The 53,041-nt window shown below is 43.6% G+C and overlaps 3 protein-coding genes across 7 annotated transcripts; 1 reads left to right on the top strand and 2 right to left on the bottom strand.

The window, feature by feature from the left end:
• The first annotated feature begins 762 nt into the window (after positions 1–762).
• On the top strand, positions 763–5,699 carry LOC100285201 (LL-diaminopimelate aminotransferase). Of its 2 annotated transcripts, NM_001291753.2 has the most exons (10): positions 763–1,019; positions 1,157–1,292; positions 1,395–1,442; positions 1,848–1,976; positions 2,908–2,967; positions 3,146–3,302; positions 3,585–3,691; positions 3,765–3,823; positions 4,566–4,674; positions 4,824–5,699. In NM_001291753.2, the coding sequence occupies exons 2-10, from the start codon at positions 1,230–1,232 to the stop codon at positions 5,274–5,276; spliced, it is 1,185 nt and encodes a 394-aa protein (NP_001278682.1). In that variant the 5' UTR covers positions 763–1,019; positions 1,157–1,229; the 3' UTR covers positions 5,277–5,699. The 2 variants fall into 2 exon arrangements, with proteins under 2 accessions (NP_001278682.1, NP_001400334.1); NM_001413405.1 differs by lacking the exon at positions 763–1,019 and having other exon boundaries at positions 1,028–1,292.
• A 4,176-nt stretch (positions 5,700–9,875) lies between these two features.
• LOC100383086 (uncharacterized) lies at positions 9,876–19,936 on the bottom strand. Its single transcript, NM_001175757.1, has 19 exons — positions 19,792–19,936; positions 19,513–19,690; positions 18,723–18,835; positions 18,301–18,637; positions 17,332–17,426; positions 15,860–15,993; positions 15,712–15,768; positions 15,547–15,624; positions 14,637–14,691; positions 13,851–13,931; positions 13,530–13,728; positions 13,397–13,454; positions 13,196–13,318; positions 12,446–12,534; positions 11,830–11,919; positions 11,159–11,332; positions 10,911–11,035; positions 10,610–10,736; positions 9,876–10,184 (listed from the first exon to the last, which is right to left on the bottom strand). The coding sequence occupies exons 1-19, from the start codon at positions 19,885–19,887 to the stop codon at positions 10,006–10,008; spliced, it is 2,388 nt and encodes a 795-aa protein (NP_001169228.1). The 5' UTR covers positions 19,888–19,936; the 3' UTR covers positions 9,876–10,005.
• A 947-nt stretch (positions 19,937–20,883) lies between these two features.
• On the bottom strand, positions 20,884–38,410 carry LOC103634873 (transcriptional corepressor LEUNIG). 4 transcript variants are annotated; one of them, XM_008657455.4, is made up of 18 exons: positions 37,848–38,410; positions 37,090–37,190; positions 36,632–36,741; positions 34,797–35,093; positions 34,625–34,713; positions 34,447–34,534; positions 34,294–34,369; positions 33,972–34,021; positions 33,202–33,516; positions 32,233–32,394; positions 31,846–32,091; positions 31,603–31,720; positions 30,127–30,236; positions 29,848–29,997; positions 22,372–22,527; positions 21,835–21,951; positions 21,460–21,657; positions 20,884–21,334 (listed from the first exon to the last, which is right to left on the bottom strand). In XM_008657455.4, the coding sequence occupies exons 1-18, from the start codon at positions 37,877–37,879 to the stop codon at positions 21,194–21,196; spliced, it is 2,556 nt and encodes an 851-aa protein (XP_008655677.1). In that variant the 5' UTR covers positions 37,880–38,410; the 3' UTR covers positions 20,884–21,193. The 4 variants fall into 4 exon arrangements, with proteins under 4 accessions (XP_008655677.1, XP_008655678.1, XP_035817502.1 ...); XM_008657456.3 differs by having other exon boundaries at positions 37,090–37,187; positions 37,848–38,385; XM_035961609.1 differs by having other exon boundaries at positions 32,233–32,391; positions 37,090–37,187; positions 37,848–38,385.
• Positions 38,411–53,041: the final 14,631 nt, after the last annotated feature.

Raw genomic sequence — 53,041 nt, 5'->3', positions numbered from 1 at the left:
TTATGGCTGACTAGCTAGTTAGCTAAAATACTCAGCTAGAAAGTAACCCATATATTAGTTATCCTGTTTCGATATAATAGAGCTATTTTTTAGCTATCTAATAAAATAGTATCTAGATCCAAACATTTGTCCCAGATAATCTGGTGCCTGGTGGAGGAATTATTTCCCTCCCTAGACACTAAGTGCTGATTTGGTGACCAAAGATCATGAGAGGATCGGAGGGGATTAATGGAAAAATTAGTTTATTTCTCCATCAATCCTCTCCAATCCACCGTGATCCCCTTTTCACCAAATCAACCCTAAACGACTTTGTTTTTAGCAGGAGACTCAGATTCTGATCACATGCTTCTGCGTCGTAGTTAGTGCTAACCAAGTTTTGTCCTAATAGGCAGACGAGTACCGCCCTAATTTGTCTTCACTCACCCATTGGATCATGTGGCTGGCTGGCAGCTCATGCACCGGATTTTGAAACAAAAAACAATTCGATATTTACTGCAGTACTGTGTATAAACGCTAAGATCTCCTTTGGATCAGATGATTATTTCCTGAATCATGTGTTTTTCTGTGTTTTAAACTAATATCTATAAAATTTTTACCATTCCTGTAAACCGCGACACTTGATGGCACATTACTTTTGCATTTAGAAATGCAATCTTTTTTTTATCTATTTTTACCTGGAAAAGTTCCCTCATTTGTCCTTTATTGACCCTTCTCCCTTCCCCTGAAATGAAACGCACGCAGACGCAGCAGCAGAGCCTGATTTTTTTTCTTATCCATCCACGGCGCCACCCCGCATTCACGGAACGTAATAATAAGCCAAAAGATGAGAGAAAGAGACAGAAGAGTGACAAGGAAAAGCGAAGAAAAAGGGAAGAGTAGAAACCCCCTTTGAGCCTTTCGGTTTTTCTCTGTCTTCATGTGTGTTTGTTATAGAGACCCTGCCTTGTCGGGGCAGCACACTTGGGACGCGAGGAGGAGGAGTTGGTGAGCGAACTCGGGATCAGTGGGTGACCGCAGAGGTTGTTGTCTCGGGGGGAATTCTTTAGCCCCTCTTCCTCTTCTTCTTCTTTCCTTCCGCATGTCTTTGGACTCGCTGCTGTTCTTTTGCTTGGTACCCTTGGATCTCTGACTCCAGCCCGTTCCCCGAAATTTCCAGTTCTTGCTTCTTCCTCTTGGAGGAGGAGGGCTGCAGCCTGCAGGGGCCGGAGAGAGCAGGAGGAGGCGGAGACATGGGTAGCTTCGCTAAGCTGGCGAGGAGGGCGGTGGAGACGGACGCTCCGGTCATGGTGAAGGTGACGAATTCCTCCTACCTCGTCGGAATCGCATCTTTGACTCTGAGTTTCTTGGCCTTCCTTGGTGAGTTCTTGCTGATGACGTCCCCTTTTTTTTTCCAGATACAAGAACTGCTCCGAGGGGCCAAGGATGTGATGTCGCTTGCGCAGGTATACTCTCTCACCATAATTTGCTCGATTTGGTTGTGCAATGAGATCGTATTCTGTGACGGTGGTTTAAGGTTAATGGAACGAGCACGAAACGGAAAGTCAAACGGAAGCAGGCGATCATCTTGTAGCAATTCGCTCCCAAACGGTTTCTGTAAACAGTTCAGGTTGAAATGTACTAGCGCAGTACAGTTCGTTTCCTACGTCTCATGGAACAAGTCATACTGTTTTTAGTTGCTACTCCTGAAAATGGTTCTTGTGTTAGCGAAGTGAAGTGGGGCATTCGTGTGTAACCTAACTAGTGCCATGCGTGCCTGTTCGTGTGCTATGAGCATGACCCCGAGCATATGGTATTTATTTCTGAGAAATTAGTTTCTGTTATTGATTTGTTGTAAGTCCTGAATGCAGGGAGTTGTTTACTGGCAACCTCCCGAGTCAGCTATGGATAAGATCGAAAAGATCATCAGGGAACCAATAGTCAGTAAATATGGTTCTGATGATGGGCTTCCTGAGCTTCGAGAAGCACTTCTCGAAAAGGTAACTTCTTTTTTATCATAGAATATATATACTTTGCCCATACACTGACTAAGCAGGGCATGCTCCTGAGTCCAAAGGTTCCGAAAATCTTTTTGTTCTCAGAATTACATTAGCATTTAATTTTCTGGATATAAACCCGGTGACAAAGACTCCCACATGAGTGGGGTCTGTTCCAAAAAATCTTTTTGTTCTCAGATTTATATTAGCATCTAATTTTCTGAATATAGGTCCAGTGCCAAAGCCCCCCCCACTCTCAGAATTACATTAGCATCTAATTCTCTGAATATAGGCCCAGCGCCAAAGATCCCCTCTCAGAATTACGTTAGCATCTAATTTTCTGAATATAGGCCCAGTGCGAAAGACTCCCACATGAATGGGGGCTGAGAAAGAGATAATTCAAGACAAACCTTTCCCTATAAATATGGAGTGGCGGCTTCGAACCCGTGACCTAGTGACTCAGTGAGACTACTCTCACCATTGCAACCACTGCACGAAACCTGCCTTTCTTATTCATCCACTGAGAAATGGGAACAAATATTCATTATTGTTATTAAGTTGCATACACCGACCAATTCAACCTAAAAGCTTAAGCTGATAGGAGGGGTAGGCAATTCACTTATATTATATTCCAACAATTGTGACTTCTCTAGAAGAGTGGAAATTCAGAAGAGAAAACCATGGTGCTAAGAGTTGCAAAGTCTCTCTGCCGTAGTGTTTGTATAACAGTTAAATTGAAATCTTGAGATGATGTAGGTGCTCTAACCATTAGACTAAATGCTCCATCGCACAGTTCTCTTTAGAATTTATTACACTGATTTGTCACCTATTGGGCTAAGTTTTTTATTGCTGTTTGGAGCACCAATGTATTAAAATTTGTAGTGCATTGCAAGCATCTTGTATATCCTCCCTGATGTTTACTGGATTTTTCCAGCTAAGCAGAGAGAATAAGCTTACCAAATCATCAGTCATGGTCACTGCTGGTGCAAATCAGGTAAGTTCTGCCTGCATTTACTACCTATTTTGCCTTGTAGTGTTTTCCAAATGGGCCTTATGTTTCCCAATTTACTTCTGTTAATTACTTCTTTGGGGGCACACTCTTCTTTCCTGTTTCACTGCTAGACCTTGATCTTGTCTTATAATCTGGTCTTTTCTAACATTGATTTTTTCAGGCTTTTGTGAACTTGGTCCTCACTCTCTGTGATGCTGGTGATTCCGTTGTCATGTTTGCACCGTATTATTTCAATGCCTACATGTCATTCCAGATGACAGGTGTTACTGACATATTAGTTGGTGGCTGCGATCCCAAGACACTTCATCCTGATGTTGGTAAGATGACTCTCTTCTTCCTGTTGCATCTGAAAAAATGGTGAGATGTCTTATATCATATCAACAGTCTTGTAAAAAATTGTTGCACTTAGTGCTTGTTCATGAGCATCTGCTTCATTGGCACATGTTAATTTTCCCTCATAAGTCTACATATCTTTTAGCTGATGAGAATAATATGCTTTTGTAAAGCGCAATGCATCTAGTAGAAGAAACGATGCATTGGCTGTAATTGATAACATTTTATTTTGGAAGCATACATTACAACTGTGTCTAAAAATGCAGATTGGTTGGAGAAGGTTCTGAAAGAAAATGAGCCTATCCCTAAACTTGTCACTGTTGTGAATCCGGGGAACCCCTCTGGAGCTTTTATTCCAAGGCCTATGCTTGAGGTCATCTCTCTCCACTAACACTTGTGTTTGGAATCTCTATCCAACATTTTCTAATATTGCATTGTCATTCCAGAGGATTTCAGATCTGTGCAAAAATGCTGGTGCATGGCTTGTGGTTGACAATACCTATGAGTAAGTCAACACTGTAAATTGCTAACTTTTCACAAGCAACAACATAATATTTTGTTGTATCTGTTAGAGAGAGAAGAGCCATGAATTATGGTTGTAGTCAAAGGGACAGATCATATAAGCCATTAGAACTCTACCTTGCCCTCTTGAATCTGTGTCCAGATGAAAGACACTCTGATGTCGTACCCAGATTGTATTTCTAGAATACACCTTAGGCCTTGTTCGTTTCATCCCAAAACCATGTGGATTGAGGGGTATTGGGGTGGATTGAGGTGGATTTTGACTACTAGTGGATTTATTCCCCCTCAATTCACATGGAATTGAAACAAAACGAACAGACCCTTAGCAATTTCCACAAGGGAAAGTCAAGAATATTGTGGCCATAGGAGACTCAGAAAGTAGTCGTCCTGCACAAATATGTTGTGTCAGAATATGTCGAATACAGTTATCATGTGCTTTTTTGGTTTGTGATAACTTCTCTTATTTAAACTCATTCCAGCTTCTAAGCCTTTAGAAATATCACACTTACTGTTTTATTCAGGCTTTATGTTTGCCTGAAAGAGTCGGGCGTTCAGGCCCATGTTGAGGAATTAATAATTAATAGAGGACCTTTTCCCTGTAAGCTTAAAGAAACATATCATAAGTGGCTTATCTCTGCTCCTCGTTCTAGTTTAGCTATGATCTTTAGTACTTGAGCCTTGTAAGACTTGATGCTTAGGTCAGTTTTCCTGTGTCTTTTTTGCAGGTACTTTATGTATGATGGAATGGAGCACTACTGCTTAGAAGATGCTCATATTGTCAACCTCTTCTCGTTCTCAAAGGCTTATGGAATGATGGGGTGGCGTGTAGGATACGTGAGTGCATCATACTCTTCATTTACCGTTTTCTTATGCTTTACGCCTACCCCAACCTGCTTGCAGCTAGACTTTTTTTTGCTCCTCCTCCTCCTCCTGCTGTTAATTACCACTGTACCAGTTAGTCACACATGAACTGTCTGCTGCAGATTGCATTTCCAAATGAAGCTGATGGCTTCCACGATCAGCTCCTCAAGGTGCAAGACAACATACCGATCTGCGCCTCCATCATCGGGCAGCGCCTGGCGCTCTACTCGCTGGAGGCCGGCCCCGAGTGGATCAAAGAACGGGTGAAAGACCTGGTGAAAAACCGGGCGCTGCTGGTGGAGGCGCTGTCCCCGCTCGGCGAGGACAACGTCAAGGGCGGGGAGGGCGCCATCTACCTCTGGGCAAAGCTACCGGACAGCTGCTCGGACGACTTCGAGGCTGTCAGGTGGCTCGCGAACAAGCACGGCGTCGCCGTGATCCCCGGGAGCGCCAGCGGAGGACCCGGGTACATCCGCGTCTCCTTCGGAGGGCTCAAGGAAGAAGACACCAGGCTGGCTGCTGAGAGGCTCAGGCGCGGCCTGCAGGAGCTGGTGACCGATGGAATGGTACAGTGACGGCTCCATGGGTGTAAGTAAAAGCTCCAATTTTCCAACGGTGTAATTCCGCCGTGATTAATTCGGGAGAAGAAAAGGAACTTGTTTTCAAGAATGCACTGCGTTGCTCGGACGAGAGACGGGACGGAATAAAATGCGTCTGGTCTGCAGAGTCACCTATGTTATGAATCATATGTAGTGCATATGTCATGAGTGACAGAGTGAGTAATTGTTTCTGTTCGACTTCCAGTTCTACATATTACTGATCGATGGCAGCAACTGTACACAGTCAAAGGTATAACCGTATAAGCAAGAACCGTGAGCTGTTCTTGACGTGCAGAGCTTGCCTGTTAGCAAATATTTCTGTCCAGATAACGACAGCATCTGCCTTCAGAACCAGCGTCACATTCTGTAATGGCATGGATGAGTGTCTCCAAGAAAGATAAATCTACTATATCTACATGAGCGTTAAAAAGTAGTCCTCAAGTTTGCACTATCAAATTACGAGATTAATAATGAAATGCACAGCACAGTTATAAATCTACTCTATCTACATGATGAATGGAATGGCGCAGGCAAGGCAACGATCGATGCATGCGCCGTGCATGGCCTCGTCTCGACTGACTGACGCTGTCAGGGCTCAGAACCCCACGGCCATGGCCGATTGGCCATGCATGTGCATCTCATCATTCGTGAACGAGGTGCATTCAAGCGCAACAGCACCACTCGTAACTGTACGTACTCGTGGCGGCTCACAGGTGCTTGCAAGCGCACAGGCCCAAAGGGCACAGGCCACAGCCAGATCCAAACTGGGGATCAGAGAGATTGATAGTAACGTCTAAGGCTTTTTCGTTTGTGCCGGATTTGTGGGTCAGAACGATTCCTAACCGGATTGCTTCTCTAATTTATATAAACTTTGATGAACTAGAATGATTTTGGGTACAATCCGACACAAACGAAAAAGGTCTAAGACTATATGCAACAAGACTATCTGCAACGTTATTCTCTAAATTTTCCTTCTTATCGCACTTTTGCAGTCACTTTAACCAGATTTCACACCCTACTTTTCTTCCTCCCGCAACAATTCTCCCCTTATATACCACTACTACTATAAATTATCATTTCCATACCTATTTATCACCTATTATCAAAATTTTCCCAACTAATAAATAATGGCGCACATAGAAATCGATGCAAGGGGGTCAGGCCAGCACAGTGTCCGCTAGATCTGGTGTGCTCTCATGCTGAACCGCTGTGTAGGGAAGAGTGTAGCGGTTGTCGCTGCACCGTGGGTGTGCCCCTAAACACGTACAAGGGTAGGGGAGGGGGCGTCGGGCGGTAGGTAGTCTAATGTGGCTTCCTAGATGTTGTTTGGTTCACGTAGTGTAACGTAAATGACAATAATAATGATTTACATTCAAAACCAGCGCTATGAAATCTAAATAAGTCGGTATTAGTTCTTAGTATGATATCTGATTAAGATTGGACTTAAACATTACTGTTCACATTACAAATATGTGAACCAAACAGTCCACTGGTTCCTACGCACTACAGCGCACGGCAAAACGAGCTTCGAGTCAGCTTTCAGGAACTGCATGGTGCACAATAACAGTAACACGGGCAGTTCTCTTCTCTTCTATTCTCTTGTGCCTATCACCGCCAACAAACAGGTAATACGCCGCATCCAGTCCTGGACCGAAACTGACAGGCGGGCAATTGGAACCTTGTTGGGACTGGGCTATTTACTGTGAGGATCCTTGAGACAACTGCGTTCCAAATGGAGGTATGGATAGGGGTGCTAATGGATCGCTATCTAAATATTTCTTAATAAATTGTTAGGATTCTAAATTATTTTTAGTTCAAAAATGAATAAAAATAGGATCTGATTCGATCATTACATTTTATAGTGTAAAATTTAGAGCCAATTGACGCCCCCACTTCACCCATTTCCAAAGCAACTGGATCAACCGCCACTTGTGTATTTCAAAAAGTATTATGTTTTGAACTTGTCTTTTTATCAAAACCCTCTTAACAGCAAGATGAGCCCTCTGATTGCAAAACTACTCTCTTGTAGGGGAGAAATCTTTATCGTGGGAAAAGAGGGAGTTTTTGGCTTCTTGATCAAAATTGTCTTGATAAATGATTTAATTTGCAAAACTAAAGTGATTTGGTTTAAAAGTAAGAAAATGAATTTGTTTTACGAAAATAAACCAAGTGGTGGCCAAATGATCTAAATATGTCAAATCCTATACTTATTATATCGGTGTTTGACTTGACTTCAATTTGCAAAAGTTGGCTCATATTTGGTTATGTTAGTATTTTTAAAGTTGCTTTTGGTGTGTTGGCATGAATCACAAAAAAGAGGGAGATTGTGGTGTGTTGGCATGAATCACAAAAAAGAGGGTGATTGAAAGGGAAATGTGCCCTTAGGCCATTTCCAGTTGTTTTGGTGAGTGCTAGGGAACTTTTCAAGTCGAGCCAAAATGGAGTGAATAAGTTTGGCTAAGTTTGGCCAAACTTGGACCAGTCTAGGGGTGTGTTTGGTTTGGCTTTTGGCTTTGGCTTTTGCCTCCTAAAAGCCAAAAGTCAAACCAAAGGGCTGAATCTGGAAAGTAGCTTTTTCTAAAAGTCGACTTTCTTGTAGTGCAAAACTGAAAGCACCTCTGAACCTGCTTTTAGCAGCTTTTAGGTGGAACAGTGAAAATATATATGGAAGAATTTTTAGCGACTTTTAGTGGTTTCCACCAAACGATTTTTAGCTTTTTAGCAGTTCACAGCCCACAACAGCTTTTTTCACAGCTCACAGCCCACAGCAGCTTTTTTCACAGCCACAGCCAAACCAAACAGACCCTAGGCCTCACCTGACAATCACTCAAGACGTCATCGGGGAGTCAGAGATGCTCGAGCGAGTCGTGAGTCGTGACTGCATCGGGCGAGTGGCCCTAGGCGAGTCGTGACTACCTCGGGTGGGTCATGACTATGTAGGTTGTGGCCTTGAGCGAGTCGTGGCTTAGGTCCTTTGTACCTTGTTCGACGTGTCGGGCGATCGAAGGCGCACAACTAGGGATGGCAACGGGGAATTCCCCGTCGGGTTTTAGCTCCTCAAACCCGTCCCCGCGACAAAAAAAATTCCCCGCGGGGATCCCCACGAACGCTTGCGGGGGACATTTCTTCCCCATCCCCGTTCCCCGCGGGGATAAATCCCCGTCGGGGATCCCCATCCCCACTTAAATTATAATTAAATCGTACTTCATTTGTTATTAATGTAAATATTGTCACTTATACACATTGTTTAATGTAAAATTCATTATGTGCACATTAAAATCAATGTATTTGTACAACGGGTGATCTCTTGACAAGATAATTCTTTACTTTTATCATTAACTATTACATGAAAACATTGTCACATGTAAGTTTAACGGGTCCCCGCGGGGAACGGGGATGGGGAATGCTTCCCCATCCCCATCCCCGTTTACCCGTCGGGGGAGAACTTTTCCCCATTTACATCCCCGTGGGGAAAGAAACTTCCCCATCCCCATCCCCTAATAGAGGAATTCCCCGCGGGGAATCGGGGATCGGGTCCCCATTGCCATCTCTACGCACAACGGTCGGCTCGGCCATAGAAGGTAACAGATCGTTGACTGTTCAGTCCAATGCACGCAGACAGAGAACATTGATTGCTTCCCAAGTGAACAACCAATGACTCCTAGGCTCCTTAGGCTATAAAAGGACCTCCTGAGCGCATGTAGCAGATAACCCGAGCAACACACCGAAACAATCACAAGAGCATACAACAAACTCCGAGACTTTGATCACGCTTTGGTTCATTCGGGAGAGATTTGAACGCGTTTTGAGTTGAGACTGTCGGTTTTCATCCGTGCGCTCTTTTCTTCACTTGTGTGCGTGGTCTTGCTGTATTTGTGCTCTTGTGTCTTGCTACTCCCTCCCTTAATCTTGTTCTTGATTGTGTTCATATTGTGTAAGGTGTGAGAAACTCCAACTTGTGGAGATTACTCATAAATAAGAATATACTATAAAAAAAGACATCTGTGGTACTCAAGTTTGATCTCTACATCACAGAAGAGGTTGAGTGCAACTCTCGTCCATTAGAAGGACACAACGTGAAGGATAAATCGCCGTGTCTTATTGTCTACTTTCTTTCATTGCGATTTTGTTCTTCTAAGCTCTCAACTTCAAGTTTGATCTCTACATCACAAAGAGAGGTTGAGTGCAACTCTCGTCCATTAGGAGGCCACAACATGAAGGATAAATCATCATGTCTCATCGTCTACTTTCTTTCATTGCGATTTTCTTCTAAGCTCTCAACTTCACTTTCATTATTGCTTTAGTTTCAATACACATCTTATGAGAGTAAATAATCGAAGAAATTCTCCTATTCTCAATATGAACTTGGGTTTAGATTTCACTAACCCCTTATATAGCCCAAACAAAGGGCCAAGTGGCCATAGTGAAAATGAGGTTGTAAAGGCACCTATTTCCAATCTATAGCTGTCTTAAGAAACGTATAAAGCGAGGAAGAGAACACAAGACAACCACCAATGCAAATCAGTAATAAAAAAAACACAGATGTAACCGGAAGATGCCAATCGAGGTCTCAAGGAACAAAAAAGCAAATATCCCGGTTGACCATTCAGTAACCAGCATGGCAGGATGTGAGTAAACGTTCGCTTTAAAATCAGCAAGACAGTATCCTAACAGCCCACCATTCTTTCCATTGTGTGTGACGTGCCTAGTTGCTAATCCTCTGAAAGAAATAGAGGTAGCCCATTTCCTTGGGCAGGTCAACAGATACTGCGACCTTGCTGTCGTTAAAGATTGTCCACCTCCCGTCTTTGAGGACATGAGCTACGTAGTGCCCGCAGTGGGTAGAGGTGCCCATATGGCTCACGAACGCCATCAGCTTGTATCCTGTACAAGCAGCAAACATTGTTATGGTTAACAAATCTTAGACCTGTCAACAATTTAAAAGCGCAAATATAGTAGTGAAAAGAAAACGACTATGATGCTCTAGATAGGCCTTTGAGATAGGTTCCACGGGGCAAATTTTGAATCTATCCACAATGCAGATCAAGATAACTTTTATCTAAGTTCGTATCCTTCCCAAGTTTTTTCAAAGGATGTTAGAAAACAAACTGTTTTCTTGCAAACTTGGCTAATGTAAGTTTTTGCATCTACTTTTGTGATAATATGGAGCATATTTGGCTACCCGCAAGGCAGACACATAGATTAAAGAATGCCACCATTAAAGTGAACCTTCAAAAATTCAACTTGATTAAAGATAATTATTGTGACACTACAGGGGCTAACGAAACAAAGGGGTTGGTGAAACTTACTGCCACTTCCATCTGGAATATATGTGTCATCAGCATTTACATTGCTAGTGGAAGAATCAGCAGATGCTGAGGTAGATGCTTCGGGGTGGCTGAAAATCCAGTCTGTAGCTTTCTCGATATTACCACCCTAGTACACACCGAAACAAGTGTCACACCAGAAAAAGATAAGAACGTTGCAAAGATGACTGATAACATCGGAATCAGGGGACAAGAATGGGAACAGATAGGCAATCACCAACTTCCCGAAAGTTAAGAATCTTAAAATTGTTTATGCGGAACACATCACAAAAGGGAATCTTACAGAAGCTTTCAGGGCCTTTATGGCAATGTCTTCCTGGAATCCAAAGGAGATGAGAGTTTGAACACTTGCTTCGTCAACAGATGGCTCATAAGCACGTGAATCTTTTGATATTGGGTCGTTTATATCTGCATCACAAAATAATTTTATGGAAAACAATTCTCTCTCAATATTTTTACTTTGGAAGTTGCACATCGATTATTTCATGAAGAAAATCATTATTAAAAACAAAAGAGCAGTGGCAAATCAACCTGGATCATCCATGTGCGAGAGGAGCCAATTCATCGCTTCCTCAACTCCTGTGTTTGATGTGTTAATAGCAGCTTTCTGACAATGAAGGTAGTTGAAGCCCATGCTTGCAAGCTGGGTTACAATATCCTCACTGGCAACAGGATTAGCAGGCTCGGCACTGTCGTCACCAGAACCTAAAGTGTACATTGAAAGTCATAAAAGCTGAAGAGAAAAATTAGAAAAAAAGAAGAGTAAAAAACACAGGTGGTCCCTAAACTTGTAGTATTGTATAATCCAGGTCCCTAAATTCCCAAAGTAAACATCTAGATCCCTAAACTTGTAAAATTGTATCATCCCGGTCTCTAAACTTCCAACATGCATATTTCGGTTCTTCTAGTATAGTTGTGTCATCTGGGGCTATAGACTTGTTTTTTGTTCCATCAAAAGTCCAAACTATTTGGACCTGTAATGAGACCAAAAACAAGTTTATGGACCCAGTTGACACAACCATTGAAGTATAGGAAACATAATGTGCATGTTAAAAGTTTAGGGACTAGTACGATACAACTTCACAAGTTCAGGGACCTAGATGTGCAATTTATGAGTTAAAAGGACCAGGATAATACAAAGCTACAAGTTTAAGGACCGCCAGTGTATTTTACCCAAAAAAACTAACGATTGGCAGTCTGACCTCCTTCAGGTAGCAGCTCTTCCCCAGGCTGTAATCCTTTGCTGCGCATATGTGTGATATCAATTGTATCTGGCACATCTATATAAACATCTGTGAAAAAATAAAATGTCAAGAGCCAAGTGATCCTAAATTAGAAGGTGGGAACCCAGAGTCCCAGACACAATGAAAATTTCATTATGGACAGCATTCGCTGCAGTTAGTTTTCAGCTGCTCGGCTGCTGTTCATACAATTATAGCATATAGTAGTCTGTGAGAGTAGACTGCAGCAGCTGCCGCTGCAGGGTAAGGTTATCGAACAGCTTCATGGAGTTGTGGGTTATGTAAGTAAGCACTAGGAATCAGTACTAATGCTTACTAACTCTCAGACACAGGACAGGAAACGTAGATGATATTGTTAACACAGCTGATTTGAATGAAATTCAGGATCAGCTCTAGCTGAATTGAGTTGTAGGTAAGGCAAAGATGGATTACTTGCTCAGAGCAGCCTGAAAAATGTCATGTGGACAGTGGCATGTTGCATGCCCGAAGCTCTATGAAAGCAGTCTCTAATGGATTTGAATACCTTTATTTCAATATGCAGCATTTATGCTCAAATAAATGGCAAGGAGGGTATTACCGAGTTTCTTTGGCACCCATCCTGTTTCCATTACAAACTTACGCATGTGCAGCACAAGGTAATCAGGAAAGGTAGTGAAACCAGCTGTCCTGCATGAAACATGTTTTCTTTAAAACCCAATTCATGCTATAAATATACACTGTAACAAGCAGGTGTCACATAATTCCTCAGCATCATTCCACATAAATAACACAAACATGCAAATACATATAAATAAAGTGTTGTCATCAGTGCATACCACCAATTTAGAAATATAGTAATATACTATCTTCTTTGATCCAGAAAACTAGATCAACAATCGGGTCAAATAATGCCAGGAGGTTGTACACATTTATTGTATCTTCAGGGAAATCAAGCATTAAGATAACTGCAAATACTAGGACTGATCAGGGAGGTCAAGCTCAAGCATGGTTGTGCTGTGTGCAGATCATGGAAGTAATCCATGATACCTTCATTTGTCTGAGGTGTATTTTAGTTGCTAAAGTATTGCATCACTATTCACTACACTGCATTTTGCCCTAGTTCAACTGGTCTCCAATGATTTTCTTGTATAAACGAGTTCTACTATAGACACTGATAAACATGGATATTATATTACGTTTTCACTAATATTCAAATATTTATTAATTAATTGGAAACAAAACTAAGGAGTTCGAAAAGAGAATTTAGCAAATAGCAACAAGTATTGCTCTTTGATATGAGAACTTTATGCCATGCTATCCTAAATTGTAGAGCTCAAATTGTGCATACTTAGTGACGGTAGTCTTTGAATTTAATGCAGTGCTATAAAAATCTGGAATCTCCTCTGGCCCTGAAAAACTTGACAAGCATGCCTCCAATGGGACTCTAGGCCTGACAATATCCTCATTAGACCTGTTATGGAAACAACAGTAATCCATAAGCCAATACTCACTAGGTAGCAGATGAACTATAAATAATTGAATGTCTTACACTTCTTTTCCATCCAAGTTCATTGCAGCTTTCTTCTCATTAAAAGCTTCTAGCTGCTCTGCACATCCAACAAATATCAAGGATCTAAACTACATATGTTTCAAAAGAAATGAGTCAACATTTTTAAAGCTACCTTTATTAGTTGCCTCATGCAGTGGTATGCTCAAAGAAAGAACGTTGTCAGATCGTTTGTTGTAAGAAACCTTCCCAGAAGGGCACTGAACCCTCTCTTCAACAACAAACTTGAAACCGGAAAAAGGATTTAGCTCACGGTCTCCAGGGTTTGCCTTCTCAACTCTGTCAATAAGGTGAAGGAAGAATTCAAGGACATCCTGTATGAACATATTCAAACCAGAATAAGGTTAAGACAACTATTCCAAACAAAAGACTATAGTTATTGATATAAAATAGAAAAAAATGCTCATTATAGCTTATAAGTTGAGAAGATCATTACCTGTTGTCTCATGCTTGAAAATTCAGGATGGTTCGCAGTGATAACTGACTTAAACATGCGAGAACGTATCCCTTCTTGCCCCTATCAAATTGCACACACAAAATAGGAAAATCAATCAAAAACAAAAGTATGTCAATTTTATTCTAGTAATATAAATACTGAGGGTACTCCTACAATACGTGGGATGATCCAATGAAGTCAACAGGAGCAAAGAACCAGATTTGCTTATTAAAACACATGTGATGACTAGATAGAATTTGTAATCTCAATAAACAAAAGGTGCAGCAAGAGTACATGGTGTTTCACTATCAGTTGGAGATAAAAAAGCCAATAATAAAAGAATATTTAAGCCTGCAATAGCATTTGTGAAAGAGGGAGATATGCTGTGTAGGCTATTGTATTGAGTGAATAGAAAGCCAGCAGTTACAGAATATATAGGGGAGGAGGAGATCATGTGGCTTATAGAAATAGCGCTAGAGTGATCTCCTCAATCAATCAGGATCAGGCCTTCCTAATGTGGACTGATACAGATTGATCACCTACACCAATCAGGATATCTCCTACCATAACAAGACTGGTTTCTATCTTTGCCTAGCACACGCCAACAGTAAAGGAAAGGGGTACTGCTAACAATTTGTACAATTGTGCACAATAAGACATGTCAAAAGAAGCCTATGCAACACCGAACCACCAAAACATCATTAGTGACATGCTGAAAATACAAGTGTAAGAACTGACAGTTGGAAGTCATAACAACAAATCAATATGAAATGAAATCCATTATACCTCCTTTGCTGGAGCAGAATATTTACCAGAGAGCAAACCATGCGCTAGTTTTGTCCTATAAAAAAAGCATAAGAGCAAATACATTTTGATCAGCTCATACATATAGAAAATATAAGTGCCAATTACAGCTTCAATGGAAGGTGGTACAGATTATATTTTCCTGAGAAGTGCTCTGTGCTTGATTTTACGTTTTTAATATCGTTTAACACTTAAACCATGTACAAAGCTCTTAACTAGCATCCTTCCCAAGTGAGGAGGCTGTATTATCCATTGCTATCGTAGAGAAAAACGGGTTGGCTCAATGGAATTTGATTTTAGAGGTGACCATTTCAGTTGTAATGTTGTTGCACATGTAACACAATTAATAGCCATGTTATGACACTTTCAGCATAAGGAGCAAATGATCAAATACTAAACTAATGTATTCTCTTGTTAGGCATATCTTCAGCAATAATAAAAAGCGAAAGGGCCTCTAGCTAAGTTGGTTAGCTGGTCTGAGTAGCACTTATTAGGTCCTGAGTTCAAATCCCAGTGGGAGAGAATTTCAGGCTGAGGCTAAAAAAGGTCACTCGTTGGTTCGCTGGTTGTGTGCACATGACATGACTGACCTATAGGGGGCGGATCCTCGTGTATGGGCTGGGAGGGCTCAAAGCACGAGTAAAGATCTGGCTTTTAGGGGGTGGACCCTCATGTTGCACGAGGGGCAGCTTTTGTAACGTTTCTCGGTCAGGGCTCCAATTGAGCTTCTTATTATAATACCGTGGGGGCGGTCTTTCCCCTATCAGCCGAGTTTCAGCAATAATAAAAACTATAAAAACATAGACAACCTCAACTAAACAAACATCCATCACCCACACACATCAATAACCCAGATGCATAGATCGGCACTTCAGCAGGGCTATAAACTTACAGTTGCATGTTTAGGTCTACTGTTGGATCAGCGGGTGCAGTTGCAAATGCAGCTTTCAAACTCTGTTTCTCGAAGTACCTGAAATGAAAAAGGGAATAGTAAAGAAAAAGGGAAAAATACAAATGTAACTATGTACAAAAACTAATGTGAAAAGTAAAAGGCAACCTTGATATGAAAGGATGGATTGAAAACATGACTTGCATTATTGAAGCCATATAGCAACTGTAAAAAAGAAAGAAACATGATAGCTAAATCATTTGTTACAAGGAATTATCAGATCAAAAGAGTATTCTACGAAGTCAAATCATGCTACCTATTCCCAAGATTCGCAAGACCAGTATAGCCGGGTCCAAACAGAAGCTCAGCGTCTTTTCCACTTTCTTGTATTCTATTCCAGTCATAATTTGTGTTAGCATCAAGTTCCCTCTCAGCAGTAGTCATCTCAGTCTGCAAGAACAAATTTATAAACAATGTGGCCAAGCATAAAATTGCCTCTATGTACATGTCAAGCAGGAAAAAAACTGTATTATGCATCAGCTGTAACATATATCTGCCTGATGAATACTCAGTTTACAATAGCTCCTAAAGCAATAGTATCTACTGATAATGAAAATTTTAAATGGTTCAAGAAAGCAATCAAGTAGTTAACGAGCATTCTACAATGCATACTCAATGCAATCTAAGCCTAGTTCCTAAAATGACAAAGTACTTAACATATTTGTCACTATGATTATTCTAGTGTGCTTTTTGCAAACGATGTAGTGCTAGTTGATGAAAGTCGGGCAAGAATAAGGGTGTGTTTGGTTCAGCTTTCTAAATCAGATTCGCTGCCAAAAATCTGGAATCTCAACTAAACGGGTACAACAGCAGAATAGATTCTTGAAAACCTATAGATTCCTCTAGTTCAATTCAGAATCACGTCTTACCATAGATTTTCCAGATTTCTGTCATCCATGTTACAAGCTGCCATGCTCTTATAGAATCAAAGTTAACATTTGTTTCAACCAGAATTTTATCGCCAAGTTCAAGGTGGTTAATCAATTGGTCACTTCTCAGGAGGGAAAACAGCAAACAGCCCTGGAGTTATATGAATCCTTGTTTGGGTCGGCTGTGGAAAGGGAGTTCACTCTGAACCTTCAAGCTCTCGGACACCAACAACATGACCTCTCTGATCTTGATGATCCCTTCACAGCTGAAGTTTGGGCTGCTATCAAAGACCGTTGCGAAAATATGTATGTTGCGACTGCGTTGGATTTGTGTCCATACAAGGGATGGAGTCCCGAATGATGATATGCATGACAGACTAGGGGTAGCGCCAATTAAAAAAAAAGCTTGACCAACATCGGTTGAGATGGTTTAGACATGTCCAACAAGCACCTCCAGAGACGCCAGTGTGTAGTTGGATCCTAAGGCGCTATAACAATGAGAAGAGAGGAAGATCGAAGTTGACATGGGAAAAGACAGTTATAGGAGACTTAAAAGGATGGAATATACCCAAAGATTTAGTCTTAAATAGAAGTGCATGAAAAACAGTTATTCATGTACCCGAACCTTGACTTATGGTTCTATTGGGTTTTTAACTCTAGCCTGCCTCAACTTGGTTGGGATAAAAGGTTTTGTTGTTGTTGTTCTATTATTCCAAATATGATTCTTCTACATATTTTAAGACACAAGCAGCTCTACAAAACAGAGCTAAATTACATAAGCCTTCTTCTCCCTAGAAAAGTTCGATTAAGTTAAATAAATGTCACAGATAAATCATAAATGATAAAAACCCTAACTCACCTTTTGGAGTGAAGAAAAATCGATACCAAAATGTGATAAGTGCTGAGCTAATAGCGGATCTTCAACACTATCATCTTCAGGGTACGAGAAAACATCTGAGCTGTCACAGAAAATATGGCATCAACAGGTATTTTAACAAGCAATCAGAGCAGCCACTAATTGCATATATTAGTAAAAAATTAAGGTGTTTAATAAAGGGAGCAAGATAAATGTGTGCTCTTTTTGAAAGATTGTATGTCATTAATGTTTGCAAAACTACTTTTCTTCAGATAAATCCTTTTCTAGTCACACATGCCCCTGAAGGCAACTTTGGGCATTAGATTATGACATAGCATTTACTAAGCTGTATAAATATAACAATCAAGATAATTGTGTTGAATCTATCAATATAATTTTTGCATGGCCCATGAAAATATTCAAAACTGTAATAATTTATAATTGGTAAGAAATCACATGGTTGAGTGTTTGTTTCAACACATTAGTCTTTGTAACCACAACTAGTAACTTGCAAATACTAAGCAACAACTTAGTTGCAACCCATTATCCAATCTTAATGTGATATAAACACCATTAAAACCCCCAAACCCCTAACCCACCCATACACAACGGCACCGTAGCGAAGACGGCCGGGCCTTAGACCTGTGCTTTGGCGTGGGACAGACGAGGGGTTTTTTTAACTACAGCCTGGACATTCGCTCTCATGGGGAATCGAACCTAGCACCTAAGGAGTGCTACTTAGACCAACTAACCAACTCGGCTAGAGGCCCTTTCGCAAACCAGTGACTTGTAGTAATAGCTATATGAATGTTTCTATAGATAAATAGAACTGAGTAATGTTTCTTCATATTTTTTAAATAAAAATCACGATAAAAGTTTGATACATAGCACGGAGACAGAATTTCATATCCTGGAATTTCCACACACAAAAAAACAAGAAAGTAAATTGTAAAATCTCAGTTGTACAATTACCTGCCGCTTCCAAATCAGCAGTAATTGTTCCAAGCTTCACCGCAAGAGGGTATTTAGTCTGTTCATAATGTTCAATGGCATGATTATTCCCACCACTTCCATCCCAGAGCTTCCTCCCACAAAGGATCATACCATCAGTTAAATTCAGCCAGAGGTTCTCAGTTTTATCGCATTTGCTACACTTCCATCCAGTAGGAGGCACAATAACACCATTGTCTAGCTGCTGCAGGTCCATAGCATATGCACTAATGTTCTTTTTGTCAGCAACCCAAGCAGCCAGTTGTTCTTTTCTATCAGCACTTTCAGCAAGTAAAACTTTATCAACCGCAAGCCTAACCTGCAAATAGTACATCCTAAATTAAAGTACATACAGTAGTTTTGGTGTTTTGCTATTTCCATAAAGGGTAAAGACTAAAGTCTACCTTCTCTGGCAAATCAACTGACGGAAATGGAAGACAAATAAAATCAGGTAAGATGACTATTTCAAAAGTTTCATCATATTCTGGTTCTTGATCACCAAAACCTCCTTCCACACCTATCAATTGTGGGAAAATCATTAATATAAACCGAAACTCTCATTGAATACATAGATTTAATGTTAGTGTTTATTAGATCCACATTCTAATATTTGTAAGCCAGGAAACATAGGAATGCACTGTAGTTCAACGAACATCCAGTTCAAGTATGAAATTTCCGATACAGGTATGGAGGACATTATAGTGTACATATACCAATAACAAATAAATGATACAAGAAATTAGGAACCACCCCCATAAGGTCATAACTACTGTAAATTCAAAAGTCCACTGCATTTTTTAATAGTAAACAGCATAGTACCACACCCTGAACTTGCTTACTAAACCGGCTTCAACAACAAAGCAGAAAACATAACATATTCTAGTACTCCAGTAGTATCATCTATCATGGTGACACTGCTACACAATTGACACATTTCATGTGATCCAGATACAATGCAGCCCTCCCTTCTGTTCATCATAGTTCAACCAATAATCATGTAAAACACACACAATTCAGTTACATAGCAGACAATGAAAAGGATTTAAAGCATTGTTGTGCCGCATGATCATCATAAGCTAAGCATACCCATTTACATAACAGATGAACTGTTGGGTTCACTCAAGCTAGGCAGAGCATTAGATAGTTACTGCCTGAACTGTCGGCTTCGATCAAGCTAATAAGAAGAACATGTACCTATAGCGAGGAGGGTGGGCTTCTTAAGCGGGCGATCCGCCTCGTCGGGCTCCGGCTTCCGGCGCTGAACGATGTGGAGGTACACGGGGTTCCCCGTCTTCTCGAAGTTCCACTCCACGTACTCCCTCCCGAACCCCAGGAACGAGACCATGTCCACGTACAGGCCTCCCTCTGACCTCTGCGCCCACGCAAGCAAACAAATCCAAGTCGCCTCAGACCCTAGCCCTAACGAATCGAGTCGGAGTTGAGGAACGGGACGGGGTGGGGCACGGTTGTTACCGGAGTGTCGAAGGAGACGCAGCACTCGTCCTTGTGGATGCGGTTGGTTGGCTCGGGGATCCGGACCTTGTGGAGATGAGAGCGAAGGAGATCCATGTCCGCGGGCGGCGGCGCGCGGCGGGGGAGGGTGGCGTCTAGGGTTTTGTGGGGGCGCAGACGAAGAGAGTAGAGAGAGAGTGAGTGATTATAATGAGGGCGAAGCGAGTTATTAAGTGGGTGTTTGGTTTCTAGGGACTAATATTTAGTCCCATCATTTTATTCCATTTTAGTGTATAAATTGTCAAATATAGAAACTAAAATAGAGTTTTGGTTTCTATATTTAACAATTTTGTAACTTAAATGGAATAAAATGTAAGGACTAAATATTAGTCACTAGAAACCAAACACCCCCTAAAGAGGAAGGTTGTTGTGAGTAAGCTAACGCCTAAATCAAGCTTATGTTTAGACTGCTGCAGCTATATATAATTTATAGAGAGAAAACATTTTATAAACAATATAAGTCGTTTCGAATTAAATCCAAATGATAAATTTGAAACCTTTCAAGAACAATTACAGATCTCTTGCGTTCATGCAAGGGGATAGTTTTTCTTCATTTGAAAATATGCAATTGGCACTCAGTTTGAGGCCTCTTTCGAACAAATTGATTGGTTGATACGTGTTCCTCGGCAGCAGGGAAAACATATGAAATGAGTTGGATGTCCTGCGAAATCCTACGAAATAAAAAAAGAACCTGGTTCCTCACGGGTGTTCACTCATTTTTCTTTAATCCCAGGCGTAGTGACCTACCTTACCTCGAACAAGTCTGCAGACGAAGAAGATGATTCGACGCAGGCATAGCAAACAAGGCCACAGATCTTGAATGACCGGAGGCATAGCTGTTCTTCCTCGTAGAGGAATCGGAACGGCAGATCCGCAGATCTGCTACTCCTACGTGCGAATTAGAATTGAACACGGGAATCTCGTTGCGTTAGCTAGGCATCACGGGCTACAAGGGTTCCTTTCTTCTAAGTTGGGACTGCCGTTATCTTTCTAGCCTTGCATCTTGTCTTGTACGCAACACCACACCACACACGCCACCCACGAGCACAGAAATGTGATCCCTTTCGGAAGCCGAGTTGCAGCAGCAAAAGCTTTCAAGCCATGTCAGATGTCAAGGTAGTGACAGACATTGGATACTTAACATAACCCGTGTTCTAATTTCCTATACAAAAGCTAGGCGCTAAACCCACTTCTTCAGGGTTTTACTGCACGCTACTTCAGCGGACACATGTTCAGTCAGGCGGTCGAGTCACCATCCTAACTCCTGAGCGCTACTGCAATGCAAGCAGATAGCTAATGGTGCCAAAAGGGTTGGGGCGCGTCCACAACCGTACTTAACATGCCAGGGCAGGAAAGTCGAAGCTCATCTCCACAGCTTGACATACTTGTCATGGCCACTCGAAGCAACCAGGCCGGAGCTCGACGATGCCAGGGCCGAGACGAGGCTGTCGTGCGCTGCAACAGTCATGCTCCGGTTCTCGGACATGTCCCACAGCTCCAGAGACTGCACCACCGTTCATTACAGACCCACGAGTAAGAATGTAAGATACATATCCGAGATGGATAGAGCGTGTAGAAAAACCAGTAGTCGCAATCAGTCATGGGAATTGCGCTAAACTAGTAACTTGCCTGGTAACAGCCAATGATAAGCAAGGATGGGTACGTAGGATGGAAAGTGCACGAACTGAACTTTCTCCCGCCGCAGCTAAGCTCGTTCACGAAGCTCTCGTCGTTCAAAGACCACACCTTCACCGTGTCTTCACTGACAGACACCACGTACTCGCCGGTGGGATCCCAGCACACGGAATCGACGCCCTTAGTGTGGCTCTGCAATTTCAAAAAACAAAAACAGATTGTCACACGGCTGCTTTCAAGTATCTCTTTCTCAATAACAACAGGGGACCTGTAGTGATTAATAAAGAACTGTAGTCAACAAGGTTCCAGCCTCTGCACCAAGCAGGTGTGACTTGCAAACATATTCAAGAGTGCACCTCAGTCACGAACCTCAAATCTCCTCACGCAAGCTTGCCTCTCCACATCCAGGATAGAGACTACATTGTCTGAAGCCGTTGCAAGGAGTCCTCCATAACGTGGTTGGAATCTCAGCTGGGTCGAACCTCCCTGAAAAGGTGTAGCATACAGAAAAAATCCTCTTAGTTGTCATGCAGCTCTCTACATGTTCAAGGAAAAAAGATGGAAAAATACACAGGGTATTGTCACATTTGAGACAAGTTGCTGATTATGCCTGGTGCTACTCACATCGGTATACATATATTATCGATGCTTGCTACCATCACACGTCGATGCGATATTAAATGGCTACTGTATCTAAAAGGTTGCATCTCAGGGCTTGTTCGTTTCACCGTTAATACTATTGAGTCGATTTAAATGAATAACAAGTCAAAATCCATCTCAATCCATTCCAATACACTTCAATCCACATGGAATTGGAATAACCGAACCTCAGGTGGACAACTCTTGTGTGTTAGCAGCAAGAAGAAAATTACAGGTCGACAAAAAAACCAAGTCAAGCTGAGAAACCTTGAAAATTCGGACAGCATTTCCATGCTTGATGCTCCAGAACCGTATCTCGTTGTCCCCATCGCAAGAACAAATGAGGTCATCCTTGTTCGGGTGGAAATCGAGTGACATAACAGATGCTGAGTGCCCAGTGAACGTACGAATTGAATAACCATGCTGCAAAAAAAGAATCAATTCCACGGAATTAACTACGAGATATAGAAAACTGGAAAGCAGTCAAGCACAACCATACTTTGCTGCAATTACAGCTTTGAAGTAAATAAGGGCAGGCATCTCTCATGTAGCCAAATGTAGCCTACGAAGCTCGGCTTCTGGCTCGCGGTTGTCAACAGATTCAAGGGCTTGATTATGATGAGCCTTTTGTACCAATTGCCCCTATGACTATTGTTCGTGTACTTTGATTGTTGTTGCAACCTTACACTCTTGGATGATCTCTCAGATGGATATCAAAAATATTTCTCATCATGGTGATCTGCAGGAAGAAGTTTACATGCATCCACCTCCTAGTGTTGATGCTCCCTCAAGGCATGTTTGCCATCTCCGACGCACCTTATATGGTCTGAAACATGCCCCTCATGCCTGATTTGAGAGATTTATTTCTGTAATTAAGGCTGCTGTTTTTCTTCTACAGACCATGATCCAGCTTTATTTATTCATCTCTCTCCAAAAGATCGCACTCTACTTCTATTATATATGGATGACATGTTGATTACAGGTGATGATTAAGAGCATATTCTTATGTCAAGAAGCACCTTAGCAAGGAATTTCAGATGTCTAATTTAGGTCCTCTTAGTTATTTCTTAGGTATCTTAGTTATTTCTTAGGTATTGAGGTTCTATATACTCAAAAAGGTTTTTATCTCTTGCGGTCCAAGTATATCCATGATCTGATTGTTCTGAAATTACTGATGTTGTGACACCGTGTTGTAGACACCTTTGTGGGCCGGCAGTATGCCAGGCGTCACAAAGGATAAGTCCTAGCTGGGCTGTTTGTTTAGAAGATAAGAGATAAAGAGGGAGTCGGTTAGCCCTCCTATTTTAGTGGAGAGATTAGCTCTGTTTGTTTAGAAGATAAGAAGAGATAAAGAGGGAGTCGGTTAGCCCTCCTATTTTAGTGAGATTAGCTCCCAGTTGTTAGAGGTGGTTGAGATTAAAGTGGCACCTAAGTCTATAAAGGGAGCTGCTGTAGTTTGTATTAGGGCTCATCAAAGAAAGTTTTACCTGGCCGGTGGAGCTTCCTTGGTCATCCTGGCGCACCTTGCGCCAGCTGACAGAATCAGCTCCTCCTCTGGTCGATCCCCATACCCACTGAGATCCCTTCCCCAGTTCCAAGCCTTGCTGCGATCACCACTGTGCAGTCCTAGGCGCCCAAGACATATCAATTTGGTATCAGATTCCTCCGACGCATCGACCAACATGTCCGGCGTTGATCACGATCCTGCGAAGACCTCCTCCGACTCAGCCAAGTTGGATCAGATATTAGCGCAGCTCTCCACCATCAACTCACGCCTCGACCTGCATGGACAGCGGATCACGCTTTTGGAGAAGCGCACAATCGACGAGCAGCTGCCGGAATCTTCAGAAACCGGCCCACGTACCGTAGCGCCTGTTGGGGTCATGCATAGCACAGGATCTGCTCATCGTGACTGCATCGACGATGGTGGCTATCGAAGACCCAATGTCTCCTTTCCCCACTACGATGGTGAGTCTGACCCCCTGTCGTGGATCAATAAATGTGAGACTTCAGGGGCATGAGGACTCCACCCGATGAGAAGGTGTGGCAGGCATCACTCCATTTGGACGGTGTGGCAACAGAATGGTTCTACGCTCTAGAGCGGGACACAGGCGGCGTCCTCACTTGGTCCCGCTTCGTTGAGTTCACCCATATGCGGTTTGGACCACCTCTACGGACCAACGGTATGGTTGATCTCAAGGACCTTCGGCGCACCGGCACCGTTGAAGACTATCAACGTCAGTTTCTGTCCATTCTCTGTCGCTGCGAGGATATGACACAGCTCCAGCAAGCTCAGATGTTTACCGCAGGCTTGGGTGAACCGCTTCGGACTGATGTTGAACTGCTGACTCCAACTACATTGCAGCGGGCCATGCACCTGGCACGCGCCTATGAACGTCGTATGGATCTGTCCTCGGCCCCATCAAGGACGCCATATGCTGCATCAAAACCAACAGCATGTGCAACTGCAGCAAAACCCTCGTCATCGGCTACCAGCAGACCACGTTTGTGCAGGCTCTCACCGGAGGAGGTTGCCGCCAAACGGGCCAGCGGTGAATGCTACCACTGCTCTGAAAAATATACAGCCGATCACAAGTGTGCTGCTCGCGGAGTTTTTCTGTTGGAACTGGATGGAAAAGATACCGGGACAACGGATACACTGGCAGAGGAGCTGGGCATATCACTTCATGCTCTCACTGGGATTGACATTGCCGACACACTGAAACTGAAAGTCTCTATCAATGGTGTGGCTCTCATTGCTCTTGTGGATTCAGGATCCACCCATACATTCATCCGCGATGCTATTGTGCCAAGACTGGGACTGCATGTGATTCCAACAGCAGGACTGCCTGTCAAGGTTGCAAATGGTGAGAAGGTGTTGAGTGGGGGCGTCTGTTATCAAACCCCACTCACTGTCGGCGAAGAGAATTTTACCACAACCTGCTACACTCTTCCCCTGGATGGCTTTGATGTGGTGCTTGGGGTAGAATGGCTGCGTTCTTTGGGTCCCTTCATCTGCAACCTTGAGAAGTTGACGCTGTCTTTTTGGCGCCACGGACACATGGTGCGTTGGACAGGCATTGGCGGCTCTCCATCCCGCTGTAATGCTCTGGACATGGCACACAAACTGTTGGATACCCTGCTGCTATCCTTTGAAGACCTCTTTGTCGAGCCCCAGGGACTTCCTCCACCTCGCCGCCATGATCATCGCATCCGACTTCTGCCAGGGACAGTACCAGTGGCGGTACGACCATACCGCTACCCTCAGTTGCTCAAAGATGAGATTGAACGACAGTGTGACCATATGCTATCCCAAGGTATCATCCGAGAGTGTACCTCAGCGTTCTCATCACCAGTGTTGCTTGGAAGAAATCAGACAACACATGGCGCTTCTGCATTGACTACCGTGAGCTCAACACGAAGACGGTCAAGGACAAATTTCCTATCCCAGTAGTGGATGAACTCCTGGATGAGCTTCGGGGAGCCCGGTTCTTCACCAAGCTTGACTTACGTAGCGGCTACCATCAGGTGCGCATGCACCCAGAGGACATCGATAAGACGGCCTTCCGCACGCACCATGGTCACTACGAGTTCTTAGTCATGCCTTTCGGCTTGACTAATGCACCGTCGACATTTCAGGCGCTTATGAATGATGTACTCAAGCCGTTCATCCGTAAGTTTGTACTGGTATTCTTTGATGACATATTAATCTATAGCTCATCCTGGGTCGAGCATCTTCAACACATGCGGCAAGTATTCCAGCTATTACGAGAGCAGAAGTTGGCCCTCAAGCGCACCAAGTGTTCCTTTGGCGAGACACAGGTGGGTTACTTAGGCCACATCATCTCGAATAAGGGAGTTGCAATGGACCCTGCCAAGATTGAAGCAGTGGAGTCATGGCCACCACTGCACTCCATCCGGGCACTCAGAGGATTTTTGGGACTGACTGAGTATTATCGGAAATTCATCACTGGTTATGGCACTGTAGCAACCCCCTTGACAGCACTGTTAAAACGAGAGGCATTCAGATGGACAGAAGCAGAGGAGGCTTTTAATTTGCTTAAACATGCCTTAATGCCCGCACCATTACTGCAGATGCCCGACTTCGACCGCAGTTTCATCATTGATTGTGATGCGTCAGGGTCTGGTTTTGGCGCCGTGTTACACCAGGGAGATGGAGCTATTGCTTTCTTCAGCAGGGCAGTCGCACCTCAACATCAGAAGTTGCCAGCATATGAACGGGAACTGATTGGGTTGGTGAAAGCAGTCCGGCACTGGAGGCCTTATATCTGGGGACGCCAGTTTCTAGTCCGCACCGATCACTAGTCTTAAATATTTATTAGATCAGCGACTGACCACAATTCCCCAACATACATGGGTGAACAAGTTATTCGGATATGATTTTATGGTGGAGTACAAGCCTGGCAAACTCAATGGCGCAGCTGATGCTCTCTCACGTCGTGCCGAGTCAGGCATGGCGCTCAACACCATCTCTACACCTTTTGAGTTGTTTGACAGTTTGCGAGTCGAGGCTGCAACGGACCCACAAATCCAGGATGTGCGCCAGCAGCTTGCTGCTGGCACTGTTTCACCAGGTTGGACAGAATTGGATGGGTTGCTCCTTTTCAAAGGAAAAGTCTATGTGTCAGATGCCTCTACTCTTTGGCCGATACTATTATCTAGTGCCCATGACACAGGACATGAAGGTATCCAAAAGACAATTCACAGGTTCCGGTCGTCATTCTATAATCCTCATGCATTACAGAGGGTTAAGGAATTCATCAAAGGTTGTTCAGTCTGCCAGCGCAATAAAACTGAACATCTCCATCCCGGTGGTCTCCTGCAACCTCTATCAGTACCTTCGGAAGTATGGAGTGATATTTCTATGGACTTCATTGAGGGGTTTCCAAAGGTGGGCGGCAAGTCGGTGATTCTCACAGTTGTAGACCGTTTCTCCAAGTTTGCACACTTTATTGCTCTGGGACACCCTTACACAGCAGCATCGGTAGCAAAAGCCTTCTTTGATAACATTGTTCGTCTCCATGGGTTGCCATGCTCCATTGTCAGTGATAGAGATACAATATTTACTAGCACATTCTGGTCAGAATTGTTCCAGCTAGCAGGAGTTAAGCTGCACATGAGTTCAGCTTTCCACCCCCAATCTGATGGACAATCAGAAGTGGTAAATCGAATTATCACCATGTATCTTCGGTGCCTAGCAGGGGATAGACCAAGAGAGTGGCTTAAATGGCTTCCATGGGCCGAATTCTGCTACAACACTTCCTTCCAGACTGCTCTCTGATGCTCTCCATTTAAGGTGGTATATGGCCGAGAACCTCGTGCTCTTCTGCCCTATCATCCAGGAACATCACAGGTGGCTGTTGTTGACAAACAACTACAGACACGCGACGAATTCTTGGCGGATATTCGTGACCGATTGATTCAGTCACAGGTGACAATGAAAAACTACCAGGACAGGCATCGACGGGAAGTGGAGTTCCATGAGGGCGATTGGGTATGGCTGCGCTTACAGCAGCGCGCAGCAGTTGGTGTCACTTCTGCTACACCCAACAAACTTGGCCCAAAGTTCTTTGGGCCATATCAAGTGCTATCGAGGGTGGGCACTGTCTCCTACAAGCTGCAGCTTCCTCCCAGGGCCAGAATACATGATGTGTTCCACGTTTCTCTACTCAAGAAATTCATAGGGGAGGCTCCAACCCAAGTTATACCGCTGCCCGAGCTCCTCAACGGCAGAGTAATCCCTACACCAGAAAAAGTCCTCTGTGCAAGGCTGAATCAGGGGGTGTGGGAAGTTCTGATCAAGTGGACAGGCCGAGCAGAGACAGATACTTCTTGGGAGCAGCTGGAAGACTTCAAGCTTAGATATCCAGCCATGACGCTCGAGGACGAGCTCTTCGTCGGCGAGGGGGGAAATGTTGTAGACACCTTTGTGGGCCGGCAGTATGCCAGGCGCCACAAAGGATAAGTCCTAGCTGGGTTGTTTGTTTAGAAGATAAGAAGAGATAAAGAGGGAGTCAGTTAGCCCTCCTATTTTAGTGGAGAGATTAGCTCTGTTTGTTTAGAAGATAAGAAGAGATAAAGAGGGAGTCGGTTAGCCCTCCTATTTTAGTGGAGAGATTAGCTCCCAGTTGTTAGAGGTGGTTAAGATTAAAGTGGCACCTAAGTCTATAAAGGGAGCTGTTGTAGTTTGTATTAGGGCTCATCAAAGAAAGTTTTACCTAGCCGGTGGAGCTTCCTTGGTCATCCTGGCGCACCTTGCGCCAGCTGACAGAATCAGCTCCTCCTCTGGTCGATCCCCATACCCACTGAGATCCCTTCCCCAGTCCCAAGCCTTGCTGCGATCACCACTGCGCAGTCCTAGGCGCCCACGACATATCACACCGATGGATATTCACTTATAACTTCGTTCGACTGATGGGCCACGTCTATAGGATTCATCTCGCTATCACCATATTGTGGGCAGCCTAGTTTACCTTAAGATCACTAGACCTGATTTTGCTCATATTGTTCATATTTTGAGTCAAATTGTATCTGCCCCTACCCCAGTTCATTTGGTCATTTGCTTCATGTGCGTCAATATTTACGAGGGATAAGATCCAAATGTTTACTCTATGCTTCTAATAGTCCTCTTCAGCTTCGTGCTTACCCCGATGCCACCCAGGCGAGTGATCACGTTGAACGTCGCTCTATTACGGGATATTGTACTCTTCTTGGATCCTCTCCTACTGACTAGAAAAGTGAAAATCTAAGAAGTAAGCAGCTATCTCTCAGTCTAGTACTGAAGCAGAACTTCGAGCAGTTGCCACTAGTACTGTTGAAATTACTTGGCCGAGATGGCTCTTGGCTGATCTTGGTGTCTCTTGTGACACTCCAACACCTATTTTATGTGATAACATGAGGGCTACATATTGCTCATGATCCTGTGAAGCATGAACATACTAAACACATTGGTGTGATGCATCGTTTACTCGGTTTCATTGTCATGCGAAGACTGTGGATCTTCGATATGTGCCCTCAGAATCACAATTGGCAGATTTCTTTACAAAAAACGCAAACCAGAGCACCACATCATTTTCACTTGATCAAATTCAACACTTCAAATCCTCCACTTCCACCTTGAGTTTGAGGGGGTGTTAAGGCTCATGAGACCCATACTACTACTATGCCTGCTGCCCAGCCTATATATATATTCTAGAATCCCCTATTTATGGAATATTCTTTCATAATTTATCGCTGCGTCTTACGATCCTACACTAGTCTACCCTAGCTTGTTTGAGACTAAAATGCTTTGTTGTTGTTATTGTCTTATTGATGATGCATGATGCACATCACCGATTTACTACATTTCACATTAAGGAACAGATGCTATTGGGCCTTCACAGAATACAATCATGAACAGGGGTTGCTAACAGCTTTCTTTGTGGCTTCACACCATAGTCAGAGACACATTTTTTGTGGAAAAGTGCAATGTTCCTGGCAGAGGTATTAACATACCATAACTGCTATTACATGACAGAGAATGTGATCATCGAGAGAAAATTATCACGTATGTGAAGCCTGAACTGTAGAGGAAAGAACCTAAGCTAGAAAGAAAAAAATGCAATGACCAGTATTAGTGTGTGTTAACTGACATTTTCGCAATGCAACATGGTGTCACCTAGCATAAGAGCACGATCACGTGGGGAAAGGGGCAGGAAAACTTGGATTGGTAATAACACTTACGTTATCAGCATCCCAAACCCTCACAGTTTTGTCAAATGAAGATGTGGCGAGGCGAGGAGTGCTTGGGCTGAAGCGCACATCAGTTATGAGCAGAGAATGCTCCTCTAGCATTGATTTTTGTTTCAGAGTGTCAGCATTCCACAGGAAAACCTGCATTGCGAGATACAAAAGGTAATTAGCAATTACATATTAGTACTACAGCACTAATGGTGATTTTGAACAAATTCCATAATTATCACCACTAAATAGCTTAGCAAGCACAACAACACGTCTTTTTACCTTCTTATCGTGACCTCCAGTAGCAATTAATTTTCCATCTGACGAGAAATGACAACACAGAACACTGCTTGTGCTTGCTTGGGCTGAAGATACCTCTCTAAGGATATATCCTGAATACAACATGTAAGAGAACATAAAAGCATATAATACTGGCAATTTGTGGAAAAAAAACGTCCCTAGGATGTCGTCAAAAGCTATGCATCAATTAATGAGAATGGGATATTTCGGTGTAGATCCAGTGCCAGCAGTTTTCGTTACAAAAACTTACACAACCCAATGTTAGGTCGATGTATAACCTATGATACCTCGATACTTCCCAAAGAGCTCATATCTGTAATGGAAGTCATATCAAATACCGCTACGGCGGCCTGATAAAGCTTGGATAAATATCCGACAAATATTAGAATAAAAAGAAATTAAATTTAATTGAAAAACAAATACTTGTGGGATACTTAGGGATACTTTGGAGTGGAGACACCTTACATGTGCGGCGTGCGCTACTAGGCCACGATCGCAGGACTCGGTGACTCTCGCAAGCGGGTGCGCTGGGTAGCAAAACCTAGACGTGTTGCTGTCGACGGGCAGCCGACACCACCCGAGTCGGGGCTACCGCCATTGGGATTTGGGCTGTTAGGAGGTCCAAGCTTTTAGCCCCCCCCCCCCAACACCCACAGATCCCTTTTCTCTTCAGCCCTTTTGGTGGCTATATTAAGGCTAGGAGAGAGACCATTGAAAACACAACCATTTTGGTGGTTCCACAAGATCCAGAGGCCAAGACTAATAAGAGAGTTAAGCCCTTTCCTGGGGCTTCCTCGCAGGTGATCACTACTTTTCCACCATTGCATGATATTCTCTTCTTGTACTTGTGGAGCAAGATCCAAAAAATTGGAATGGAGCCACTCTATTCTCCCCCACTCCTCAACCAAAAAATTGCAGGTGATCCCTTAGGCAGCAAGCTTCATCATCTTGTGCAGAAAGAAATTGGAGCACATATGGTTTATAATTAACAGTTCAATGCGTAAAAAATAACATTCTATCTATATTATTTTGATCACATGTTTCTACTCTAGTATTTATTTCGTCACCATTGTTGTTATGTAAATATTATTTCATCACAATTTAATATGTGCACCATGTGCACAAAAGATTGTTGTGCACCTGATATGTTCCCATTATCTATTAATAATATATTGTTTGTAACATTTATGTAGTGGAATGAATATGGACAATGCAACATTTATCAGGTAATAACAAGCAATGTCTAACTTATAACAGCTCTACCATTTTCTGTATTTTAAATACATATACAAAAATGTGTCCATGTATCCTAATTTTCAAGAAATTGACGTATTGGGGCATCCGTGTATCGTGTATCCGTATCGGGCATCCGTGTATCGTGTATCCGTATCTATATCCCCGTATCAAGGTAACGTAGTGTTTGACTAAATAGATAGTCATATAGGATAGGCCACAGACCTTTTCCAGAACTGATACAATGGCTACCAGCAGCTCTTGGATTTGTGCCATTATGCGGCAAGAATGGTTCTAAATTATCTTCCATGGAGTCATCCTCGGTATAGTGATCCATATCAACCTAGAGTTAAGAAATATCATAAATAAACAAATAAAAAATCAATGAAACAACAGACTTCCCAGGCTTCCACATGAATGTATCTGTGGCTACCTCACCAAAGAATGTACTAGCATAGAGCAACTTACAAGTTGATTGGTCGGCGATCCTATTGGTACTGGACCCTCAGAACCATAAACAACTAAAGTCGTACATGAGCTCGCATTTTGGTGCTGCAATGGTGTTGATATTGTTTCTCCGGGAGAATGTGCAGAAAGAGTTGAAGGTGTTGAACTGGGGGAAGCACCAGCAGTATTTGTAGTACCAGAGCTATTGGCTGGGCCAGACGAGGAGATAGGATGTTTGCGCTTTCGCCCATTTCGATTCTTAGAAACCTGTGAGACAAACCATAGGAAAGTATGAATTATATGGTTTTGACAGATATCAGAAACTACAAATTCGAGAAAAGAACAGATGAATAAGATTGTGATCTAAGGAGGGAGGGAGGGAGAGAGAGGGAGAAAGGGAATGTTGACCTGTTCATTTCCAGCAAAAGCCACTGTTACAATTCCAGCACCCATTTTTTCCTGCTCACCTTCAAGATAAGTTGAGCTTTGTTGTTGCTGACTCAGTAATGGATGTTGGAGGAGCTGTTGCAGATTGTTACTCGGCTGTTGTTGCTGTAGAGCAGCTATCTTCTATACAAGACAGAAGATGTAGTAAGACTTAACTAAAAATATGAAGGATTTATTTCCCCAATGGTGGCTTTCACATGGGCATAACCAGCATTGTCTTTTCTTTCAATAATATGGTTGACAACCAATGCAATGCATTATATAACTGTTAGGAAAAGATGAGAATTTTGGTTATTTTATTGGGACTGGGATATTAGTTCGGATTCATGTTAGACCATGACATTGATCAAGAAAATTTCAATGGAATTTGATTACTGTTCACTAATGCTCACCCCATTTACATTGATATACATAAAAAAGGAATCATCAGGTGAAACATGCATCTTTTTGGAGACTTCAAAATCTTAATATTTTGAGAACAAGATAAACATAAGAAAATAAAACATTTAATAATATAAGCCTTAACTTAAAGAGATACATATTTTTTCAATGCATAGATTCGATTTGGCTTAGCTTAAAAAAATCCTTGGCATTTTGGCTTTTCTAGACACATTAGAAAAAACAAAACATCTTACAGTTTGGAATGGTGGGAATAACAAGGAAAGGTCCAACGTTATCATCACCTTAAGGAAAGGTCAAAAGTTTATTTCTTTTTGTTTTTCCTAGACGATATTGAATTTATCCTTGAAAAAATTTGGGCTGATGTTATTTGTCCTAGAGACCTAGACTAATAACTTAAATCTTTTCAAGAAAATGTTAATTCAGCAATCAATTTAAAAAACGTGTTCCGAAAGATGCTAATAATTGCAACATATTAATACATGATGTGTCCACAAGAGTATGAGTGACTATTCATACATATTTACTTACCTTCATCAGCATATCTGTCTCAGTGCGCTGCATAGGTAAGCACATGTTTTGCAATGACTGGCCAACACTGGGAACAATTTCAGTGAAACCAGTTGATTGACCATCTCTCCCAGGAACCAAGTTTCGGCTGCTAAAAAGCATCCGAAGTCGTCTGTTATCCATGTCTCCAGGTGAAGTGGCATTTTGTTGTGCTTGAACATGAATTAGAGCATGCTGCTGCTGAGGAGTGAGAAACTGGAGCTGGTGTTGTAATGGCTGGGCCGGGTACATATAAGATTTGTGCTGGAGAAACCCAGATCGAAGCTGTTCTAATCCCTGAATAGTTATGATCAAAAGGACATGTGTCATAAGAGCACAAGAATGTGTATCAGGCAAACTTGCTTCCAATTATAACTTAGGCCCTGTTTGGTTCCTTTAGTCACCTGACTAAAGTTTAGTCACTAAAGTACCCCGTTTGGTTCCAGTGACTAAACCTGACTAAAAAACATTAATTGGTGTGAATAATGACTGCATTACCCCTATTAATTAGTGAATGCCTGCTGCACTAAGAAAGAGGAGAGGCCAAATGAGGTAAAAATCCTACTTTAGTCCCTTTTAGTCACCCCCTTGGTGACTAAAGAACTTAAGTTTAGTCACCCCATTTTAGTCACCATGTTTGCTTCTTTAGGGACTAAAAGTGACTAAAGTTTAGTCACTAAACTTTAGTCACCCCAAACCAAACGGGCCCTTAGAATGTTAGACTGGAAACCTAGAAAAGGTGAAGAACTAACTGTGAGAGGCCATCCTTTCAAGGTCAAATTGTTCCCCGCCTGATTAGAGCCTGCCAAGCATGAAAACAAACATAGAAAAGTATATTACAAACATAACAATGCAGCCCTTAAAATATTGATTAGATATGCAAACTGAAGAATATCCCAAGATTATATTTTTCATTTTGAATCCTACACTCAATAGGGTGTTTGGATGTCTCGGCTAATTTTAGTCACTAACTATTAGCTCTTATGCATTCAAACACCCCCTTAGTCGTGCAAAAACTAGTGAATGTACTAAACAGAAGCATCAAGTAACAAGAGAGTTTGATGCCAAACACACCTGGTACTCCAAATAGTGATCCATCTGCACCTGCAGCTCTCTGGTTCAAAGCTACATTTGTTTCCGCCTTAATATCCTGATACAAGGTCCCCATCAAGTACAGATACTAACAATAGAAGGATATAATATCTGAATATGTACTAAACTATCAACCTGTGTTGATCCCAGAAGTGGCTGGCTCCTGAACTGAGCTTGCTGTAATGAACCGGACATGCCCCCAGCTGATCTTTGGAAGATTGGCCTAATAACGGTTGGACGAAAGTCAAGGCAACTTTGAAAAAGGTTTGCACAAAATATGTCCTCGCACGTAAGAAAATTGAGTAGACGGTACCCTGAAGCTAGAGATGATCTTGCAGGTGACTTTAGCATTGAAGTTGGGTTTGATTCCAGTAATGGGCAAATGGTTTCAGTGAGCCTTTGCTGCATTATAAATTAAACATACCATCAGTGTACAAATTAGCAAATATAGCAGCAGCAGTGGATAATAGAATTAAGAAAATTACCTTCATTGAAGTCTCTTCTGAAACGTCCCTCTGAACAGTAATTTTCATTCTATCCTCAAATACTTTTGCAGATAAAGTACCTGCAGTTGTATCATTTTGTCGCGCTGGTGGATCAGCAGCAACAGTACCATTCTGGGCACTAGTTGGAAAATCAGTGTTTTCGCTGCGCTGCTGTTGCTTCTGCTGCCGCCATTGCTGCTGCTCTTGCGGATGCTGTTGCGCATGCCTCTGTAGCAAGAGTTGCTGCGTCTGGATCTGGTGCTGCGATTGTTGCTGCTGCTCCCGTGCTTTAATTGACTGTATGGGCATAAATTTATATGCCATCATATGAAGGAGCACAAGAGTAAGCAAAAAGAAGTCGTAGTTACTTCCTTCGATCACAGATACCTATAACTTTGACCTAAATCATAAATTCTCCCAAATCAAACATATCTAACATTTACCACAAATATCTTTGAAAACATATTATTTCAAATGAAGAGTTATGAATTGCAAAAGTAGTTTCTATAATGAGTCTAGTCAAGTAGTAATGTCAAGATTGTCTTGTTAATATATATAGTTTAGATATTTATAGTCAAAATTAGAAAGTTCGATGTAAGACAAACCTAGATGGATTTATATGTATGATAGGAAGAACTACTGCATAATCTTCACAGTAGATCTCTAGAAATGACAAGTAACCACAGATAATCATCGCACTAGATCATAGCCAGTAGAAAATAAACTAGCGCGAGCTAGTAGCCACATGAAGTGAACTAAACCATCGAACTCTTGGGTATTTGATAACTATTTTCCAAACAGCTGGAAGTTGGCACAAGTACCATCTATCCATGCAAATGTTGGGGATTGGTAAAGGTGCATAATATTTTAGTCCTATCCAGAAAATTTTACTCAAAATTTAGCAAAACCAGCGCTTTTTTTCTCGAATGTCGCAGGAGAGAAAATGGTAAAATAACTAGGTGAAAGAGCCCCATCGGAACACACACTCAATCACCTAGAAAACACGTGCTTGACTATAGGAGAACACGACCAAGCCACCAAGGGGACTAGACTGCCAAGCAGAAACTAAGGATCTGTGGCAATCGACCTTAAGAGCAGGTGCTGGAGGTTAGAAGCACCTGTCAAGCACCATAAACAACACATAGGCTACGTTGTAGCAAAACCAGCTGAAAACTGAGGCAGTACAAACTAACTACAACGTAGAGAAATTATATGCATAGGCTCTAAAACTTTTTGAACAAGGAAATCTTGGCATTCACTTGGCAGTTACACAGTTGTCTTCTATTTTGAAACATGGGAAAAATTTATGAACAATGTGGAAGCAACCAAACACTGTTGCATAGCTACGTTAATTAATTCATTATCCTTTTTCTCAGCATCAATGTGGAACTTTCTTGGGTTTTTCTTGTCCAATTAATATGGATGTAATCATCCCTATTCATCATATAAATGTGCATACATGAGGAACATGTGTAGCGAACACAATTTCAACATTTCAATCCTAGGTATTGGGTAAGATTATACTCCCTACGTCCCAAATTAGTCTTCGTTTTAGCTCTTGGTTTTTATGTTTATATTCAAATGGATGATGATGAATCTACACATATATAAAACATATACATCAAGTATTGTATGAATCGATTAAAAACCCAAAACAAACTTTAATTTGGGACGGAGGGAGTATCAGTTAACCTGCCAAGTGTCGCCTGTGACAGAGGGACGAGACTAAACCCTAATACAGTTCTAACACTAACACAAGCAAGCCCCGATGAGGCAAGTAATAATCAAGATGCAAGTTCTATAATAACCACAAGTTACTGTCTCAAGAAAAGAACCTCAAGGTAAGAAGTGGCAGAATCGGAATGTTTTTCGTTCGTTCTTGCAATGAAGACGTCCCAGAAAACCGACCACCATTCGAAGAGAAACCCCCCTGGCGCATCAATCGCTGTTGCAATGTAAAAAAGAGGCAATACTATCAATTGCAGGGAATTATGTTACATTTTTTCATAATGCAGAAGGACCCCCAACACACACACACACAAACCTACCACAAAAACTCTACTTTGCTGTCACTCAAAATACAAACACGGAAACGCCTACCCTAAATTTGGTTTGGACTAGGATTTCTTGTTGCAATTAGTCAAAGCATAAATATGGACCAATACTTCAGTGCTTCGCATCAAACTAATGCTTCAAGGAATCAAAGTTTGGCCATTTATGCCGAAAGATGTTAGGTTCGAAACTAAAACGGCAGCACTACGAGATGATTTTGTAATCTGATCACAGCACTCACAAACAGGAGCCGAAGGCACGTTGCTTTCGGCTTGGAATGCCTTCGCCGTGTTCTGCAGGTTCCTCTTCAACAGGTAATCATAAATGTAGGAATCCAACCTGCTTCTCAAACAACGAGCATAACAAGCGTTAGAGCAACGATAGCGGTAGTCACGCTAGCAGGAACACTGAGGTCACTTCAAGCATGCAAGAGCCAGACAGGGACCAGCAAAAAAAACGTCTTAGGAACTGCTGGATGAACAAAGAAAACCCTGAAGAAAGCTTCCACTAGGAAGAAGACAGATAAATAAACAAGTAGCGTAGTAATAAAGTCAGCACCGAAAGAAGCAAAGAACGCAAACAAGTACAAAACAAAACATTGCGGGATGAAGAAAAGGGCGAAAAAGAATCCGAAAAAAAAGGAAAGCATAGGTTTTGCGAGTGGCAAAAAATGCAGTGTGGAAAAGCAGAAAATCCAAGAGAAAATAAACTAAATATTAAGCATCTGAAGCTTAACACAAGTGCTAGCAGGTATTATAATTAAGAAGGGCGCGATTCATACAGAATCGGGAAAAAAACGATCAAGAAACCTAACTGTAAAAGGAAAACCATCAAGAAAAATGCTTAACGGGAAGGATGAGATTTCAAGGGCCATGAAAAACAACACAAAGCATACCGAGGAGTGAAGGTGGGAAGAAAAAAGCAGCTTGTTCACTGATCAAAGCAGTCCGGTCACGGAGATCAACTAGGGAACAGGTTGAGAAGAAAATGCAAACTCACATCTTGTCCGCCTCCCACACATTATGTGCCATGGCAGCTGCTAACTCTTCGAAGCCACACTAAACGCAAGAGATTAAGACGGGAACCCCTCCTCAGGAAATAGGGGGAAAGAAGAGCAAAGCACGCCAAAAATAAGACAAGAGAAGAATTGGACAGATCACATTCTGCTCCAACTCCAATGTTGATAGCGGTTTGCAAACCCCAAAACGCCAGAAGAAATATTTGGTTGCGAAAGAGTTGGCTGTTGAGTAGCAGTGATTGGGGTACGGAGAAGAACGGAAAAGAAAGGGGTGAACAGGTGCGGAGGAAGAGGAGGTTTTAAAAGCTCAAATGTGAGTCCAGAAATCACACCAAAAAGGCCAAATGGACAATTGTGCTGTCCATTTCTACTGTTTAGGCCCCGTTTGGTGCTAACTCTAACATAGGATTGGGTGTTGTATATTAATAAACTTAGTTAATTGAGCATAAGCCATTACACACAGGTGAAAATGTAACTACATGGAGTAAACCACAAACCCTAGACGTGTATATTATCACCACGTAGTCTCAACTCTATTCTGTATAGATGTTAAGACTGGATCGAAAGTCCAAAAATACACTCGATTAGTAACCTCTTAGTGAAGATGTCAGCGAACTGCAACGTGATGCGGACGCTCAGAATCCGAACGTCACAGCGACACACTCGCGAACGATGTGCAGGTCGATCATCGTGCTTCATGCGCTGGTGTTGCACGGGATTAGTGGAGAGGTAGACTGTAACACTCTAAATTTGGGGGTATAAAATTTTTTCTAGCTATCTACCAAATTCAGGTGTTACTCTTGTCTCTCTCTAGTCTCTCTTTTTTAGTAGAATTAAGTTAATTAGGAGAGGGGTTAATTATTTATTTTTGTCAAAACAATGTAAGTCATGAATTGTTGCATCATGCTGAGTCCAAGATATTTTTTGAATTTGTGCACATGTTTGATTTGTTTTAAATTTGAATTAAAAACCCTATAGAAAATAAAATAGAAAAGACATTACAAATTTCAGAAAAATGGAAACCCCATTTTGGCCCAAAACCAGCCCTGCGCGCCCGCTGCCCCTGACAGGTGGACCCCGCCTGTCGGCGCCAGCCCGCGCCCACGCTCTCTTCCTTCTCTCTCTCGCTCGCTGCCAGTGGGGCCGACCTGTCGGCGCCAATCCGTCCGCGTCCGCGCCCGCGCCGTTCTCTCCCGCTGCCCGGTGGACCCCACCTGTCAGCGCTGACCGTCCGTTCGCGAGTTCTCTCTTTGCCCATGGACCCCACCCGTCAGCCCCCTCCTCTTCCCTAACCTCCCACCCACACCCTCCGTCGTGGACGCGCCCACGACCGCGCGTTTCCCGACCACGACCCCCGCGCCTGAGCCCTTTTCTGCAGCCCACGCCCACTCACTCACTCCCCTCGCTCAGTTGCGCCCATGCATCGCGCTAAGGAACATGTCCATTGGAGATGTGTGTCCACAAGAAATCGAAGAGCCTTCACAAGCACAAGATCAACCATCATCTTCCATACAAGCATCTCCACCAACTCGAGATGAGGAACTAGCTCAAGAAGAAGAAGATCAAGTTCAAGACAATGAGCCACCTCAAGAAGAAGGCATCGATCAAGGGAGAGATGAAGTTGATCAAGAAATGGAGGATGAACAAGAGATTCAAGATCAAAGACCACCTCACCCAAGAGTACACCAAGAAATTCAACGAGAACACCCCGTCAACTCCATACTTGGTGACATTCAAAAGGGGGTAACCACTCGATCTCGATTTGCTCATTTTTGTGAACATTACTCTTTTGTGTCTTCTATTGAGCCATACAGATAGAGGATGCACTTAGAGATCTAGACTGGGTGGTGGCAATGCAAGTGGAGCTCAACAACTTAACGAGGAATGAGGTCTGGCATTTAGTTCCACATCTTAACCAAAATGTTGTAGGTAACAAGTGGGTATTCCACAACAAACAAGATGAACATGGTGTGGTGACTAGGAATAAAGCCCGGCTTGTTGCCAAGCGGTATTCACAGGTTGAAGGTTTGGATTTCGATGAAACCTATGCACCCGTAGCTAGGCTTGAGTCAATTCGAATATTACTTGTCTATGCTACTTACCATGGCTTTAAGGTGTATCAAATGGATGTGAAAAGTGCCTTTCTCAATGGTCCTATCAAGGAAGAGGTGTATGTTGAGCAACCTTTTGGATTTGAAGATAGTGAGTATCCATATCATGTCTATAAGCTCTCAAAGGCGCTTTATGGACTCAAACAAGCCCCAAGAGCATGGTATGAATGCTTGAGAGACTTTCTTATTACTAATGGTTTTAAAGTCGGAAAAGCTGACCCTACTCTCTTCACTAAAATAATTGACAAAGACTTGTTTATACACCAAATTTATGTTGATGATATTATTTTTGGGTCTACTAACAAGTCATCTTGTGAAGAATTTAGTAGGATTATGATAGAGAAATTTGAGATGTCCATGATGGGCGAGTTGAAGTATTTCCTTGGCTTCCAAATCAAGCAGCTCCAAGAAGACACATTCATCAGCCAAATAAAGTACACTCAAGACATTCTCAAGAAGTTTGGAATGAAGAATGCCAAGCCCATCAAGACTTTGGGAACAAATGAGCATCTCGACCTCGACACAGGAGGTAAATCTGTAGATTAAAAGGTATATCAGTCAATGATACGATCTCTACTCTATTTATGTGCTTCACGACCGAATATTATGCTTTCAGTATGCATGTGTGCAAGATATCAGGCCGACCCTAAGGAAATCCACCTAAGGACCGTAAAATGAATCATGAGATATTTAGTTTACACTCCTAAGTGTGGACTATGGTACCCCAAGGGATCTACCTTTGATCAAATCGGGTATTCTAATGCTGATTATGCTATATGTAAGATTGATAGAAAGAGTACATCAGGGACTTGTTAGTTTCTGGGGAGATCCCTAGTGCGCCAGCTGTCGGTGTTTGGAGCCCGACCGCGCACCCGGGGTTACCCCTCGAGGTGCTTTTGGGTAAGACGGTGTTGTTGACTGTAACTCAATGGTTCGTGCGAGATGTGAAAGGGAAATAGGCCTTAAAACCTTTTCCTAAATGATTTTGGAGGTTGAATGCCCAACACAAGTAATTAGACTAACTAGTTTGCTCTAGATTATATATTCTATAGGTGCCAAAGGTTCAACACAAACCAATAAAAATATCAAAGTTAGGGTTCAAAAGAAAGGAGCAAAAAGAACCGAAGAGAACCCTGTTCTGGCGCACCGGACTGTCTGGTGTGCCACCGGACAGTGTCCGGTGCACCAGGGGTCGTACAGTCTGAACTCTTCACCTTCGGGTTTCTCAGACGCCACTCCGCTATAATTCACCGGACTGTCCGGTGTACCACCGGACTGTCCGGTGCACCAAGCGAAGCAACGGCTCCCAGCGCAACAGTCACTACCGAACGCTACAGTGCGCAATAGTGTGTGGCAGACTCAGAGTGCACCGAACACTGAATAGTAGTTGTCCGGTGCTGCACCGGACTGTCCGGTGGGACATGAAGTCAGCGCTCCAACGGTTGAAACCGTCAGAACCCTAACGGTTGGGTGACGTGGCTGGCGCACCGTACAGTGTCTGGTGGCGCACCGGACTGTCCGGTGCGCCCATCGACAGCCTCCCCAATGGTTGAATTGGTGGTTGGGGCTATAAATACCCCCAACCACCACCACTCCAAGCATCCAAGTTTTTCATACATCTCATTCAATACAAGAGCTAGTGCAATCAATACAAGACACAATTCAATAGAATCAAAGCCTCTCCAAGTCCCAAATCACTCCAAACAAATAGTGACTAGAGAGAGTGTTTTGCTCGTGTTCTTTGAGCTCTTGTTCTTGGATCGCTTTTTCCTTTCCCATTCTTGTTCTTCAAGCACTTGTAATCGAAGCAAGAGACACCAATTGTGTGGTAGTCCTTGTGGGGTCTAAGTGACCCGTTTGATTAAGGAGAAAGCTCACTCGGTCTAGGTGACCGTTTGAGAGAGGGAAGGGGTTGAAAGAGACCCGGTCTTTGTGACCACCTCAACGGGGACTAGGTTCTTTGGAACCGAACCTCGGTAAAACAAATCACCATTTGAGAGCGGAGTAACTGAGTGGGTGGGGTGTTTGTCTTGGCTGAGGGTGTTGAGTGTGTGGAGAGGGAGAGGGTAGCTGGGTGTATGTGGTGTAGTACAGTAAAGTTCACTATTGGTGAGAATAGTGACGAGTGAACCGTCTGACTTAGTCTGAACAGGAGAGTTATTGGCAGAATATGGGACAAGAGTATTTTGGGAGTTTTCTGGAATATGAACCATGCTCAAGGGATGACATGGTTGGATAGGGAATAATTTGATAGGAATATAGAAACTAGAATTATTGGAATCCGAGTTTGGAAGTCTGGTTCGGAAGAATCTCAAAGTTAAGCATGCTCAACTTGGAGAAACCTGGGATGGATGACCAGATGGAAAGCTCTTACTGGAAGGAAAATCAGTCACCGGAGTTCGTATGACTGGAATATTGGTTTGGCTGGTCTTAGGTGAACTGGACAACATGATGGATGAGTAGTTGAAATTTGGGGTGATCGGATGATCGATGAATAGTAACGATGAATAGTGACGACGAAAAAGTAATTATAGATATTGAAAGTCGCCTAGAGGGGGTGGATAGGCGGAAACCGAAATTTACAAACTTTAAGCACAACTACAAGTCGGGGTTAGCGTTAGAAATAAAATCGAGTCCAAAAGAGAGGGCGAAAACAAATCAACCAAGAAATAAAGCGATTGACATGGTGGTTGGTTTTACCGAGGTTCGGTTCTTGCAAACCTACTCCCCGTTGAGGTGGTCACAAAGACCGGGTCTCTTTCAACCCTTTCCCTCTCTCAAACGGTCACCTAGACTGAGTGAGCTTTCTCCTTAATCAAACAGGTCACTTAGACCCCTCAGAAGGACCACCACAACTTGGTGTCTCTTGCTTTGATTACAAATATCTTGAGAACAAGAATGGGGAAGAAGAAAGTGATCCAAGAACAAGAGCTCAAAGAACACAAGCAAAACTCTCTCTAGTCACTATTTGGTCGGAGTGGATTTGGGACTTGGAGAGGCTTGGATTCTATTGAATTGTGTCATGTATTGATTGCACTAGCTCTTGCATTGAATGTGAAGTCTGAGAAACTTGGATGCTTGAAGTGGTGGTGGTTGGGGGGTATTTATAGCCCCAACCACCAAACCAACCGTTGGGGAGGTTGTCTGTCGATGGACGCACCGGACAGTCCGATGCACCACCGGACACTGTCCGGTGCGCCAGCCACGTCACCCAACCGTTAGGGTTTTGACGGTTTCGACCGTTGGAGCTCTGACAGCTTGGGCCACCGGACAGTCACTGTTCACTGTCTGGTGCGCCTTCTAGCGCTACTCTGACTTTGCGCGAACTGTCCGCGCACTGTTCATGTTGCAGGCGACCGTTAGAGTCGACCGTTGCACTTCTTAGTCGTTGCTCCGCTGGCACACCGGATAGTCCGGTGACCCACCGGACAGTCCGGTGATCCACAGGTCAGTTCGGTGAATTATAGCAGAGCGGCTCTCTAGAAACCCGAAGGTGAAGAGTTCAGCCTATACGGTCCCTGGGGCACCGAACACTGTCCGGTGGTGCACCGGACAGTCTAGTGCGCTAGACCAGGGTTCTCTTCGATTTCTTTTGCTCCTTTCTTTTGAACCCTAACTTAGATCTTTTTATTAGTTTGTGTTGAACCTTGGGCACCTGTAGAATATATAATCTAGAGCAAACTAGTTAGTCCAATTATTTTGTGTTGGGCATTTCAACCACCAAAAATTATTTAGAAAAAGGTTTGACCCTATTTCCCTTTCAATCTCCCCCTTTTTGGTGATTGATGCCAACACAAACCAAAGCAAATATATAAGTGCAGAATTGAACTAGTTTGCATAAGGTAAGTGCAAAGGTTGCTTAGAATTAAACCAATTTTTACTTATACTAGATGTCGGAGAGGAAATTCTCCGGCCGGGTGGCAGAACGCACCCGCCCTAAATCCTAAGATGAGGAGGGGCCTAAGCGTTTTGCCTGCTAGCTAGATGGATGATGAACACAAGAACACACAAGGGTTTAGAGTGGTTCAGGCCACCGGAGCGTAATACCCTACTCCACTGTGTGCTGTATTGAGCTTGAGAGCTTGTATGAACTTGTGAGTGTGAGTGTCTAAGTGAGCCTGAGTTGGGTCTGCCTTGTAATGTCGTGTGCCCTCCCTTTTATAGCTCAAGGGGGGCACGTACAAGGATATTGAGCCCCGACATGTGGGCCCAAGGGCAAAATGGAAGGAAGTAACTACTGCCTGTAACGCCAGGGTGATCTCCGAGCGCCATAATGTCCGTAGTGCATATAGTATTGATATCCCGCGCTGCTTCCTCGGTAACGCGTGAGTGATGATGAGCATAGTGTACGCCACAGCACGAGCGTACTGTCTACCAACGGAATAGACAGGCACGCCGCCTGCAGGATGGCCTGGTCGCCACCTGCCAGCGGAGTGGACAGGGCACATTAAATGCTGAGGCGACACATCGCTTGCCAGTGGAATGGACAGGGCTCATTAAATGCTGAGGCGGCACATCACCTGCCAGTGGAATGGACAGGCGGCGCGCCTTATCCACAATAAATGTGGCGGTCGCGCGGCCCAGAGGCCTTACGTCAGGCTCCGCCCGCTGGCTTACGTCACGAGCAGTAGGCCACGTGGCAGCATCGGGTCTCCGCCTGAGCGAGGAGCAGAAGCGCCCACGGTATGGTCCGGACACGTGTCGGCTCCGGACCCCCGCCTGGTCCTGATTAAGGTCCGGATATTCTTTGTCCCAAAATCCCGAGACCCTGCTGTGAGTGGCCCGGACCCCACATAGAGGGGTCCGGGACCTGTCCTAGGGGTCCGGTTTGTACCCATGGAGGTCCTGGACCTTGTCCGGAGGTTCGGTCCGTATATGAAGGGGTCCGACTCTTTCCCATGGGGGTCCGGACCCACTGTTGATACCTTGGAGGATATTGTCTTCTCTGGCCACGTGGCGGCCCTGGAGCCGTCCATGTGGTGGGGTCGGGTGCTGTTCACCACGCGACTAGAGATAGCTGCGCGGGCACCGTGCCTTCGTACTGTAGTAAGGGGTACCCTTGTTCTAGGGTACCGACAGTGGCCCCCGGGCCCACCTCAAGGGAGGATACGAGCCTGCAGGTGGGGCCAAAGCTTGATTGGCGATTGGCGCGCCGCTTCTGTGCACTTGCTGACGTAATCACTGCCAGCCCGCCTTCGGTCACGCCAATTGCCAAGTCTGTCCCCGCGGCTGACTGACTAGCGACCCCCATGCCTGATGGTTTTGCCGGGCCACGCGCGAGGCGCCTCGATACCGCTGCATTGTTTTAAAAATTCACCTTCTCTGTCTTCTGTGGTGGTCCCGAGGAGGCGCGGTACTGGCGTGAGTGGCGGTTCGTTTATTCTGCACTCAGAAATCGACGCCCAAGGAGTATGACTCGTGGTCCCGGGCCCCGTGTCAGAGACTGGGCCATTGTTTTTGGTGGAGATGGAGAGGCGCACTACCGCGAGCGATGGTTCGCTCCTCGCATGGCGGTTCGCCTTCTTCGCACACAGAGGCCCGCACACCAGCTGTATGACGTGTGGGCCCGGGCCCCCCGTGTCTGAAAGGGAAATGTGCCTTTGGGCCATTTCTAAGTATTTTGGTGATTTAGTATCCAACACAAGTGCCTAAGTGTTGATCTATGCAAAGTGGTGGACAAAGTGCAAATCAAGTCAAAAGGTATGTTTCTAGACTTAGTACATTGTTTTATGGACTGATGTATTGTGTCTAAGTGCTGGAAACAGGAGAAATCAAATTGGAAAAGAGATGGCTTTGTTCAGCCAAAGTCTGCTCAGTCTGGGTGCACCGGACTGTCCGGTGGTGCACCGGACAGTGTCCAGTGCGCCAGGCAGACTCAGGCGAACTTGCTGCTCTCGGGAAGTAATTAACGGCGTACGGCTAAAATTTACCGGACTGTCCGGTGTGCACCAGACTGTCCGGTGAGCCAACGGTCGGCCGGGTCAACGGTCGGCCGCGCGATCCGCGCGGGACACGTGGCCGAGCCAACGGCTAGTAGGGGGCACCGGACTGTCCGGTGTGCACCGGACAGTGTCCGGTGCGCCAACGGCTCCAAGGCTGCCAACGGTCGGCTTCGCCAAATAAGGAAGGAAATCCGCACCGGACAGTGTCCGGTGGTGCACCGGACTGTCCGGTGCGCTAGGCGACAGAAGGCAAGAATTGCCTTCCCAGATTGCTCTCAACGGCTCCTAGCTGCCTTGGGGCTATAAAAGGGACCCCTAGGCGCATGGAGGAGAACACCAAGCATCCTTTGAGCATTGTTGATCACTCACACTCCATTCTTGCGCACTTGTTCGACATTCTTAGTGATTCGAGCTCCATTCTATTGTGAAACTTGTGATAGTCTCTTGAGCTCAAGTCTGGGTCTTGTGTGTGCGTATTTGCTGTGATCTTTGTGTCTGGTGTGAGTTGCTCATCCCTCCCTTACTCCGTGCTTCTTTGTGAACATCAAAGCGTAAGGGCGAGAGGCTCCAAGCTGTGGAGATTCCTCGCGAACGGGATATAGAAAAGAAAAGCAAAACACCGTGGTATTCAAGTAGGTCTTTGGACCGCTTGAGAGGGGTTGATTGCAACCCTCGTCCATTGGGACGCCACAACATGGAATTAGGCAAGTGTTGTACTTGGCCGAACCACGGGATAAACCACTGTGTCTATCTGTGTTGATTCTTTTGTGGTTATCGTGTTGTGCAAGTTCTCCTCTCTGGCCACTTGGCTTAATTGCGCTAACTCCTAATCAAGTTTTGTGGCATTAAGTTTCAAGTTTTTACAGGATCACCTATTCACCCCCCTCTAGGTGCTCTCAGTTGGTATCAGAGCCGTTCTCTTCAAGAAGGGACTAATCGCCCGAAGAGATGGATCCTAAGGGCAAGGGGATCGTGATCAATGATAAGGAGAAGGAGTCCTTCGTCAACGAGCCAAAAGATGACAACCCTACCGACTCAGGCTCGGGCCACAAACGAAGAGATGGGAAGAAGAAGAAGACGAGGCGCATCAAGGAGATCGTCTACTACGACGACATCGATGAGTCCTCTTCTTCCCAAAAGGACAACGACGACAATGACTACGATAAAATAAAGACGGTTAATTCAAACTTTTCTTTCGATTATTCTCGTATTCCGCATAGCTCAAATGCACATTTGCTTTCCATTCCTCTTGGCAAACCTCCACACTTTGATGGGGAGGACTACGGATTTTGGAGTCACAAAATGTGTAGTCACTTGTTCTCTCTCCATCCAAGCATATGGGAGATTGTAGAGAGTGGAATGAAATTTGATAACTCGGATAGTCCCATGTTTATAAATGAACAAATCCATAAAAATGCACAAGCTACTACTGTCCTTTTAACATCTTTGTGCAGGGAAGAGTACAATAAGGTGAGCGGCTTGGACAATGCCAAGCAGATCTGGGACACCCTCAGGATCTCACATGAGGGGAACGACGTCACCATGCTCACCAAGATGGAGTTGGTCGAGGGCGAGCTTGGGAGATTTGCAATGTTAAGAGGAGAGGAGCCAACCCAAACATACAACCGGCTCAAGACCCTCATCAGCAAGATAAGGAGCTACGGAAGCACGCGATGGACGGACCACGACGTCGTTCGTCTAATGCTAAGGTCCTTTACTGTTCTTGATCCACATCTTGTGAACAATATTCGTGAAAATCCTAGGTACACAAAGATGTCGCCTGAAGAAGTTCTTGGGAAGTTCGTGAGCGGGCGAATGATGATAAAGGAGGCGAGATACGTGGACGACGCAATGAACGGTCCAATCCATGAGCCTCAACCCATTGCTCTCAAGGCATCAAGGAGCAAGGAGGCACTACCTAGCAAGGTAGCGCAAGTTGAGGCGGCCGGGCTCAATGATGAAGAGATGGCCCTCATCATCAAGCGCTTCAAGACGGCGCTAAAGGGACGCAAGGAGCATCCCAAAAAGACCAAGACGAAGGGGAAGCGCTCATGCTTCAAATATGGTAAGATTGGTCATTTTATCGCTAACTGTCCCAATAATGATAGTGACCAGGAACAAGGGAACAAGAGGGAAAAGAAGAAGAATTACAAGAAGGCCAAGGGCGAGGCGCACCTTGGAAAGGAGTGGGATTCGGATTGCTCCTCTTCTGACTCCGACAACGAAGGACTCGCCGCCACCGCCTTCAACAAATCGGCCCTCTTCCCAAACGAGCATCACACTTGCCTCATGGCAAGGGAAAAGAAAGTAAGCGCTCGTAATACTAGTACTTATGCTTCTTCAAGTGAGGATGAGTCTAGTGATGATGAAATAGATTATTCATGTTTATTCAAGGGTTTAGATAGAACCAAAATAGATAAGATAAATGAATTGATTGATGCTTTAAATGATAAGAATAGATTATTAAAAAAAGCAAGAGGACATTTTATATGAAGAGCATGATACATTTGTTAGCGCGCAAAATTCTCTCGCTCTAGAAATTAAAAGGAATGAAATGCTTTCTTGTGAACTATCTACGTGTCATGAAACCATTTCTACTTTAAGAGGTGTTAATGATGATTTAAATGCTAAACTAGAAGTAGCAAATAAATTTAACTCTTGTGTAGAACATGTCATGATTTGCAATAGGTGTAAAGATTTCGATATTGATGCTTGTAGTGAACACATAGCTTCTATTGCAAAGTTAAATGATGAAATGGCAAGTCTTAATGCCCAACTTAAGACTAGCAAAAGTGAATTTGATAAGCTAAAATTTGCAAGGGATGCCTATACGATTGGTAGACACCCCTCAATTAAGGATGGACTTGGCTTCAAGAGGGAAGCCAAGAACTTAACAAGCCATAAGACTCCCATTCCCGCCAAGGAAAAAGGGAAGGCCCCTATGGCTAGTAGTGCTAAAAAGAACCATGCCTTTATGTATCATGCTAGGAGACATTCTAGAAATGCCTATAGAAGTTATGATACTTTTGACTCATATGCTATGTTTGCTTCTAGTTCTTCCTATATGCATGATAGAGATATGTCTAGGAGAAATATTGTTCATCATATGCCTAGGAGAAATGGTGTTAATGTTCCTAGGAAAATTAATGAACCTTCTACAATATATCATGCTTGCAATGCTTCATTTGCTATTTGTAGAAAGAATAGGAAGATAGTTGCTAGAAAATTAGGGGCAAAATGTAAGGGAGACAAGACTTGCATTTGGGTCCCTAAGACTATTGTGACTAACCTTGCAGGACCCAACATGAGTTGGGTACCTAAGACCCAAGCCTAAATTTGCCTTGCAGGTTTATGCATCCGGGGGCTCAAGCTGGATTATCGACAGCGGATGCACAAACCACATGACGGGGGAAAAGAGGATGTTCTCTTCCTACGTCAAGAACAAGGATCCCCAAGATTCAATCATATTCGGTGATGGGAACCAAGGCAAGGTGAAAGGGTTAGGAAAAATTGCTATTTCATCCGAGCACTCTATTTCTAATGTGTTCTTAGTTGAGTCGCTTGGATATAACTTGTTGTCTGTGAGTCAATTGTGCAATATGGGATATAATTGTTTATTCACACATGTAGATGTGTCTATCTTTAGAAGAAGTGATGGTTCATTAGCTTTTAAGGGTGTATTAGACGACAAACTTTATTTAGTTGATTTTGCAAAAGAGGAGGCCGGTCTAGATGCATGCTTAATTGCTAAGACTTGCATGGGCTGGCTGTGGCATCGCCGTTTAGCACATGTGGGGATGAAGAACCTTTACAAGCTTCTAAAGGGAGAACACGTGATAGGTTTAACTAACGTGCATTTCGAAAAAGATAGACCTTGTGCAGCTTGTCAAGCAGGTAAACAAGTGGGAGGAGTGCGTCACAACAAGAATGTGATGACCTCATCAAGACCCCTGGAGCTGCTACATATGGACCTCTTCGGACCCGTCGCCTATCTAAGCATAGGAGGAAGTAAGTATGGTCTAGTTATTGTTGATGACTTTTCCCGCTTCACTTGGGTGTTCTTTTTGCAGGATAAGTCTGAAACCCAAGGGACCCTCAAGCGCTTCCTAAGGAGAGCTCAAAATGAGTTTGAGCTCAAGGTGAAGAAGATAAGGAGCGACAACGGGTCCGAGTTCAAGAAGACTTCGTATGAGCTTCTAACCGGTAACAAACCCAACGTTTCGTATTTTCGAGTCTTTGGGAGTAAATGCTACATTCTAGTGAAGAAGGGTAGAAATTCTAAATTTGCTCCCAAAGCAGTAGAAGGGTTTTTGTTAGGTTATGACTCAAATACAAAGGCGTATAGGGTCTTCAACAAATCATCGGGTTTGGTTGAAGTCTCTAGCGACGTTGTATTTGATGAGACTAATGGCTCTCCAAGAGAGCAAGTTGTTGATCTTGATGATGTAGATGAAGAAAATGTTCCGACGGCCGCAATACGAACCATGGCGATTGGTGATATACGACCACAGGAACGAAAGGAGCAAGATCAACCTTCTTCCTCAACAATGGTGCATCCCCCAACTCAAGACGATGAACAGGATCATCAAGAGGAGACGTGTGATCAAGGGGGAGCACAAGATGATCATGTGATGGAGGAAGAAGCGCAACCGGCACCTCCAACCCAAGTTCGAGCGACGATTCAAAGGGATCATCCCGTCGACCAGATTTTGGGTGACATTAGCAAGGGAGTAACTACTCGGTCTCGATTAGTTAATTTTTGTGAGCATTACTCCTTTGTCTCTTCTATTGAGCCTTTCAGGGTAGAGGAGGCCTTGCTAGATACGGACTGGGTGTTGGCCATGCAAGAGGAGCTCAACAACTTCAAGAGGAATGAAGTTTGGACACTGGTGCCTCGTCCTAAGCAAAATGTTGTGGGAACCAAGTGGGTGTTCCGCAACAAACAAGACGAGCACGGGGTAGTGATAAGGAACAAGGCTCGACTTGTGGCAAAAGGTTATGCCCAAGTCGCAGGTTTGGACTTTGAGGAGACATTTGCTCCTGTGGCTAGGCTAGAGTCCATTCATATCTTGCTAGCATATGCCGCTCACCACTCTTTCAGGTTGTTCCAAATGGATGTGAAGAGCGCTTTCCTCAACGGGCCAATCAAGGAGGAGGTGTACGTAGAGCAATCCCCTGGCTTCGAGGATGAACGGTACCCCGACCACGTGTGTAAGCTCTCTAAGGCGCTCTATGGACTTAAGCAAGCCCCAAGAGCATGGTATTAATGCCTTAGAGACTTTTTAATTGCTAATGCTTTCAAGGTTGGGAAAGCCGATCCAACTCTTTTTACTAAAACTTGTGATGGTGATCTTTTTGTGTGCCAAATTTATGTCGATGACATAATATTTGGTTCCACTAACCAAAAGTCTTGTGAAGAGTTTAGCAGGGTGATGACGCAGAAATTCGAGATGTCGATGATGGGCGAGTTGAACTACTTCCTTGGGTTCCAAGTGAAGCAACTCAAGGATGGCACCTTCATCTCCCAAACGAAGTACACGCTAGACTTGCTAAAGCGGTTTGGGATGAAGGACGCCAAGCCCGCAAAGACTCCGATGGGGACCGACGGACACACCGACCTCAACAAAGGAGGTAAGTCCGTTGATCAAAAGGCATACCGGTCAATGATAGGGTCTTTACTTTATTTATGTGCTAGTAGACCGAATATTATGCTCAGCGTATGCATGTGTGCTAGATTTCAATCCGCTCCTAAGGAGTGTCACTTAGTGGCTGTGAAGCGAATACTTAGATATTTAGTCGCTACGCCTTGCTTCGGGATCTGGTATCCAAAGGGGTCTACCTTCGACTTGATTGGATATTTAGACTCCGACTATGCTGGATGTAAGGTCGATAGGATGAGTACATCGGGGACGTGCCAATTCTTAGGAAGGTCCCTGGTGTCATGGAGTTCTAAGAAACAAACTTCTGTTGCCCTATCCACCGCTGATGCCGAGTACGTTGCTGCATGACAGTGTTGCGCGCAACTACTTTGGATGAGGCAAACCCTCCGGGACTTTGGCTACAATCTGAGCAAAGTCCCACTCCTATGTGATAATGAGAGTGCTATCCGCATGGCGGAAAATCCTGTTGAACACAGCCGCACAAAGCACATAGACATCCGACATCACTTTTTGAGAGACCACCAGCAAAAGGGAGATATCGAAGTGTTTCATGTTAGCACCGAGAACCAGCTAGCCGATATCTTTACCAAGCCTCTAGATGAGAAGACCTTTTGCAGGCTGCGTAGTGAGCTCAATGTCTTAGATTCGCGGAACCTGGATTGAATTATAGCATACTTGTGTTTATGCCTTTGATCATGTTCCTTCTGCATTTTGTTGCTTATTTATGGTGCTCAAGTTGTACAAGCACTCCCCGGACCTCACAAGTCCTTGTGCAAGTGACGCACACATTTAGAAGGAGATGTGTTACAACTTGACCCTTTGAGACTAACCATGTGCTTGAGTTTGCTTGATTTAGTCTCGAAGGAGGATTGAAAGGGAAAAGGTGGACTTGGACCATGCAAGACTTCCACTGCACTCCGATGAGAGGGTAACTTATTCCAAGTTCATCTCTTATACTCTTGTTGCCTTCTTACTCTTAGTTGAAGATTTTGGTGAGGCAATGGGGTTAAAGGGCCAAGATTGATCCTGTTTTGGTGCTTGATGCCAAAGGGGGAGAAAATAAGGCCAAAGCAATAAATGGATCAGCTACCACTTGAGAAATTTGAAAATAGTAGAATAGAGCTTTTTGATTTGTCAAAACTCTCTTGTTGTCTCTTTTGTCAAAAGTTGGTCTCTTGTGGGGAGAAGGCTTAATCATGGGAAAAAGGGGAGTTTTTGATTCCTTGATCAATTTCTCGTGAAACAGCTCTCATTATGGTTCAACATGTGTGTTTGACTTAGAGATAGGAAATTGAGTTTGATTTGCAAAAACAAACCAAGTGGTGGCAAAGAGTGATCCATATATGTCAAATTTGAATCAAAACAATTTTGAGTTCTTATTTGAATTGATTTTGCACTTGTTCTACTTGCTTTATGTTGTGTTGGCATAAATCACCAAAAAGGGGGAGATTGAAAGGGAAAT

The sequence above is a fragment of the Zea mays genome, chromosome 8 (genome assembly GCF_902167145.1).
Source record: "Zea mays cultivar B73 chromosome 8, Zm-B73-REFERENCE-NAM-5.0, whole genome shotgun sequence".
Lineage (NCBI taxonomy): Eukaryota > Viridiplantae > Streptophyta > Magnoliopsida > Poales > Poaceae > Zea > Zea mays.
Note: the sequence above shows the minus strand (reverse complement) of the source record. Positions and strands in the feature narration are given on the sequence as shown.

Bases quoted from the DNA above. Each gene is read 5' to 3' on its own strand.
- LOC100383086 (NM_001175757.1), bottom strand. From the start codon at position 19,887: ATGGATCTCCTTCGCTCTCATCTCCACAAGGTCCGGATCCCCGAGCCA. The intron at 15,769-15,859 runs GTAGCATGATTT...TCTTTTTTACAG, and splicing joins CTTGCGAATCTTGGGAATAG to TTGCTATATGGCTTCAATAA. The intron at 15,625-15,711 runs GTTGCCTTTTAC...TTTTCATTTCAG, and splicing joins ATCCATCCTTTCATATCAAG to GTACTTCGAGAAACAGAGTT.
- LOC100285201 (NM_001291753.2), top strand. From the start codon at position 1,230: ATGGGTAGCTTCGCTAAGCTGGCGAGGAGGGCGGTGGAGACGGACGCT. The intron at 1,977-2,907 runs GTAACTTCTTTT...GGATTTTTCCAG, and splicing joins GAGAAGCACTTCTCGAAAAG to CTAAGCAGAGAGAATAAGCT. The intron at 3,303-3,584 runs GTAAGATGACTC...CTAAAAATGCAG, and splicing joins GACACTTCATCCTGATGTTG to ATTGGTTGGAGAAGGTTCTG.
- LOC103634873 (XM_008657455.4), bottom strand. From the start codon at position 37,879: ATGGCACATAATGTGTGGGAGGCGGACAAGAT. The intron at 32,092-32,232 runs GTCAACATTCCC...TTTGTCTCACAG, and splicing joins CTTTTGCTGGAAATGAACAG to GTTTCTAAGAATCGAAATGG. The intron at 22,528-29,847 runs GTAAGTGTTATT...CTTTTTTTGCAG, and splicing joins GGGTTTGGGATGCTGATAAC to CATGGTTATTCAATTCGTAC.